This window comes from Perognathus longimembris, chromosome 7, assembly GCF_023159225.1.
Source record: "Perognathus longimembris pacificus isolate PPM17 chromosome 7, ASM2315922v1, whole genome shotgun sequence".
Classification (NCBI taxonomy): Eukaryota; Metazoa; Chordata; class Mammalia; order Rodentia; family Heteromyidae; genus Perognathus; species Perognathus longimembris.
The window spans coordinates 80899577-80971665 of record NC_063167.1 but is presented as its reverse complement, the minus strand read 5'-3'; the positions used below and the strand labels follow the sequence as shown (position 1 = coordinate 80971665).

At 37.6% G+C, this 72089-nt stretch overlaps 1 protein-coding gene across 1 annotated transcript; it reads right to left on the bottom strand.

The window, feature by feature from the left end:
• Positions 1–22999: 22999 nt before the first annotated feature.
• On the bottom strand, positions 23000–67897 carry Plppr4 (phospholipid phosphatase related 4). The gene is made up of 7 exons (XM_048352022.1): positions 67561–67897; positions 38743–38928; positions 31520–31649; positions 28884–29079; positions 26833–26890; positions 25947–26120; positions 23000–24446 (listed from the first exon to the last, which is right to left on the bottom strand). The coding sequence occupies exons 1-7, from the start codon at positions 67636–67638 to the stop codon at positions 23109–23111; spliced, it is 2160 nt and encodes a 719-aa protein (XP_048207979.1). The 5' UTR covers positions 67639–67897; the 3' UTR covers positions 23000–23108.
• Between the last annotated feature and the right edge of the window lie 4192 nt (positions 67898–72089).

The window sequence follows — 72089 nt, the reverse complement described above, 5'->3', positions numbered from 1 at the left end:
TGAGTCAATGCCATTCTTTCTGATAGAGGCATAGAATCCCATTGTGTATATGTACCACATTTTCCTGATCTACTCATCTACTGAGGGGCATCTAGGTTGGTTCCATATTTTAGCAATGTTAAGTTGTGCTGCGATGAACATTGTTGTGCTGGTGGCTTTAGTGTGGTCATGCTTATAATCTTTTGGGTAGATGCCCAAAAGTGGGGCTTCTGGGTCATAGGGGAGCTCTATGTTTAGCCTTCTGAGGAACCTCCATACCACTTTCCAGAGTGGTTAAACAAGTTTGCATTCCCATCAACAATGTAGTAGGGGTCCCTTTTGGCCACATCCACTCCAGCATTTGTTACTGTTAGTTTTTTGATAATGGAATTCTTACTGGGGTGAGGTGGAATCTCAGTGTTGCTTTGATTTGCATTTCTTTTATGGCCAGTGATGTAGAGCACTTTTTCATATGTCTCTTGGATGTTCTCCTTTCCTCTTCAGAAAGTCTCTTTTTAGGTCTTTACCCACTTGTTGAGAGGGCCCTTGGTTCTTTGAGGATTTGTTTTGGAGGAATTTAATTTTTTGAGTTCTGCATTGTATGGCCAGTAAAGATCTTCTCCCAATCTGTGGGTTTTCTGTTTATCTTGCAAGCTATGTCCTTTGGCGTGCAGAAGCTCTGCAGTTTGATGCAGTCCAATTTTCCCAACCTTTCTTTGACTTATTGCATTTCTGGGCCCTTATTAAGAAAGTTTTGTCCTGTGCCAAGGAGCCCAAGTGTTTCTCCTATTTCTTCTTGTAGTGTTTTCAGGGTACCTGATTTTAGTTTGAGGTCTTTGGTCCATTTGGAATTTATTTCGGTGTAAGGTGATACATAAGGATCTAGTTTTTCTTTTATTGTCAAAGTGATGAGGATCTAGTTTTAATTTGTTACAGGTGTTGAACCAGTTTTGCCAGCACCATTTGTTGAAGAGGTTGTCTTTCTTCCATCCTATTTTTTAGCTCCTTTATCAAAGATTAAGTAGCCACATTTCTGCCAGTTCATTTCTGGGTCTTCAGTTCTGTTCCATTGCTCCTCAGGCCTGTTCTTGTGCCAATACCAAGCTGTTTTTTTTTAATTATTATGACTATAGCTTCATAATACAGCCAAAAGTTTGGTATTCTAGTTCCTCCAGCCCTGTTCTTTCTTCTTAGGATTGTTTTTGCTATTTGGGGTCTTTTATTGTTCCATATGAATTTCTGGATTGCTTTCTCTATTTCATTAAGGAATGATGTTGGGATATTGATGGGTATTGCATTTAATTTGTAGATAGCCTTTGGCAATATTGTCATTTTGACAATGTTCATCCTCCCTATCTAGGAGCATGGCAGGTTTTTTCCATTTCCTTAGTTCTGCCTTAATTTCCTTTTTTAGGTTTTTAAAGTTCTCATCATAGAGGTCTTTCACTTCTTTGGTTAAGGTTATTCTGTAATATTTTTTAACTTTCACATTTCTTATCATTATAAAGAAATCTCACAAGGAATGATTAATATAATTGATTGCCTGGTCTGGAATTATGAGCCACAATTTCTGTCTATTCATGTGTTCACTCTGGTAAATACATATGGACTTATGTACTTTTATGTATATCTGTTTTTGTTTTTTTTTCCAGGGATTTGGGATATACTTAGATTATTTTCAACAATGTACCAAAGACTTGATGAACTATAATCAAAGGCTTATAAGATATATGGAGAACAAATGCAAAGCTCCAAGTAGCATGCCATTAATACAATATCTTTGGTGTCACACAGTGTAACAAAACAAAACATGCTGGCATGAATGGCAATAAATAATTAGAAACTACAACTGGAAAAATTTCTCAGATATCATAGCACAAATTTACACAATTTATCACTATTTTTCTGAGCCAGAAATAAAATATTACTGTTACTGTTGAATGTATAACTGAAATTTGGACATATAATGTGTCTCAAGGGAATACTAAAGGCCAATGGTGAGTTAAATAATATAGTATGTGATGACAGTAATAGGGGAGCTACAGAATTTCTAGCTAGTTATAATGCCTGTACAATAGAATAAGAAAGCAAATTCTAGCACATTTGAAATTTGCTACTAATCCCAGGTATTAGTGTGAGAATAGGAAAAATGCGTGAGTAGACTATAATATAAAACCTAAAAACAAATGCCCACACATTTAAGACTTAATACATAATAAATATGGCCCTTAAAATTAGTAAGGAAAAGAAGCAAGGGTAGTATCTGACACCCATAATTCTAGCTAATCCATAGGCTGAGATCTGGAGGGTTTCAACTTGAGGCCAGACCAGGTAAAAAGTTTTCAAGAACCCATTTCAACTAATTCTGGTCACAGTGGCATCATCTCAGCTGTGAGGGCACCTAAACAGGAGGAGGATCAGGGTGTGGGCTAGCCCCAGCATAAATTATAGACTCTACTGGAGAAATAGAAAAAGTAAAGAGTTGATGGTAGCTCAAGTGGTAAAGTGCCTGCTTAGCAGGTGCTGCCAGGCCCCCAGTTCAAACCTGGGGATTGGTGGATCACACCAGTAATCTCAGCTACTTGGGAAGCTGAGATAGGGAGAATCAGGGCTCCAGGTGAGCCCAGAAAACCAAGGGAGGGTTATGAGATCCCCTTCTCAACCAACTGCAGATTCAGTAGCATAAGACTGTTATCCTTGTCTTGTGGGAAGAGTAAACAGGTGAGTCATGGTCCAGGTACATGACTGGGAAGGAGGTAAGAGCTGTTAAGAAAAATAATTAGCACAAATAAGGGCTGGAGGTGTACCTCAGCAGTGGAGCACCCAGAAAAGCAAGCAAGGGTCCTTGAATTCAAGCCCCAGTACCAACACTGCCAATAGCAAAAAATATTAGTAGGGAAAGGATGAAGGATGATAATCCTATTGGCTATTTACAAAGAGTACTTACAAAACACAAAAGCAAATTTCAAATAAACTTAAAAGATAACATATCCTAAAGATGATTTAAGAATAAAAGGAGCCATACATGGTGTCATGTACCTATAATCAGAACATACATTGCTGAGACAAGGATATGGATCAATGCCAGCCCTGGCCCATATGATGAGTTTTTTTTTTTTAATTTTTTTTTGGCTAGTCCTGGGCCTTGGACTCAGGGCCTGCGCACTGTCCCTGGCTTCTTTTTGCTCAAGGCTAGCACTCTGCCACTTGAGCCAGAGTGCCACTTCTGGCTGTTTTCTGTGTATGTGGTGCTGGGGAATTGAACCCAGGGCCTCATGTATAGGAGGCAAGCACTCTTGCCACTAGGCCTTATCCCCAGCCCCGGCCCATATGATGAGTCACTGTCCCCAAACCAACCAACCAATCAACAAAATCATAAATATATAAGTGAATGAGTGGATGAATACATGAATGAATGAAACAAAGGAAGATGTTTAAAAAATTGTTTCATTTATTATCTTTGAGTAGTTGTATAAAGGAGTTGCCCTTTAACAAAAGCAGGTTATGAAGACAATATATCTTGATCCATGTCACCCCTTTCAACATTCTTATCTGCCCCTCCTCTACCCATTCCTTCCTTCTTAATTCTGTAGGTTATACATTAGATTCTTGTCCCATTTTCTCCCTCTTCTCCTCTTTGTTCATCTACCCCTTTTCTCTTGACCCCCACCCCACCTTTTGCTGAACTTTGATTTTTGTTTTAGGAGGAATTACATTATTTGACAGCTACTATATTTCAGCTAATACATATGTATACATATGTTCGGAAGCCCTATCTAGCTTCCACATATAAGGGAAAACATGGATCCTTTGTCTCTCTGTGCTTGACTTACTTCACCTAACATAATTTTTTTCACAAGTTTTTCCATTTCTTTATAATTCTAGTAAGAAAGGCTTCCAAAGTGAGACTGACTTAGAAGTAACTAAGGAAAGACTAACAAAGTTGACTCATCAATTAAAATATGCTTTTTGAATAGTGTCACTCACTGCCTGATATATGTAATTGTAACCCCTCTGTACATTATAACCTTTACAATGAAAAACCTATAAAATACTGCTTAGGTAAAGAAATCATAATGCAAAGAGTATGAAATGATCAGGGGCATATTGAAGCATGCTGTGAATCTTATATATCCATATATAACCCGTATATATATACACATATACATACATACATACATACACATGTATGTATAAACACACACGTTAAGGAGTGCTGTAAGAAGCTAATTAAAGAATGCAATAGGTAGTTTGTATGTATTCATAAGTGATACTTAGAAAGCTCTCATGGATTTTTCAATGGAAGCCATACTTGAATGTGCATCCTTACTATACATCTTGTATTTAAATGCTTTGCTATTTCTTTCTTTTTGCCATATGCCTGCAGCTCACACCTACCTGAATTTTCGATTTTACTCTTCTATTTTTACGTTCTGATAGGTATATAAAGGAATCTGCTTCCTTAAATCTTGATTCAGGTGTTATTTTTTCTATCAACTCTCCTTCTTGCAGTAAGGTACTTAAAAATTGAATTTTCATAAGCCTGTTATTATAATATATCTATTTATAGATAGGTAACTAGCAGTTACCATGGAAACTAAGATGGCAATCAATTCAGAAACCATGAACATATAAGTACAGATATATTATAAATAGAGTACAGTAGAACACAAAATCCCTCATAATTATAAAAAAATGTGCAAAGCAGAATTTTTGTAAGTGTATAAGTACAGAAAAATAGCTCATGATTGTGAATTATTTGGGAAACCCTAATGAAGTTAGGCATGTTTTCATTTTTCAGGTGCTGGCATGAAATCACATACACTAAAAAAACTGGGAGAGATGGAGGAGAATGATAGAAGGGGTGACATTGATCAAGACTCATTGAACTCACACACTGACCTGTTGAACTGCAACTTCTTTGTACTATTACTTAAAGACAATAAAATGTATATAAAAATTTAAAACTGGGTAAATATAAAATTCCAATGAACACTGAGAAGTCCATATGCTAACGCTAGGAACCATTTCTTTTGCTCTCTAAATTCTTAATCCTAGACATACTTTAAATGCAATGATTAAATCATTTTGATTTGCTATATATCTTAACCCAAATCTACCTCTTCTGCAAGCTCCACTGCATAAGCCTGATGGTGAATCCACTGAGGGAGGGATCATCAAAGTAATGTTAATTCCCCAGTGATTAATAAGATAGTTGTTTTTACCTGTCATGTTTTGCAGACTAATGCAGTCATTCCTGAACTCATGATTATAACTCACTCATGCATTACAGATACAAGAATTACAGATTCTTCTGATGGAAATCAAATTTAGTTTTTCCCTTTAAGAAATAAACTTTAATTTGTGGAAGGCAAACAATTTTCCTACTGATAGATGTGCAATAATGGGAACTGATGCTCTACGACTTGAGCTCAGCCCTTTCTTTTTTCTTTATCAAAATGTATTTTTTTAATTTATTGTCAAAGTGATGTGCAGAGGGATTACAGTTTCATATGTAAGACAGTGAGTCCATTTCTTGTCAAACTTGTTACCTCCTCCCTTATTGTTCTTCCACCTTCCCTCCTCCTCATAGTTTACAGGATACTGTCTTGTAAGTATTGCTATTGCATTTGTTCTCCTTTTACCGTTTGTCTCTCCATTTTGATGTTCCCCCTCCCTTCCCTAGTTCAGATGAACCTATATACAATACCCAGGGTACCAAAATCAAATACAATGACAACAGGGGTAAAACCATAAGGAAGGATGACAAAAGAAAAAGGTATAATTTCACATGGTCCACTGAAAATAAAAACAACAATGATAAGCCACTTATTTCCATATCTTGGAGTTCATTTTGCTTAGCACCATCTTATGTGATCATATGTACATAGCTATTGGGCTATCATGATCTTCTGCCAGGACTATCCTAGACATATACTAATTATTACAAATGAGGGAAACCATATAATCTATGTTTCTTTGGGTCTGGCTCACTTCACTTAGTATGATTTTTTTCCAAGTCTTTCCATTTGCTTATGAATGAGGTAATGTTATTCTTTCTGATAGAAGCATAGAATTCCATTGTGTATATGCACCACATTTTTTGGATCCATTTCTCTACTGAGGGGCATCTGGGTTGGTTCCATATTTTAGGGATGGTAAATTGTGCTGTGATGAATATGGTTGTGCTGGAAGCTTTAGTGTGGTCTTGCTTGTAATCCTTTGGGTAAATGCTCAAAAGCAGGGTTGCTGGGTCACAGGGGGATGAGCTTTTTGGATTATCGATTTCTGGATAGAGTCTTGAGTTTATGTCCTGCCAGCCTGGACTGTGATACTCTCAGTAATATTTTCTTCATTAGCACATATGGCAGATATGCACCACAATGCTCAGGTTTTATTGGTTGAGATGGAGTCTCACAATTTTTATTTTTGCCCAAGCTGGCCTTGAACTGTGACCTTCTTTATCTCTGCCTCCCTAGGATCTAGGATCACAGGCATGTGCCACTGTTCCCAATCTTCCTAAGTGGTTTTACAAGTAAACGTTTCTCATATGTGGGTATGCAGTAATATAAAGTAGAGTTATATGAAAAGAAGTTCAAATAGTCAAAATCCTTTAATTAATACATTATATTAGATGAAAGAAAATTATAATTTAAGCTTCCATAAATCAATATGAGAAAAGAGCAAGGAAGTTTTGAATTTACTGGGGGAGTACAAAATGATTCATGTGTTCATGATTATTCTCTTATTTAATTAAAAGCTCTTGAAAGGTTAACATGCAAAACTCAGCAGTTGCTTTCCTGTATGTCTACCAAAGGGACAGAAAAGCATAAGAGTGTGAGGAACATATTTTCAATTGGGCCGTTATCTCCAGTGGTCCAGAGGAGCAGGATTATAACTTTATGTGGACTAGCTGGGCTGGAGAAAGCAAAGCACCCCTGTTTCCAAAGGAAGTATCACAGGCAATGCTCAGCATCCTTGAGAAGCTGCACACTATGCCTTCTGATTGAATGAAGGCTGACCTTCCCGCAGGGCCATGATATGGCAGATGACTGACCAACACACCAGCCTTGAAAGGAAATACTGACCTTGTACTGGAACTAGAGAATGCCAGAATTCTCCCATTCTTTTGGACATCCTCCTGAACAGAACACAGTTAAGCATGAGAAAGGATAATGTGGTATTCATGATTTTAACTCACTATAGTGAATAGAACAGTGGTTGGCATGTCAGACACGAGGCATCTTAATGAGGAAAATTCTTTAATGAGGATTATCATGAGTAAAATTAGAAATAACATTTCTTTAAAAATTTTTTTTTTGCCAGTCCTGGGGCTTGGACTCAGGTCCTGAGCACTGTCCCTGGCTTCTTTTTGCTCAAGGCTAGCATTCTATCACTTAAGCCACAGTGCCACTTCTGGCTTTTTCTATATATGTGGTACTGAGGAATCAAATCCAGGGCTTCATGTATACGAGGAGAGCACTTTTACCACTAGGCCATATTCTCAGCCCCTCTTTAATTTTGTTTTTTCATTTGGAGTTTTGTTAAGAAACATAACAGGCAAATAAAATATGAAGAGATTCTATGTGGGAAGCCCAGCAAGTCTTTGCCATGTGACTCAATTTTTAAATAGCACAGGAGTCAAGGAGCCCAACATTATCAGTGACCCACAAGGTACTGTGGAGTCCCTGTCCTTCACTAACTCCTCCAAGGCCAAGCACACGCTCACTTCTCCTACCTTGGAATGAGTAGTGTGGGTGTTGGGCACATGCTGGCATTTGTATGAATGGAAACTTTCTATTCCTCAACTGTGGTTCCTTTTATTCATGATCTTTGTGATATCCTTTTGTGCGTTTGTAGTTCACTATATTTATTTGTAGTTTACTGTATTTACTATATAGTATATAATTGTGTGACTGTTAAGTTTTATTTATTCTGTTGTAGACATTTAGGTCCTTTTCATTTTGGCTCTGACACATAGCATTGTAAATATTTTAAGAGTGTGTGTGTGTGTGTGTGTACACACACACACACACACATGCATGCATGCCAGTACCGGGGCTTGAACTCAGAGCCTGGGAACTGTACTTGAGTTTTTGTGCTTCGAGGCTGGCACTCTAACACTTGAACCACCCCTCCACTACTGGCTTTTTGGTGACTAATTGGAAATATAAGAGCCTGAGGAACTTTCCTGCCCGGGCTGGCTTTGAGGCATGATTCACAGATCTCAGCTTCCTGTGTAGCTAGGATTACAAGCATGAGCCCTCAGCCTGGCATGATGAAGAGTTTTATGACAAATTGAACATGGAGTCAAAAAAGGGAGAAGAATTCAGACAATTCTGAGGTTTCCAGAATTTGTATTGTCACATTTTAGCACTGAAATTCCTGGTCAAAAGAGAAATGACTTTCTGAATTATCTAACAAGAATTCAGCTTATAAATTTACAAAAGTTTCAGGTTACTCATTACATTGTGATATCTTTTTAATCATCCAGGTTGTCTGTGAAGTAACCAGGCATGTTTTATAGTAAGGTAGACCACACAGTGAATAATTAAGAAAAACTAAATACTGTGTTGTACCAAGCCAATCAAAATTGTAATTAATTTTCTGATTTAAAATATTTTTTCAGAGGCCATTTTTGCCATACAATTGAAACATTATAAATATTACCTATGGAAAGCTATTGGAGAAGAGTTTTGAAATGCAATTGAATTAAGTCAATGTGTTTTTTTTTAAACACAGGTGCTGTTCGGTCAGCTCACCTAGGGTAGCCCACTATAGCCTCACAGGTTTTTCCATTGCTATGTTTGTTCCTATGGAAACTGGCCTCTTATCACCAGAGGAACTGGTTACAGAAGCAATGGCCAGGAAGAAACATGAAATATTTATATAGCCAATGCTTAGCAACCTCTATTAACACACAGACCCACATCTTCTCTTAAAGGTAGGCACACACATGCGTAAGCCCCCAGGTCATGTACGTACATAGTTCCCACAGCCTAAATGCATTCCCTCTGACTCAGACATGTGCAGCTCAGTGGTGATGCCCAGATCAGTCCAAGCATGCCCAAAGTGGATCAGTGAAGCCATAGCAGAACAGGGAGACAAAGGGGATAATTGATATCTCTGAAAGTCAGAATAAACATACATATGGTCCAATGTGCTACTGACGTCTCTTAAAAAAGTTAGAAATGAATTAAAAAATCACTTAGAGATAGCTGTTCTACAATAAGTGAATAGTTGTAGCTCCAGGGGGCGGGGGGGGGGGGAGGGCAGGAAAGCAAGAATTCCAGAGTGCAGAATAGAGTCTACCTCATGTTCATCCCTAAGTGTTGGTTTGCATTGTGATATGATTACCATAAATAAACCCAACTGCTTTAGAATGGTCTTGTATTTCTTAAAATCATGTCCCAAATGCTATTTTCTGTGTGTGTGTGTGTGTGTGTGCGCGCGCGTGTGTGTGTGTGTGTGTGTGTGCCATATGTGGGACTTGAATACAGAGCCCTGTACTCTCTATTGTTTCCCTCCACTAAAGGCTAACTTACTCTGCAGCTCCACTTCAGTCTTTGTGATGGTTAATTGGAGACAAGAGTCTCATAGCCTTCTCTAGGCTGGCTTTGAACCACCATCTGCACATTTCAGCCTCCTAAGTAGCTAGAGTTACAGGCATGAGCCACCAGTACCTGACTCTATATATTTTTTTGTTTATTTTTTATTTTAATTTTATTGTCAAATTTATGTACAGAGAGGTTACAGTTTCATACATTAGGCTTTGGGTACATTTCTTGTATTGTTTGTTACCTCCTCCCTCATTCCCCCCTCCCCCTCCCCCTTTCCCTCTCCTCCCATGAATTGTTCTGTCGGTTTACACCAAATGGTTTTGCAAGTATTACTTTTGGAATCATTTGTTGTTTTATACTTTGTCTCTCAATTTTGATATTCCCTTTCACTTCCCTACTTCTAATACCAGTATATACAGTATCCAGTGAACTCAGATGAGATACAGTGATAGCACGAGTACAACCACGGGGGGGATACAAAAGGATCATTAACAATAGAAGCTACGGTTTCACATGGCATGTTGAAAGTAATTACAACCGTGATATAACAGTCATTTCTATACCATGGAGTTCATTTCACTTAGCATCATCTTATGCGTTCATAGGGCCATAGCTATTAGGCTCTTTTGATCCTCTGCTATGACTAGCCTAAACCTGTGCTAATTATTCCCTATGAGGGAAACCATAGAGTCCATGTTTCTTTGGGTCTGGCTCACTTCACTTAGTATAATTTTTTCCAAGTCCTTCCATTTCCTTAAGAATGGGGCAATGTCATTCTTTCTGATAGAGGCATGAAATTCCATTCTGTATATGTACCACAGTTTCGTGATCCATTCGTTTACTGAGGGGTATCTGGGTTGGCTTCATATTTTAGTTATGACAAATTGTGCTGCAATGAACATTGTTGTGCTGGTGGCTTTAGTGTGTTCTTGTTTGTGGTCTTTTGGGTAGATGCCCAAAAGTGGGGCATCTGGGTCATAGAGGAGCTCTATGTTTAGCCTTCTGAGGAATCTCCATACAGCTTTCAAGAGTGGCTGAACCAGTTCCATTCCCACCAACAATGAATTAGGGTTCCCTTTTGGCCATATCCCCTCCAACATTTGTTATTGCTAGTTTACTTGATATAGGACATTCTTACTGGGCTGAAATGGAATCTCAATGTTGTTTTGATTTGCATTTCTTTTATGGCCAGTGATGTAGAGCACTTTTTCATATGTCTCTTGGCCATTCTTATTTCCTTATCAGAGAAGACCCTAAGTCTTTAACCCACTTGTTGAGGGGGCTGTTGGTTCTTTGCAGTTTTGTTTTGGAGGAAGGTAATTTTTTTAGTTCTGCATATATTTTAGATATGAGGTTTTTGCCTATTGTATGGCCATTAAAGATCTTTTCCCAATTGGTGGGCTTTCTGTTTATCTTGCAATTTATGTACTTTGCCCTGCAGAAGTTCTGCAGTTTGATGCAATCCCATTTGTCCAACCATTCTTTAATTTGTTGCAATTCTGGGCCTTTATTAAGGAAGTTTCGTCCTGTGCCAAGGAGCCCAAGTGTTTCTCCTACTACTTCTTGCAGTGTTCTCAGGGTATCTGTTTTTATTTCAAGGTCTTTGATCCATTTGGAATTGATTTTGGTGCAGGGTGATATATAAGGATCTAGTTTTAGTTTGTTGCAGGTGTTGAACCAGTTTTGTCAGCACCATTTGTTAAAGAGGCTATCTTTCTTCCATCCTATTTTTTTTTAGCTCCTTTATCAAAGATTAAGTGGGCATAGTTCTGTGGGTTCATTTCTGGGTCTTCAGTTCTGTTCCATTGGTCTTCAGGCCTATTGCTGTGCCAATACCAAACTGCTTTTTTTTATTACTATAGCTTTATAGTACAGCCCAAAGTTTGGTATTCTAATTCCTCCAGCACTGTGCTTTCTGCTTAGGATTATTTTTGCTATTCGGAGTCTTTTATTGTTCCATATGAATTTCTGGATTGCTTCCTCTATTTCATTAAAAAATGGTGTTGAGATATTAATGGGTATTGCATTGAATTTGTAGATAGCCTTTGGCAATATTACCATTTTGACTATATTAATCCTCCCAATCTAGGAGCATGGGAGGTTTTTCCATTTCCTTAGTTCTGCCTTAATTTCATTTTTAAAGGTTTTTAAAGTTTTCCTCATAGAGGTCTTTCACTTCTTTGGTTAAGGTTATTTGTAGATATTTTATGTTTTTTGAGGCTATTGCAAAAGGAGTTGCTTTTCTGGTTTCGGCTGTCTTCCTGGAGTTTATATTTTTTAGCTTATACAAATGTGTTCATTTGGTATTTGGGCAACAGATTTATTACTATTTTCATGACTATTAAGTTGCCTATGTTTTTAGTAGGAAATCTAACATTCTATTTATAGAACACAAATAGCAACATGGTGTCATATTCTGAGTCCAATTACTTGGGCATTTAACATATCCCAAGTATCTATGAGAGGTTTTGAATCATTCATAGAAACCATGTACTTGAATAGATCTTAGTTCATTGGATTTAGATTTCTAACTATGTATAATGATATAATTATAGGTTATTTTTTCAGCAAACTCAAAGTTTATTTATTCATCTATATGAGGGCTCCTCATCAATGGTTTACAATTTTCAAAGGAACTATACATACATCATTCACCTAACTCTCAAAACTTTTCTGAGCTAGATTTTTGTGTGACTGGTCTTATTTTTTATTTTACATAGGTAGTGCATTAGGTTCCTCTTACTGTGGCAAATCAAATGAAGGAAGGACAGTTTTATTCTGGGTTACTGTCACAGTTACATTCATGATCACTTGTCCCAGCTGGGGTGAGGGCTTTCTATCCATTAGGCTCTAAGGTTTCTCTCTCATTATTTCTGTTTTTTTTTTTTTTTGTTTTTTGCTAGTCCTGGGGCTTGAATTCAGGGCCTGAGCACTGTCCCTGGCTTCTTTTTGCTCAAGGTTAGCACTCTACCACTTGAACCACAGCGCCACTACTGGCCTTTTCTCATTATTTCTGGAAGTCACAAGATGGTCTGCTTATTGCTAGGTAGTCTTGTCACAAGGACTTGTTTCATGGATATTTAAAGAAAAATAAGTTTAAAAATTCCAACATAGGAGTTAAATTGAAGTGTTTTATTTATTTATTTATTTATTTTTTGGCCAGTCCTAGCACTTGAACTCAGGGCCTGAGCACTGCCCATGACTTCCTTTTTGCTCAAGGCTAGCACTCTCCCCCTTGATCCATAATGCCACTTCCAGCCTTTTCTATATATGTGGTGCTGAGGATTCAAACCCAGGGCTTCGTGTATACAAGGCAAGCACTCTTGTCACTAGGCCATATTCTCAGCCCACAGGAGTTAAATTGAATAATGGTAGATCCCCAAAGACTTCACAGGCTTATGTGCACTGTGTATCAGTTTGAAGAGCGAGCTTGCCTGGTATCTGCAATACTTTACCAGTTCAGTTTGCTCAGCAGGAAAGTAACCAGCAGAGCACTACATTTGCTCTTGGCAATGTTATTTAGTATTTTAGACTCAGTAAGTGGAGAAACTTGGTCAGTGTATTGGGCCTTCACAAGAAAAGTCCACTTCATGAACAATTAAACTGGAAGAGTAAGTATGGGTTCATATCTTCCTTTCCACTTAGTATTTGTAGTTAGAGATTCTTTATCCTTTAAAACAAAACAAACTTGAGATGATTGAGAGACTGATGCTCTCCACTTACTTTATGCCTCCAACCCAGCTCTTTGCTGGTTATTTTGAAGATGAAGTCTAGCAATCTTTTCTGCCTAAGCTGGCTTCAAATTGTGGCTACCCAATCCTCAGACTCTTTAGTAGCTATGATCATAGACACGAGACATGAGCACCAAGCACATCTTATACTTTAATTTTGAAAGTTGAGAGACTCAAACTTCAGAGTTGGAGTAAGAAAAAAGATGAACATCTCAACTAGATCAACTTTTAAAAGACATGGAAATATACTTTTACATGGGTTCTTCATATATACTTAATTATCATTGATACTTAAGCATCAGTTCCAATTTGCATCAGTAAAATCTCAACATTAGTGATACTGGGTCAAATATTGGCTAAAACTCCTTGAAATCAAAATCATTGTTTGCATTTGTCACCTCCAATTCCTTTCCTACCCTTTTTTTTTTTATAAACCCACTCCCATCAGGCTTTTGTTCCAACTGCTTCCCTAAGACTTGGTTCATCAAAGCCTTCAGTGGCCTTCTTGTTGCGTGAATGTAAGTTAGACCAGTGGGTTGGGGTTGATGCTCTTGATATTATTATATAAATATCATTCACATCAAGTAAAAAATGTATGTATCTGTGGTTTCATTGTCTGCAAGTTTTATTACTGATGCTTTTTATTCCTGGCTTAATTTTCTTTGAAGTTCCAACTCATAACTTTTTCCCACACCAAATGCTCTGGCATCTGTCAAATATCGAGCAATCGTTCTTCCAGATGCTCAGACATTTCAGATGCACTCCGCTTAATTCTGTTTTTAAGGGACATTTCCCCCTACTACACTCTTCAGCCTCCAGCTCCAATCTGGAGTAGTTGATATCTGGGCTTGGTTACAATTGGAAGGTAAGGTTGCAGAAGGCAAAACTCCAAATGCAGAAAAATTAGTAGTGTTGCTATACTTTCATAACAAACTACCCAATAAGAAGTCTCTCTCCTTTTTCATGCTGTCTTCACTCTGTATCAGTCTCTGTGTCCAAGTTTTCTCAGGTACGTTGAATTCTGGATTTATTTGAACTCACTGTGGCTTTATTATCTCTCTAAAGACTATATCTCTAAATATTATCATAGTCTAAAGAACAAAGAGTAAAGGCTTCAAGAATTCAGAATTGACTTGGAGCCCACAGAATTCAATCCAGAATAGGCATTCTTTTTTTTTTTTTTCTGCCAGTCCTGGGCTTTGGACTCAGGGCCTGAGCACTGTCTCTGGCTTCTTTTTGCTCAAGGCTAGCACTCTGCCACTTGAGCCACAGCATCACTTCTGGCCGTTTTCTATATATTTGGTGCTGGGGAATTGAACCCAGGGCTTCATGTATACGAGGCAAGCACTCTTTGCCACTGCCCCAGAATAGGCATTCTTGCAAGACTAAACATAGTCAGGCAGAGGGCAGAAAAGCAACGTACCCTCCATTGATGGGGGACTTGACATAGTTGCCAAGTTTCTACAATCTTCATTTAGCAATTCACAAACTCTTCCTCTCTTTAGGTTAAGGATACTTGCGATTTGCTGTGGTTGGCCGTTCCTCTGTGCATTACTAACTTTTGTTTCTTCTATTCACTCAGTTTAACAGCTTTGTAAATAGTCCCTTTATCAGAACTCTCTTCTAGTCATCCATGTCCTGCTGTTACGCCAACTGATACACAAACCTGTTTGGCACAGTACCCTTGACATTGATTCTTGATTTCAGTTTATATAGGAATTTAAGGGAAAATTAGGGAGGCGGTAACAAGTTGGACAAGAAATGTATGCACTGCCTTATGTATGAAACTGTAACCCCTTTGTACATCACTTTGACAAAAAATAAATTAATTAAAAATAAAGAGTATCCCTGAGACTGTTTACCTAGAGTTTACTTATTTAAAGCCTAGTGGATGTAGGAGTTCATCTTGGAAGATCAGTTGCTTGGAAAATCTAAGATTTGTTCTACTATTTTGGTTTCGTACTGTAACAATCTCTTTTTTTTAGAAATAGGATTAGATATAAATAATACTTGCTTTCATTCTGTGTCTGTCCATCTAGCAGCACAATAATTTGCCCCTCATTAGGTGGTGGCATACATTGAAATAAAGGTGTATTTTTCCAAGAGAAAATGCCCACCAACAGTTGTGGAGATAATCAATAACATTCATATATTTTAATGGCACTGCCTTGATTTTGTATTACTTAACAACAACAAAAAAGGTCTCATGTCAGACTCAAGTTCCTGTCTGGGATTTTTTTCATCGTTACCAATTGTATCTTGAATCTTATAACCCCAAATGTTTGTCCTTTCTCTTTCCTATCCATCTATGGATGGGTTCCTAAGACAGACATATCACATATTATTTATATTTTTGAATCTTTCAGGACAATACTTGATTTGCTAATCCAAGGAGGTAAAGAGAGAAGACCAGGAAAGGTGTCCCAGGAGTCGTGCCTCTACTGTGGCACGTAGGCTGCAGAAGCTACTGGATACACCCAGAAGAGCAGCAGAAGAGAGTGGAGTTGGGGTCTGGCGGGGCTGCCTTGGGGCTTCTGTGGAGCGAGCTGAGTAAAGAGGTTCTGCAGCAGCACAGCCTCACCTGGACTGGAATAGAAGATGATGCCAGCTCACCGAGGACGTGCAATTCCAGCAGATGTGTGTATGTGTTTGTGTGAATATACGGGGGTGGATTACATCCATGGAGGAAAATGACAGGTCTCAACACACCTCATCCTCTCCTGGCTTCTCCATGGAACAGTACATGCCAGCCCCACAGAGGACATTGCCCTGGTTGGGCATAAGGTTCAACCAGCCCTTACTGCTGTGTGGAAGCATAAGTGTTGCTGGGTTCCCAGAAGCCAGGAGGCATTATTGTGTTCTGCCATCTTGTGAATATTTCATAGAAAATTTTCTGTCTTCCAATGAAAGGAAGTGGGTACCTATATCTGACATTTTAATGCTTAAACAAAAAAAGAACCGGAAGTTCTCTAAGCCACATGAAGAACTTTAGGAGGGCATCTGATTTGATTTGTGCCTTTCAGAAGTTTACCTAGCTGCCATATGAAGACCATGGTGAGTAGAAATGGAAGCCCAGGCCTGGATAAGACTCAAGAGTTGACAATGTAATTAATAGCTTAGGGTAAACTCAGTGATGAGAGAGAAAGAGAGAGAGAGACAGGAGAGAAAGAGAATTTAAAAAAGGATCCTAGTTGGGCTATTCTAGAGGTTTAAGTGCTAGGGCTTTTGATTAGAAACAAATGGTGAGAGAAAGGAATGGATGAAGGATAATTTAGAAGTTTTCTTCAGCTGGTTGTGGCAGAAGGTATACTGTTTTTGTAAAGAGGCAAAAGCAAATTCTGGGATAGAAATCACGAAATATATATAAACATATATATAACATTAAATCTGAAATAATGATAGATTTTTAAGTGAAGCCATCAGTCAAAAAGCTAGTTCAGTGTTTGAGTCTGGAGTTCTAGGGAGAGGGAAAGGATTAGAGATTTCCAAATCATGTAAAGATAAGAATTAACATAGGATATACTTCACCTTAATTACCACACAGTACTTAATGTGTTTAATTGAATGTCTTCCCTATAGCTCTTGATTCAATTCTGAAAACTATCCTAAGTTATTATCTCTATCGTACAGACAAGTGATCCGGGTTAACTTGAAGACTGTTTCCTCATTCTAAAATAAATAAAGTCTATGACTTACCACCCTGAACGTGCCTGATCTCGTCTAAAATAAATAAATAGATATTGTGATATACAAGTAGCAGATTGGGTAGAAATAAGTGACCAATGTGTCCAACAAACTATAAAGAAGTCACTAGAAATTTTGAACTCATATCTGCCTCTGAGCTTGAAGAGTTATCTTGAGTGCTTGAGTATGAAGAGGGTTTTTGAGCTTTGTGATTTTCTTTTTGCAAACACTTTTGAGGAAGGTACTCTATGGGCACCTGCCTCAGCTCCAGAAATGACAGGGGAGGTAGGAAGATTGGAATAAATAACTGTTGCTAAGACATAACTATTGTTCGAAAACAGCTTGTTCCAGGAAATCTGGCTTGTTCTGTGTCAACACTTTTAAAACATGTTTTAAATAAGAAAAATAAAGAGCATCAATTTGGCTTCAGAGTCATGGAATGGATTTTTGAAAACTGGAACTTGAGGGCACAAATAAACAACTATTTCCCCTTCCTGCAAATGCTCTCATCTTTTCCTATATACACTGAATTCTGTGATTTATCTGTATTAAGATATTTTCTTTCAGTGTAGAGATGACATACTGTACTCATTTGATTACTTTTATATTTATTGAATATTTATTGTGGGAGGAACTGCTTACAATGAGCTTATTGTAATTTCGTGTGCAATAAATACTAAATGTCTCCTTAATTGAGTTGGTTAATTTGGTTAATAATACAAGTTGTGTAGTTAACTGACTACATTGATTATGTAAGACAAAGCTCTGTAAGTGTTTTGAAAAGGGAGAGTTTGGATTAGTCCTTTTGAAAAATAAGCTGACTTGAGTAAGAAGACTTAAACATTCATTCAGTGAGTAAATTCATCCATTGTTATTCAGGTTTGTTGGGTGCTGGACCTACAGGGTGGAGAGACAGGCTAATCATGAGAGTTAAGTGACCAGTAGGCTTATATTTTCTGCCACCAGTGAGCTCCTACTTGTACAGATACGTATCTCCTTTGGTGTTTTAGCTTTCTCATGGGTGAAACAGGTCATGGTTATACCTGAAATGAATAATGATTTCTGAATTCCTTTCAACTGTAAAACACAAGAAGATTGAGATTTAACTTGGAGGATAAAGGGAAAGTGAAAAGCCCAGGTACCTTTCTCATTTTCTTCCACTTGGTTAGAGAAGACACAATTTAGTTGGTTCTTGGACCCTGCAGTTAGAGGCTACATTTGATTTCCTTTCTCTCATCCCTGTTCTTTTTGTTGTTCCAGGCTGGTCCTGGGGCTTGAATTCAGGGCCTCAGTGTTGTCCCTGAGCGTTTGTGCCACTGTCTCTCAGCTTTGGTGCACACAGCTACTACAGATCTACTTCTTGCTCTTTTGGAGATACGAGTCTCAGACTTTTCTGCCCAGGTTGGCCTCAGATCTCAGCCTTTTGAATAGCTAGGATTCCAGATGTGAGCCACTGGCACCTGGCTGATCCCTATTCTTGCAACAAAGCTGTGACAGTTAAAGCAACCTTGGAAGTCACATGTTGAACACTGAAAAGTCTCTCCCACCTAATATGGGTTGATTATTTCTGAGCTATTTGTGTGCCAGGCAAGCACTATTGCCACTAGCCCATATTTCCAGCCCTGAGCTATGTGTATATAAGTATTTGGAATTGGCTTCTTTATTCAGCATAATGCTCTGGAGACTCCTCTAAGTTCTGTGTGTCAATAAGTTTCTTCTTCATCTTCTCTTCCTCCTCTCCCTCTTCAATTCTCGTGCACGTCCTTTCCCCCTCCTCTTCCTCCTTCTCTCCCCTCCTCTCATTTCTATATCAACTGGCTCATCTACTTGTGACTAGGTGGCATAGTCACTAAAAATTTCCTATAACCAGAGCTCATCTAGCAGTCCACCTTCTGTTACTGAACTCTGTGTTTGTTTCAAGCTGGAATATTTGCTTCTAGAGCACTTTTTTTTGAGGCTTTCTAGAACATACAGGCCTGAAATACCTTCAATAGTTAGAGGCAGGAAGTATCCAGCCATGATTGACTTCTAGATTAAACTTTCTCAATTCCTTTTACTTACTTGCAGTTATGTATTTTAATTAATTGTCTGAAGCAGGCACTCATTTTACATTTCTTGTGACCTAAACTGGGAAATGACCCATAGGTCTTAAAAAGTAACCTGTAACAGACAAAAGAGACATGTCCTCCAATGGTATCTTCTTATGTGTACAACCCAGAATCTTCTCACTTGATTGCTTAGTAGAATATTACTAGAATCAGAGGTGCATGTATGTTAGGGACCATTTTGATATCTTATGTGGTAAAATGGTTGATATAAGCAGTTAGCCATCTGGATCAGGTTGTTTCTCTTCTGGTCAAAGAAGACAATACTAGTCATGCAAGTTATTTTCTATTTTCTTCCCAATAGTTTTGTTTACTGGATAAACTATATACTGCTAATTCGCAGAAATTTGTAAGAGACTTTGGTTATCTTTAGAAAGGAGAATTTAGCTTACTATTGTATTTCAACCATTGTGATACATCATTTTTCATACATTAACTCTTCAAAACCAGGATATTTCTTACAGCTGCTGTTGGGTAGACAACAATCAGGATATAGTCTTTGCTATTCTTCAGTCTTAGTGCTTGTGGCCAGTTGTTCAATCTTGGAAAATTATAATGGCATGTTTCATCCAACATTCTACTTTAGGGTGATTTGATAAGAGAATAAATTCTGATTTACATTTGTCTAATTCACTTGTGTTTTTACCTTCAATGAGATGTACAAGCCATCAAATTTAGAACTCATACGATAGGTGATAATGGCATGGGAGAAAATCCTAGAGTAATAAAAACTATCTTTCTTTCTTTTCTTTCTTTCTTTTCTTTCTTTCTTTCTTTCTTTCTTTCTTTCTTTCTTTCTTTCTTTCTTTCTTTCTTTCTTTCTTTCTTTCCTTCCTCCCTCCCTCCTCCTCCCTCCCTCCTTTCCTCTCTCCCTCCCTAACCTCCTTTCCTCCCACCCTCCTTTCCCCCTCCCTCCCTGTCTCTCTCTGTCTCTGTCTCAAGTCTCTCACCTTTCTTTCTTTCTTCCTTCCTTCCTTTCTTTCTTTCTTTCTTTCTTTCTTTCTTTCTTTCTTTCTTTCTTTCTTTCTTTCTTTCTCAGAAAGATGCCATGGTCATTTTTAGTATGGCATGTAGGATGGCATGATTGGTGAAAATGGCTGGGGAAATATGTATTATTAACTATTTTTAGTCAAAATTGACTAAGAACATTTGACCCTGTATCCCACTTTCTTTTTTAATATGATAGAAAATGGATGAGGGAGAAAATGTTTCTAAATAAATGTTGAAAAATGAGAAATGCTAAGCAAGAAAATGTCAATTTGACAACATTTCTTTCTTACTGAAATACATTTTTTGGCTAATACAATTCTCAACAATTACTAATTTAATGAGATGTGAATTATACTTATTATTTCAGTTGTTTTCCTATAGCTGTTATTATTCATGTACACGTGTTCTAATGTAAAGGGCACAATATCCCACTTTTGATGAAGAAATCTAATCTTTATTTCTATGATGTTAGCACAATATGCTCACACAATAGTTTTGATCTTTACTTAAACAAAATACATTTATAGCACTTTACAAACTTTATAGGCTGGAAAAACATTGCATTACATTTTATTAAACACAATATTTTATATATTATATTCATAATTTTATTTACTTTAAAAAGATAATGAACTCTCTTTATCCAATACTTGGGTTTCTCAATAAAGCACAGCCTAACAAAAGAAGAAGTGCTCTCATTAGCAAAGAAGATAAATAGAACACTAATTAGGGTTACCACCTGTTAGTCTGACTTATTTTAAATTAAGGTACCAGTGGAATGTAAACAATTTTTTGTAATTTAATTTTTACAAAAAAGATGTGTTATCAAATACACATGCAGAGGTCTGAGTTCTAGTGTCTATGATTACATTACCCTAGCAATGTGGTACAATTTGTTAAGTCATTAAAAACAGTAGCCTTTGGCACTTTGAGTAGAAAAAAGAATCTCTCAATATTATGTAAAGAAAAAAAACACTTCACTGACTAGAGAAGTACTTTAAAATCTTCTGTTAAGAAATAGGAAAGTGTAGGAAATATCATACTGCACCTGAAATACTGAAGCTTAGTTTTTCTTCAGAGAACGAAAACCAGCCCACCTTTCCCTTAATTCACTGGCAAAAGCCAATAGGAGTATCATGGTGGTGGTGATGGTTAAGAAGTGGGGAAGGCAACATTTTTGTTTGTTTACTCCCATTGCCCTCTCCAAGAAGGAAATTGCCAGAAGGGATGGTGGTTGAGTCTGTATTTTATTGCCAGAGTTATCAGTTCTGCTGGTTTCAACAAGATTCCTAATGTCTCAGGAGATTTGCTTCTCAAGAAAGCTCTGCCCTTTCTGTATGGAAATAGATAATGATGTGTTATTATTTCTCTCTAAACAACTCTAGCTCTCTCTGGAAACTGAACTAAATCAACCAGCAGTTGTTTCTTTTTAGCCCCTTGTCAATCATCAATGTACATTAGGATTCTTAAGAAATGGTGTAGAAAAGATTTACTACTTAATTCCAAGAACCAAATATTTCCTCATCTTTTAAATATGTATCCTGGGAAGAACACATTCCCATATATTTTGTTTTATCTTTGATAATGTTTATTTCCTTTGTTTTAGGCTCAAAGCTTAATTTAAGATAGCAAAAAAAACATGGTTGCTTGCATTAAAGGTATGACTATTTAGATATTTTAATGAAGTACAGTCTTAATTTATACCAAGAGATACTTTTGCTTATTAATTTGGTTTTTTGAAAACAGTTTCTTTCTGTTGGTATGCAGTTAACAAGAATTCTTTTAGAGAAGAGGGTAAAAATCCAACTACTGTGTCTCTGGTTATTTAGGATATTGAAAAAAGTCAACAGTTCAGGGTAAAATACAAGTTTTGAGTTATCTATTAAGAAAGTTACCTAAGCCAGCTGGTTGGAGCTAAGGATAGACTTGACCAACATTTCTGGCCATATTACCCAGTGCGTCAACTTTTGGCTCAGATTTCTTGTCACAGCAGTATATTTTGCTCAAGGAATGCTATATATGCTGTTTTTTAAAAATAAATAGAACATATCAATAATGTAAAAAAATCAACAAGTGAAAAGCTATCAAAGGCAAAATATATCATCACAACAATACCAAAGATGCTCTAAAACAAGATATATAAATTATATAAATTAATTCCACTAAAACAAGATTTTTCACTAGCTGTACCTGTACTTAAATAAAGAGTTTGCAGCCAAAAGGAAAAAAAAAAGAAAAAGAAAAAGATGATGCAGCTAAACACTAAGTTATATTCCTTTTTCCATGGGAAATATCCCTACACAATTTTTGATTGATGTTGAAATGCAGGAAAACTAGTCATATTTTTCACTGAGAACCACTGCAGGAAGGCTGCAGGTGTCCTATTCAACTAACACAAAATAGCCAGCATCCTCCGGAATAAAGTAGCATTTCTTTGACAAGGAATTTGCACACCACTATTTAACAGCTAAGTAAGTTTTGAGAGTTTACATGGTATATGTACTATAATAATTAATCATCAGCACCACCATACTGAGTTTTAGGTGCAGATTCTGAAGAAGAAGAAGAACAACAACAACAAAAAAGAATATATAATACTGCATGGCCTTTGCTGCAGAAAACGCCTTGCGTTCTGGTTCCCACAGCTAATTGATTATAAAGGGGAAAAAAAAAAAAAAACACAAAAAAACCAGCCCCAGAGTTGGCACATTCAGGAAGTTAAATAGTACATATGGAAGGATACTTTTTTTTTTTTATTTTTTTATTAGTGTCCCCCTTCATGGAACCTTCTCAATCCCGTGATGAGTCTTCAGACACATCCCTGGACAGTCTCACACGGTTAGGTTCTTGCCTTGTGCTTTTCCCTTCTCTGGATGTAAAAAGAACTCTACAAGTTGTGTGCGTGTGTTAGTTCAAGAGTAACACGAGGCCTGGGCTGATGTTGGCAAGAAGGCTTCCACGAACCTCCGGCTCACAGAGGTGCATGTTAAGAATCTGCTCGTGGTCTTTATTTTGGAAAAGGAGGGGAGAGCTGTCCCAAACGATCCAAAGGCCACCACTCAGTCCTTGTAAGCCCGCGTGGGGGAGGTTCCTTTGTAGAAGATGTTTCTGGTGTTTTCTGGGCTGGTACTTCTTTCGGGGATCAGGATGATGTTGCCTTTCCTCCGCAGGGTGGAATCGCGGGATGAGGAGACGGACAGCGTCTCCGAGCCCATCTCGCTGCCTTCCACCGGAGTGACGCGGATGGTGGTGATGGCGTGGTGGTGGTGCTCGTTGTTGGCGTCGATGTTGCTTCTCTTGCGATCTCCGGAGCCGAAGCTGTCTTTCAGGGACTCGCAGCTCTCCGAGTCCCTGTTGAGGTCGTTGAGCTCGTAGGTTTGGCGCAGGCTGCCCTTCTCCGGAGCTTTCCACTTCCAGGAGCCGCTGCCCTCGCCCTCGGTGGTGGAGGGGATCTGAATGATGGGGCGGTTGTTCTCCGGGTGGGCCTCCACTCTCACGATGCCGCTGGGCTCGTGGTCGGTGAGGGTTTTGTAGCGGATGGAGCCGGTGCAGGAGACGGTGCTGCCCTCGGTGTTCTTGGGGCTGCTCTGGAGCACGCCCTGCTGCTTGGACATGGCAATCACTTGCATGATACGGGGCTGGCTGTTGCTGCGGTTGCAGGCCACCGTCTTCTCGGCCGCCTTCAGCCACTTGGCCCTGGCCGAGCTGCTTTTGGGGGACGTGTTGATGTTCTCTTGGGTCTCCTCTGGAATGTGCACCAGTTGGGAGGAGCCGGGCCGGGACTGGATGGACACGCGTGGGCCTCCTCCTGCCATGCTATTGTTACAGCCAGGGACAGAGCCTGGCTGGATCTTGAGGTACTGATTCTGGCCAGGACCGTGGTGGTCTCCGTTGACTCCCACCCTCGACGGCTCCGAGCTGGACCTCATCTCGATGGATCTGGGCGGGGACTGTCCGGGCTCGGAGTCCATCACTTGCAAGGACATTTTCCGGCTTTCGTTCTTGCTCTTCCACTGCGTGAGGAGCTGCTTGGAGCGGGCGGAGTCCATGGAGGCGTGGATGCTGGCGTTTCTCCTCACGGGGTCCTCCACCGAGGGGGTGTTGGCCCGGGGCAGGGTGTTACTGAACGTCACCATGTTCTCCTTGCCCATGGGGCTGCGCGGAGTGATGATCTGCACGTCGGCGTTCGCGCGCTTCAGGTTGCTCAGGGAGCTGGCGTCGCGGTGGTTGCGGCTGAGGATGCCTTCCGTGTGTGCAATGCCATCGCTGCTGCCTCCGGCTTTCCCTGGTAAAACCCTGCTCGAGTCTGGATTGATGTCGGTCAAAGATCGGAGGGCTTCTCGGTGCTGAAGCATGCTCTCTTCGCTAGGGAGAAAATTCCCCACCGCATACAAGCCCTGAGTGGAAGGGGAGCAAACAGTTGTCAGTCTCCAGCCCATCCCGGGAGGAAGTTTTCTTACAGTGAGACGCAAGCCAGCCCACCCGACACGCGCAAGTGACACAGCACATGGCAAGTACAACTCTGCTGAGAGACTTGGGAATGGTACCGTACATTTGTGGAGCTCATTGCCCAGACAAATCAAACTGCATTTCTTTCTCCACCCCAGAGGATGCTTTTACCACTACCTTATGTTTGTTTTGAGAAGGAAAGACAGAAGAATGAGAAAAACCAGGACATTTATTCATCCTGCTACCTCCCTCCCACCCCACCCCCTCGTGGCCTTTTGAAGCGTTAAACCACTTTACTGGGTTTAAGAACTTGTGGAGTGACATCTCAAGTAGCTTAATTGATTTATTTTATCTTCCATTTTCAATCATTCCTTATGGAAAGCAGAAGATATACAACAGTGGGTCATTCATAAAACATCACATCCGTGTGTGTGCACGCATGCACGCTTGTTGGTACTAGGATTTGAACTCAGTATATTGCACTCTTGCTAGTCTTTTTCACTCAAAATTTGCATTCTACCACTTAGGCTACACCTCTAGGGCTTTATGCTAGTTAGTTGGAGATTAGAGTCTCTCAAGTTTGTCAGGGCTGGCTTTGAATCTCAGTGTTCACATCTCCACCTCCTGAGCAGCTAAGATTACAGGCGTGAACCACTAGTGCCCAGCGATCATATCTAGACTTGAAATGAGATCAGAAATGAAAAATGTGGGCTTGAAAGTGAAGACAGGTGCCAGTCACCAGACAGAAGCACCACACTTTTTCCTGGTTTAAATTTGAACTTCAGCTGGAAAATTTGGATTCATTAGTGCTATGCCACTAAAGAAGAGCCAATTTTACTCCATTTTGGACTTTATGTGCCCATCTACCGGTTTTTGTTTGTTTTAGGCTTGGAAAGGGCTAAATTTCCAATTCAAAAAGATTCTCTTTTGATATGCAGAATTTCTAATGTGTATGGGGTTTTTAGCTTTTGGGACATGGGTTAGAGATCAGATCCAACAGGAGCAGCAATGTGTACACTATTTCAGCAGAAGGCAGCCACTGCCTGCTTTTCATGTTGAAGCTATGGAATAGCATGGATTTTTACATTTTTTTTTAGTGTTTAACTCTGAGCAGCACAGGTTTAGAAGCAATACATTTCCAATTTGAGAAAACAGGGCATAAATAAGAATGGAATGGTTGGCTACCTCTGTGGCTACCTTATTTATTTATTTTTTGAGAGAGTCTTTCTATGTAGCATAGGCTATTCTCAAACTTGGGATCTTCCTGTCTCAGCTTCCTGAGTGCTATGATTATAGGCATGTGCTACCATGCATAGCTCCAGCTATCTTCATTTCTGGTTACAATTTTCATGTAAAATATACTGCAAGTAAATTGCACCAAGTATCCCATATAGGCTTTTCCATTTCTTAAGCTGTAGTCCATCAGACAATAGTAACAAACCACTCACCAAATACAGGGCGATCCCACCTCCTATTAAAAAGCCACAGTAGACATCAACTGGATGGTTCTTATATTGAGTGATGCGTGTCAGCCCGCAGATGATGCCGCAGATGATGAACGTGAACACCAGGAGAGGTTTCAGAAGCTTCGATGAATCGGTCAATGTGGAATTGAAGTACATCTTTAAAAGGAAAGAAGTGGGTTAAGGATGCTTAGAAATCCACTTTCTTAGAAAAGTCTAATCAAATGAAAATGTAAACTCAAGTCTCTCTGACACTGTTGACCTCAGCTTTACCATTCTCATCTCCTGCTCTGGCTCTGCTGTCTGCCTTACAGGTAACATGGAGATGTATGTCACCCTTCATCAAATGAATAGTGTTCTTATTGTAGTGCATGGAAATTTGAGAGGGACTGAATCAGAAGATTCAGCCAGATAATTTTATTCTTCATATTGTTGTGACAAAATTTAAAACTATTTTGCTCACAAAATATTCCAGGGACTATTATAACCATCAGACACAATGACTTTGTATGGTACAATATTTACCAAATCTATACTGACCTAGAATTTACCAGTGTTAAATAAATACGGTCTTCATATACTTACTCCAATTCTCTCAAATATTAAAATTAGTTGTAACATTTCTGTATCTGATAGTATCCTTCCACAAAGTATAATATTTCAAGGAAAGGACACAAGGTTAAGTGAATATTGATTATACAGAAAAATTGCTTCACTTTCCATTTTTTTATAGTAGCATCTGACTTTTGCTTTCAATGTCCCACTTAAAAGACTGCCACATTAAAGTTTGTAATCTAATTAGTCACCTGGCAGGATGCTCATTTCTTCGATTTTCTTGAGGAAATTTAATATCAAAGAAACAGTTACTTACTGAAACGTACACAGCAGCAAAGGCAGCAAGGGTTGCATGTTGAGAAGGGAACGACTTTCTGTCAAAGGAGGGGAGTCAGATTATGTCTTTGAACTCTGATACACTACTAGCCATCATTTTCAAAATAACTGAGTGCTTAAAAATTGGTACTCAACTCAAAGCCACAAGGCAAGAAACAGTAATTTCAGCGTTATTTAATTTTTTTGCTGATAAAATGAAATAAATATTAACAAAACAAAACAAGGTGCTGGTAACTTACAACTCTATTCCTAGCTACTCAGGATGAAATCCAAAAGGTCTGGTTCAAAGCCTGCCTAGGCAGAAATGTCTGTGAATCTCCATATGCAAAATAATCATGGTTCAAATGATAGATCAAACCAAGTAAGCAAGGCCCTGACTTCAAACACTGATACCATCTTGAGTAATAGAGCAGTTTACTCAGAGAGAAATGTTGGTTGGAACACAGGATAACAAGAGACAGACAAAAAAGAAAGAAGGAGAAGGAGGAGGAAGAGGAGGAGGAAGAGGAGGAGGAGATGGAGGAGGAGGAGGAGGAGGAGGAGGAGGAGGAGGAGGAGGAGGAGGAGGAGGAGGAGGAGGAGGAAAGGTGAAAGAAGGAGAAGAAAAAGAAAACAAAAAAGAAGAGAGATTTTTTTGCAACAAATTTAAAAAGCTAGAAAAAATCTCCTAATCATTTAAAAAAATCTCTCCTAATTATTTATTTATTATTCAACACAGTGTAACAGGGCTGAGGATACAGATATGTATTTAGATGCAAAAGTACTGAATGATATGTGTGTATGTGTGTGTATAAAATCACATAATTTCAGATCTGATTTGCAACTATACTTATCAATATATTTTCACTCCAGTAGATCTTTGAGAACTCATTGAATGTTATTCAATTCTTAAACAATCATTTAATGGCCCAGATACCTTGATAATTTATATCTTGAGTTCTTCCTCTACATTCTCTTGGCACGCAAACTTATTTTTACTTTGTCTCTGTGTGCCTTTGTGTGTGTGCCCCTGTCATGGGGCTTGAACTCAGAGCCTAGGTGCTTGTGCTCTACTACTTGAGCCACAGTGCCACTTCCAGCCTTTTCTGAGTAGTTTATTGGAGATGAGAGTCTCATGGACTTTCCTGCTCAGGCTGGCTTTGAACTGCAATCATCAGATCTCAGCCTCCTGAGTAGCTAGGTTACAGGTTTGAGCCACCAGCACCTGACTTTGTTTTTACTTTGCTCTTTGAAAAAATTCAGTGTATTAGTAGGTTCCTTAGTTTTTCTGTTCCTTATTGCCCAGAAGATGTTTTAGCTCTTCTGTGTTCACTCAAAGAAAACAGGTTATTACTCTTTTTTAATCTACATTAAAGGAAAACTTCAGATGATTCTTTTGATAAAAGATGGCTGGGCACCAGGAGCTCATATCTGTAATCCTAGCTACCCAAGAGGCTAAGATTTGAGGATCATGTTTCAAACCCAGCCTGGAGAGATACATCCTTGAGACTCTTATCTCTAATTAATTAGCAAAAAGCAGAAACTGGATGCATGCCTCAAGTAGTAGAGCACTAGTCTTGAGTGAAAAAGCCCATGGAGACCTGAGTTCTAGGCCCAATATTGGTGAAAGAGAGGGGGGAAGAAAGAGAGAGAGAGAGAGAGAGAGAGAGAGAGAGAGAGAGAGAGAGAGAGAATGTTGAAGTAATTACCTTAATGTTTAGTGTTCCACAGACATATTTTGACAGTAAGCCTCTAAACATATCCTAAAATAAACCAACTGTGGAAAGTTAAAATGATAAAGTAGATAACAAGTCATGAGTGGGATTCAATAATAAGCAGATTAGTAACAAGACAATGAAACTAAAATTCAGAGACCAAGAGAAGGACTTGGATTAAGTCAGCAGTATAGTCACTGAAAAGACTGTGGAACTGAAAAAAAACAACCCCAAAGCATTATTATGCCTGAAAAGGGTATGGTGAATATGATTCCCCAAGCAATTTTTGAGTATTAAAAACATCAATATGTGGTGCTTTTCTAACTCCGCTTCTCACCTGCCACTGTTGATTACTGTGAGGTCAGAACCTGAGCATATGTCTTCCACAATGTAGGAATTTTCTTTGCAAGACACATTCAGAGATGTATAGTTTGGCTTGCACACAGTCAGAAAGTAGGGAGCCTGATATCCTGTGGACAATTGTATGATGTCTGTAATGAGAGCTGTGGAGCATAGGCCAAAGACATGAACACCTATAAACAAAATGAAAAACATCATTTTACCAAATTGTCTCAGCATCTGTCATGTTCATGACACACTAATATGATAACCTAAAAACATCTCTTGTCATAATTTTCTTCATGTCAATTTTGAGAAAACAGCATAGAACATTCCTAAACAGATAATGTAAAAAACAAAGTTAGGGCAATGAGTAATTTGGGGACAGTTTTGTTCAATAAGGTAAATTCTTAACTATATTTTTTTGTCTTTTCTTTTTTGGTACTGGGGATTGAACCCAGGACATTGCAATTGCTAGGCAAGTGCTTTGCCACTGAGCTACATCCAAGCCCAAGGTCAGTTCTTAACATGATTCACCACAGGTCACTTGTCAGACACTTGAAGCTTGGTAAGTCAACTCCCTGTGGAATTTATGGGGTACTGAATGGCCAGGTGTTTGTGGCTGAGATATGAGGATCAAGGCTCAAAGCCAGCCTGGGAAGAAAAGTCCATGAGACTCTTATCTCCAATTGACCAGCAAAAAGCTGGAAGTAGTTCAAGTGTAGTTCAAGTGCCAGCCTTGAGCAAAAAAGCCAAGTGAGAGTGTGAGGCCCTGAGTTCAAGCCCCAGTACTGACTCATAATACCAAGAGGAATACTACTAATAATTTGAAACTGCTGAGTACTTTGGAGTAGCCAAAGCTCATTCCTGATCCTGGTCTTTAACTCCAGCCACAGTCAATAAACCCTATGGAATCCATTCTTATTCTCTACAAGAAGCCACAGTCATGCCACAAATGCTAATAAACAGAGAAGGCAGGCTGGCTTTGTCATAATAATAACAATAATAAGAACAGCTGGGTTCTAGGAGCCTGTTTCAAGTTCAGAATTTGGGGATGATATTCTAATATCTTCTGTCAGAATTCCAACCTTTGGAGACCCTTTGTGGATCAGTCAACAAAAATCTCAGCTACTCAACTTTTAGGCCTGACTCACTTTGCTTGCTTGGGTTCCCTCCTTCAAATGTCTTGCTCTCTGCTCAGATTTGCATGATCTGGAACTTACCCACTCCTTTTTAATTGTGTTGATGCCCTTGGCTCGATTCTAACTTGAACCTCTGGATTCTTACTTATGAACTATTCAAGTGGGCTTCAGACCCATAGCACTGGCTTGTACTACTGTATTTTGCAGTTTTCTTCTCTGGTTTTTTATTATCTAATCACCAGGGATCCAATTCCTCCTTCACACACATATTCACAATTTATGACTCAGAAACATTATTTCTACATTCTAATTCCTAGAAGCATATAACATCATAGTGAAGCAAATAAGGATCTGCAGATCAAAAGGATGCAGACAGCATTTCAGATAGTGTATAAGAAAATGTTTTAAAAATGGGGCTTAAGGAATGATTTAGAGCAGATATTTCATCTCATGCAAGAGAAGGTTGTATTCAACTATACCCAGTCACTGGGAATGAATAGAAAACATTCCAGTTGTGATATACTGTGGGTGACCACCAAAGTTAGCTTGAAAAAAATCTGTGTTATTTTCTTTTTGCCTTGTTTCTTCATTTTGATAATAATATCATTTGATAATGGTCTTTGGTAGGGTAAGCGGTGGGGGAGGAATCAAAAATCGAGGGACAAAGGAAGAACAAATGCAGCAATGTTACTCTGGATATCGCGTTGAAAATGAACTACATAATTTGTGGGTGAGGATAGGAGGGAAAAACTGCAAGAGAGCAAGAAAAGGAGGGACATTGTCCAAAAAGAAATGTACTCTTTAACTCTCTGTACATTACCTTGACAATAAAAATAAAATTAAATTACAAAAGAAATGTACTCTTTAGCTGATTTATGTAACTGTAACTGCTCTGTATATCACCTTTATAATTGCAATAAAAGTTTTTTTTTATTCTGTGAATTCAACTACATGAATATGATCTCATCTAATTAGAAAAGATGAAGATTTAGAAACGTATTTGATTCAGATACTTCTTATCTAGGCCCATAGGCTTCCTATAGACTTATAAACAATAGGAGGCAAAGCTAGAGACTGCAATGAAGGGACAATAGCCACAATGCAGAACTCTAGGGTGACATTCCCATATGTGTTCTATTCATGCTGGCCTGCTTACATTTATTCTTTATTTAAAAAATTAGAGCGCATGTGGTGAAGACATTTAAGTGCAAATTCATGTTTCTACCAGAGTTACAATAAAAATGCACTGAGATGGAGGAGGGTGGAGGGGGGGGTCGTTAATTCTCAAAACAAGAACCATACCGCTAAACAACACATTTACAATATGAAGTCTCAATTTTGGAGTGTTACCAGTTTCTTATATGTCATAAATTTCACTGTCTTCCCCAAATCATACACCTAAATGATGACTTTAGAGATTTAATATCTGTGATTAAATTTAGCATTTCTGTTTGGAAAATAATTTTTTTACATTGTGGTTTCCCACACCCACCAACAAATCTGACAGCTCTTCTAAGAAAAGAGTTGAAGTTACAGCCGCCGGCATTAATATTGGGCTCCAGTCCAACTCCATTTCTTCTTTTGGACAGGCAACAGTAGAGAATTCCTTCCCCTACCATGATCTGCAAAGACAAAAGGGGGTTTAGGCAAGAGTCTTGCAATACTTGTCACAGTAGCAATATAAAATGTATCTTCAGCATCTCTTAACACCATCAATTCAACACAGCAGTGTTGTATTTTTCTTAAAAGCATATTGAAGTATATGCATTTTCCTCTGAGTGTTTGGGCAAGCACTGAGAAATAAGCAACTGGGGTACTGCAAAGGGATTTGACCGAGTTCTCTGCACTGGGAAGATTGTGAGATCATCCAGGTACTTCAGCCTAGCTGTAGCAATCAAGCTTTGGACCTTAGCTCAACAATTATTCTCCATCATCAGGCACATGATGATTCACCTTGGCATCTTTTCATCCTTAAATTCATGAAAACAAGATGCTTGGGGAAATGAAAGGATACCATCATTTGGAGCAGTAACATTGTGTGTGTGTGTGTGTGTGTGTGTGTGTGTGTGTGTGTGTGTGTGAGCAGATTAGAACAATAAGCCAAGTTTGAATTCAGCAGAAGATTTAACTCATGGAGAGCAAGTGTGTGTCAAAAGGTACCATGGAATGCCTGGCTGTCCCCTACACCTTTCTTCTATGCTTTGTATCATCTGCTAGAGTAGACAGGATCCACATATGGTTGCTGAGCACTTGCAATGTAGCTACTATAAATGGGCTGAATATGTCATTCTATTCAATTGTGTTCCATGATTTTTTAATTAAATAAACTTGAAGATGAATATTTATTTCACAGCTTCACTGTAAAGATTATAACTATATGTAGTGTTGAAACCACGTAGAGAAGCCTCTCAGTGGTCATTATTAGCTTAGCATTTTTTTTAAGTACTTAAAATTCTAGGGTTTATAGTGCCTTAAAAACTAATGACATGGGCTGGGAATATGGCCTAGTGGAAAGAGTGCTTGCCTCCTACACATGAGGCTCTGGGTTCGATTCTCCAGCACCACATATATGGAAAATGGCCAGAAGGGGCGCTGTGGCTCAGGTGGCAGAGTGCTAGCCTTGAGCGGGAAGAAGCCAGGGATGGTGCTCAGCCAGGGATGGTGCTCAGGCCCTGAGTCCAACGCCCAGGACTGGACAAAAAAAAACAACACAAAAAACTAATGACAGTAAGCCTATGGCATTCAGCTTTAAGAGTTAATATTATTATATTTAATTCTACATGGAGGTAATCTAGTGTATGCTCTATTAAAAAGAACGTTAATAAGCATCAAGATTCAGCCAGGCACCAGTGGCTCACACTCATAATCCTAGCTATTCAGGAGGTTGAGATCTGAGGATCACAGTTTGAACCTAGCCAAGGCAGAAAACTCCCTGTAAGACTCTTATCTCCAATTAACCACTCAAAACCCAGAAGTGGTGCCATAGTTCAAAGTGGTAGAGCCCTAGCCTTGAGCAGAAGATCTCAGGGACAGTGCCTGAGTTCAAGCCTCACAACCACCACCACCAAGAAAAAGAGTCAAGATTCTTATGTATAAGATATTCATCTATATTATATAGATGATTTATTATACATGTTTCATAATACATTTTATATTTATTATTTTTGTTGAGATTCTTGTATATGATATATATATTTGTATATAGTATAAAATATAAGACTCTTGTATATGATTTAAAAAGCACTCATTATTGAAAGGCATTGGAGCAAAGTTAAGAGAGTAACTCTTCATTTCTTTAATAACAATTCTTTGAATGAATTTGTTTTGTTTTTCTCTTTCCAAATACATGTGTAATGATTCAAACCTTGTCCATGAATGCTAAATTATGTAGGAATTTATTAGTACAATGCTATTAGGGAAACGTTTTTTTTATGATACAACACAGTGGCCACTAATTAAAATGACCTTGAGACTACAGAAGTATTATTTTAAATGTTTCAGTATGCTAAAACTTCTATGTCAAGAGGGTGTATCAGCAATATTGGCTTTAATTATGAAGGATGAATAGAGGTTTCTTGTTAGTATATTGACAAGGCCCAATTGCTCTCATTAAAGGGCAAATAAATTTTATCTTTGTTATTCTATATGTATTTGCATGAGCTTTCAAAATAACTTGATTTGGTTTCAAGAGAATTTTCAGAGTAAGGCTTCATACTTCCTAATGTAAATCCAAATTATTTCTGGTTGTTTCTATTTCTGAATAGCATGTTGGTCTGTTGCAAGACATTGGAGGATTTAGACTTGACAATAAAACTATTTGTTGCTGTTGTCATAGTTTATGATGTTGTTGTTGTTATTATTATTATTATTACTGCCAGTCCTGGGCCTTGTACTCAGGGCCTGAGAATTGTCCCTGGCTTCTTTTAGCTCAAGGCTTCCCCTCTACCTCTTGAGCCATAGTGACACTTCTGGCTTTTTCTGTTTACGTGGTGCTGAGGAATCGAACCCAGAGCTTCACACATGCAAGGCAACCACTCTACCACTAAGCCATATTCCAAACCCATGATGTGTATTTCTTTTAGCAATATTTTGTTTTATGCTGTACCTAGCCTTTAAAGAAGCAATGCAAGTGTGTGTGTGTGTGTGTGTGTGTGTGTGTGTGTGTGTGTGTATGTAGTGTAGTGTATGTAATATTATGGATGGGTTTTAGGAAGAGATAAGTTTTCTAACAACTGTTCTATGAGTGATATTGAAAGGAAATATTCTGTCCTTGAAATAGGACAAGCATATAATCTAAAATGTATTTCTTCTACAATAAAACAAGCCAATAAAAATATTGCCATATTTATTAAAGTGTCTTCAATGTTTAAATTTCCAACGAATGACTTTTTAGAAGCTGTGTTATATTTAATAATGTTCTACAAGCAGGCTATATACTCTCCTAATGTCAAGGTTAGTGGCTGAGAACAGTAATCAAATTCTGGTAGAAAATGAAATTACATGTTTTTATCCTTAACCAATTAATAATAAAGTTTTATTCCTAGGAAGAGATGGTATATATATTTTTAATCTATTCATTGAACTTCATGAAGATTTATCATAAACCCAGAAATTCTGGGCTGTTTTCTCTGAAAAATAATTTTCACAGAACCTAAAGGAAATGCTTGTTTTATTATCACTCTACAGTAAATTAGAATTGAATGTTGAAGAATGAAAATTTAGAACTGAAGGGTGATTTTGGAAGAAAGAAATAACAATCTATATTTCTCAGAATTGAAAAGCATTTTTACAGTTTCATGTCTAACATAAGGACAATGTCTCAAAGAATAAAAAGAAATCTGGCAAGCAAATAAATGATTCATATTTAAATGCATCCATAAAATCATTTATCTTTCTTCTGTCGTATAAAGTCCCTCTTAAAGACTCAATCTTGCTTCTGTGGTGTCTTTCTCCCTGTGAATGGGTAAAAATAGGAATTCTCTCTCTGTCTCTGTCTGTCTCTTTGTCTCTGGCTCTGTCTGTCTCTGTCTTTCTGTCTCTCTCTTTCTGTGTGGTGTGTCTCTCTCTGACCCATTTCCAATGATGGGTCCCTCTGCCTGTCTGCTTTCCTCCTGACTCTATTTTGGCTACCGGTTTGTGTCACCATAAAGATGAAATAAAATGATGTCATTGAAAGTCAAAGGTTAGAATATTTCTGTTATTGTCACTTACAAGAAGGGTAGTAGTAGCAAGGGAAGTAACCGTGTAGTAAGATTACAGATAGAATAAGGGTCCTAGAGCAAGATTACTATGTAATACTATGTAATAATGAAAAAAATGTAGGTTTGGGGAGAAGTCCTTCAAAACAGAGGGAAAATAAAGTGATGTCCAAATGTAAAAGATGTATAACACAGATTTGGAGAGAAAGATGTGAAAAAGAAATAGTATTTGATTTGAGCACGCACAAAATCTGACTCATTGTGGAGCTGGTTTACTCAAAATGTATGAAAGCAAGCCAGGCACCAGTAGCTCACATTTGTAATCTGAGCTACTCAGATATTTGAGAGTTGAAGTTTATAGTTTGAAGTCAGCCTGGGCAGGAAAGTACATGAGTAACCACCAAAAAGCTGAAAGTAGAGGTATGGTTCAGGAGGTAGAGCACTGGCCTTTAACAGAAATGCCAAGTAATGACAACAGGCCTGGATTCAAGCCCTTCTGTCAAAACACACACACACACACACACACACACACACACACACACACACACACACACACACACACACACACACCCCCAGCATGGAAGAAAAAAAAACATACTGACATCTGGAGTGCACAGAAGTTTTCATATGGTATTAAGAGCCCTAGGGTCCAAATTCCCCCCTAGCTTGCTTCCCCTTTCATTAAGATGCACACTACTGCCTTGAAGGACCATGGAGACTCTCTTGAGCTGACTTCCAGTCAGGGGAAGGTAGCCATGGTGACCTTCCTCTTTCCTTTCTCTGGCCTCAAAAAGAAAGCCTCAAACTCAAATGACCCAGAGAACATCCTTGAACTTTATATTGAAGATGTGTGATGAGAAAAATGAGGGAATCAATAGAAGCAGGTACATGGTGGTGAGTTCAAGGCCACAGAACTTGCAATGGTATCAGGAAAAGAAGCACTGTGATAAAATGGTCCTGGCAGGGAGCAAGCATCATGATGAGACTTGTTTTCCACATGACTTGGTAAGTAACCCTGGGGAGGAAAGATTTCTAGCTATACATTGTATAAATGATAGCAGTCATAATCCTTTGTGGGGTATTTGACGTATTTTACATCAAGCACATCAATTATAATAAATCTGGGTACTGTAGCTCAATTGAAAGAAATAGTTTCTGGTGTGCTAGGTAGAAAGCACATGTTCTTCCTACTCTAAGTGACAAGCATTTTTATTAAGTTGTTTCAAAAAATGACAGGAAGATATTTTTTGCAATAGCAGCCTTTAAAAATGTTTCTCTTGGAGACACAACTATTTCCAAGTATATGGTTTTAATAGTTCTCATCACTGTGGAGTTTCTGTAATTTAAGTGACAGTGATTTTGTTTATTTGTTTTATTTTTGTTGCCAGTCCTGGGGCATGGACTCAGGGCCTGAGCACTGTCCCTGGCTTCTTTCTGCTCAAGGCTAGCACTCTACCTCTTGAGCCACAGTGCCACTTCCAGTTTTTTTCTGTATATGTGGTGCCGAGGAATCGAACCCAGGGCTTCATGTATATGAAGAGAGTACTTTACCACTAGGCCATATTCCCAGTCCTGTGACTGTGATTTTGAAGCATAGGAGTATTAAGGTTTTACAGAAAAGTCAACTTCCAATTTTATCTTCTGAGAATGCATAATTTACATACATAATTTATCTATAGTGTAAACATCATGATATTTATTAGTTAATATAGAAGTTCTTTTATAGAAGTTTTTAAAAATCAGAGCTACAAAGTTTAATAGAGATCTATGAAGTCTTTTCTAAAAGTGCTGCTATATCAATAGACCAAATCATTCCAGTATTGCATAAAACCTCCACTTAAATGCAGCTTTTAATGATTTAATAGCCACTTGCTCTGACATCCTGGAGCATGATCAAAGGAAAGCAAGAATTCCCACAAGGAGAATGGATATTATCACCCTAGAAACATGTTCTCTGATGATCAGGTAGTGTCTGGGGTAGAAGAGATGGTGGAGAAGCATGCGTATTAGTTGATAAATGAATTTATCTAAATATGTATTATTTATGTATGAAAGATATATTTACATATAAAATCACTAAAGCTATGCTTCAATCCAGTTCCAGAAGATTATAGCATTTCTTTATGTACATATGTTAAAATGTAAATATATTGTTTGTGTGTGTGCATGTAGCTAATTATCTTATCATGAGTGTGTTTGTGTGTGTATGGGTATGAGGTAAATTTTGATTTAATAGGTTTTTCTTTGTATTTTCTTATTTAAAAATGTGTATTGCTGCATATTAATAGTACAAACATCTTTTATCATAATAGGTTTTGCTTTCTATTTTCTTATTTAAAATTTGTATTGATGTATATTAATAGTACAAAAATCTTTGATCATAATTCCATAGATGTACACAGTATACAGTGTATATTAAACAGGTTTACCCTTTCTATTATATCTCTTAAGTTTTCTTCTTCCTTCTTTTTTTTCTTTTTTGCCAGTTCTGGGCCTGGGCACTGTCTCTGAGAGCTTTTGTGCTCAAGGCTCGTGCTCTACCAGTTGAACCACAGCTTCATTTCCAAGTTTTTGGTGCTTAATTAGAGATCAGAATCTCACACTTTCCTTCTAAGGCTGGTTTTGAACCATGATCTTCAGATTTCAGCCTCCTGAGTAGCTAGGATTATAGGCATGAGCCACCAGTGCCTGGCAGCCTTCCTTGTTTTAACCAGTATATTGTGGTTTGGTTATGTATAGATCTATACATATCTATGGATCTATATCTATCAATATTAGAACTATATAGATCTATATCATAAATCATATACAGATCAATCTAGTTATATAATATGTATATCCATATACCTATATATACCATTTATATAGCTATATATCTATCTATAGATATCATGACTTATATCTGTATATATCTATCTATAGATATCTGCATATATATTTATCTGTGTATTTATCTGTATATCTATAGATACTTGTATATGTAGGTCTATGTATATATGTATATGTCTATATGGATAAAGATATGCACCATGCTTCTATTCACTTCATCCCCTCAGAATTCTCTCCTTTCCCCAGATCAATATTCAAAATAAAAATAAGCTGTAATCAATATTTAAAAACATTTAAGCAGAAATCTTTGACCATATTTTATTATATTTTCTGTTCTTTAGACTTTAGATGGCAAACACATAAAATGAAAATTAATCAGTAGATGTGAAAATATCTTATTGCTCATTCAAAAAGTATAGATTTACAAAAGCTTTTCCAGAATGGCTTATAAAAGTGTATATATCGGTCAATAATTTTTGACGTCACATAATCTTTCTTAACTTTCAATGCCAATAATTTTAAAGTAACAATTAAATAATGATGTTGAAGTATCCCCAAACTCTTCCACGTTCAAAATTAGTAATTTGCCTTTTCCTTGTTATAACATGTTACATGAATGGGTTTTTAGTTTTCTAGGGCTGACAAATGAATGCAGTTGTGTATGTTGTAGAAGCAGGTTAATTCTTACCGTGATTGCAGGTCCTGCAAAAGCCAAGCTAAGCAACATGAGGAAGGGAATGGCCTCCTGGGTTGGTTCGATGTACGGCATGCTGAGGCTCCGGTCATAGCAGCTGAACCCGGAGTGGACGGGTTTGAAGACATCGGTGAGTTCAAGGAAGTAGAGGCTAACCACGGAGGACGCCAATATCGGCAGCTGAGGAGGAAGGACACAGATTCACTTACTCTATAGACAGTGCATGCATGCGACCAGTCTGCTGTAAGGGAGAGACAGGTGGATGTCTCTGCCTCTCACACAACTTCTTTCTGGTCCAGAGTTAAAACCATAATGGCAGGCTAAGTTTCTGCTTTCACAGTTCATACACCGTTGCCACCAGCCCCCCTGGGAGCCCATGTACTTCATCATCTTCTAACCAGATTTCCACTTGCATTCTTCACCTCCCAATCTGTCCATCTGTTCTTTATACAGTATCCTAGTGGGTCTTTGAGAAAGATTTGCATCCATGTCACTCTAACTCAACTACTCTGTCTGTTCCTTTTCTACCCAGATGCAATCCTCTCTCTCTCTTCTTTCCTTCCTCTCTCCTTCCCTCTCTCTCTCCTTCCCTCCCTCCCTTCCTCTCTTCCTCTTTATCTCTCTCTCACTTAGTGATTTCACCATTCTGCAATACCCCCTTCCCATGACAATCAACTTAAATTTTCACACTTGTCTTATGACAACCCAATTCATTTCTGCCAAGGTTTCCTTGCGCTCACTAGCAGGCCCTTCTTCCTTTCGTGTAATTCCATGGCCCTTTTGTTGACAGGCTTGTGATCATCCTTTATGGTGTCTCTACACTAGATAGGGTGGTGAGCTTTTGATGCATTACCCTGATCATTAGGTTGGGTTTCCTTCATGGCACTTATCAGGTAAAATTATCTTGCCAGTTTAGAATTTCACTTATTTACTTTTCATCATCCATACTCTCTCCCTGAAATAAATGCTCCATGAGGAAAGAATACAACAACATTATTTTTTGCTGAGTTTCCAGTGTACATGGTTGCTCCTGAAACATGGTACTCATGCAATACATTATTTAACAACTTAACAAAGCAATAAATACCCACTGATAAATGACTAATGGGATAATTGTGTAAACTAATTAATTACAATAACTAGGTTAGATTTACTGCAGCCAATAAAAATACAAGTGAACAAAGAATTTCAGAGAGCGACAAATAATTTGTCCTGTAAATTGTTCCCATATAATACTTAGGAGATAATGTACCCACTAAAATAATTCATTTTATTATCTGAAATTCTAATTGTAGTGCACCTTTGGTTGTCTGGTCAGCTAAACGAGGCACAATGTATTTTCCAGATTTTTAAAATAGAATATGTGAACTCAATTCATTCAGCCTACAGTGTGGCAGATACAATGTGGGTGCTAGCTATAATGCAGTGAATAAAACATAGAATTGCCCAACCAGTACCATAGGCTTTGTGGGAGACATGATCACAGCTAAAGACAGAATATGGAATGGTTTGCCTAATGTCCAATGTTTCAGAACCTGAAACTGCAGACTTACACAACACTGGAAGAATTGCTGAAGGCCTTATTATATAGGGAAGACATATTTACCTAACCAAACAGTGTATTTTTGAAAATAATGCTATTGGCCACTAATTATTTCTAGTTCTTTGTCTTTTTAAAATGTAATTATACAAAGCAGTAATCTGTTTTCTATTCCCAGGCGGTACTTTTGTAGTAAGATGAACATTTACACTTATTGCCAAAATATCTTTTAAGGCAGAGACTAATCTTATTTTTAAATGGCCACTAATGATTACTGATACCATAGTGAGTTCATGTATGTATATTATATATGTATATATATAATTTATCCATGGCATACACACATATATGTATATATGCATGTATGGTACATACACATATTAGTATTTTTACATATTACCCATTTCAAAGTTGCCAATTTCTTAGTTATATATTTTTCTATCTGTGTTAATATATATAATATCCTCTATCTCTCTGTCCTTCTAGGTGTATTGGTACAACACTAAAAAACCAGAGTCAAGTAGGTCATGAGTTTGAGGCCTAGGATAAATAGATAGGCTCTATTTTGTTGTATGAGCAATGTCATAAGTCAAGGAATATAATTGTATAAGTTGCCCAAAAGAATATTACTATATTACAAAAGAATATCTTAAATGGTATCTTAATAGTAATAAAAATAACATTTTAATACTATTTCCATATTGGAGATATTAAATGAGAGTGGGTTAGAGCCAGTCAATACACATCTCCAAATACATAAAATGTGAAATTTAACACATCAATATATATTTCACTCTCCTTGTTAGCCTAACTCTCTCTTTGTCTTTACATAATTTTTATTTGCATATTATTTGAAAACATATAAATTCATATACTATGCCCGAAAACTGTATTTCACTGCATTTATCCAAGTATTAAAAGTAACTTTTCATCGGAAATATTTAACAACAAAAGTCTCTTTTGACTATAAAAACTTAGCAGAGAGATGGTGAATACAGTCATAATAGGCAATGTATATATTTGAAAATGGAGCTAGGTAACTTAAGGGGATGGGTGGGGTTGGGAGAGATGGGGAGAATGATGGAAGGACATTGTTCAAGATGCACTGTATTCATAAATTGTCATGTTGAACTAAAACCACTTTCTACCATTACTTAAAGATAATAAAAATAAATATATAAGCTCTAGTCCCTCCCCCATCCTGAAACTTAATATTACCTCTTTTGCTTACCCATAATGGTTCATGAGTCCTCTTACTTCAGAATTAACATTTTACAAATATTAAAAAAGGAAATCTAGCAGACATTATTGGCTAAAAATAAGAAAAACTATATAAATTTATTTTGATGACATTTAAATGAGATATCAAAGATGAAATTAATATTACTTTAACAGGATATATCCAAACTTAACCAACAAGATTTAAACCAACTAAACAGAACTGTATCAAGTAATGAAATAAAAACAAAAATAAGAGATCTCCCATCCAAGAAAAGCCCATGTCTAAATGAATTCACAGTGGAATTCTATAAGGCCTTCAAAGCAGAATTCACACCAATACTCCTCAAACTCTTCAATGAAATTGAAAGTGAAAGTCTACTACCAAACACATTCTATGGAGCCAGCATAACTCTCATCCCAAAACCAGACAGAGACTCATCAAAAACAAGAGAACTATAGTCCTTCCATTTCCTTATGAATGTGAGCCAGACCCAAAGAAACATGGACTCTAAGGTCTCTCTCATAGGGAATAAGTAGCACAGGTTTAGGCTAGTCACTGCAGAGGATCACAAGAGCCCAATAGCTATGCCCCTATGAATGCATAAGATTATGTTAAGTGAAATGAACTCCATTTTATGGGAATGAGTGTTATATTACTGTTGTAATTACTTTCAACATGCCATGTGAAACCATAGCTTCTATTGTTGATGATCCTCTTGTATCCCCTTCCTGTGGTTGTACCTGCACTATCACTGTATCTTATCTGAGTACATTGGAAACTGTATATACTGGTATTAGAACTAGGAAAGTGAAAGGGAACACCAAAATTGAGAGACATAGGATAAAAAGACAAACAACTACAAAAGAAATATTTGCAAAACTGTTTGGTGTAAACCAACTGAACAACTCATGGGGGGAGATGGAAATGGGGAGGGGGGAGGGAGGAATGAGGGAGGAGGTAATAAACAGTACAAGAAATGTATCCAATGCCTAAAGTATGAAACTGTAACCACTCTGTACATCACTTTGACAATAAATAAGAAAATAAATAAATAAAATAAAATAAAAAAGAAAAGAGAACTATAGACCCATTTCTTTGATGAACATCAATGCAAAACTTCTCAACAAAATTCTGTCTAATTGACTTCAATATGACATCAAAAATTACACTATGATCAAACCAGATTCATTCCAGGGATGGAAAGCCGGTTTAATATACACATCAATTAATGTAATCCACCAAATAAATAGAAGCAATGAGAAGAATCACATGATAATTTCTTTAAATGCAGAGAAAGCATTTGACAAAATCCAGAACCCATTTAAGATGAACTCTTTGGAGAAACAAGGATTCCAGAAAACTTTCCTGAATATAATACAGGCTGTATATGACAAAGCTACAGTGAACATTATACTTAATGGTGAAAAGTTAAAGCCATTTCCTTTAAAATCAGGAGAAAGGCAAGGATGTCCACTATCTCCACTCCTCTTCAACATAATAGTAGAATTTCCAGCCAGAGCAATAAGGCAAGAGGCAAATATAAACAGGATCGAAAAAGAGAAAGATGAAATAAAACTCTCTCTTTACAGATGACATGACCCTGTATTTAAAGAACCCCATAGATTCTACTCCAAAGTTACTTAAGCTGATCCAAATCTTTGGCAAAGTAGCAGGATATAAAATAAATCTTCAATTTCAACATACTATGTGAAACTGCACCTTTTGTTCTCTCGTATTCCCCTCCTATGGTTTTACTCCTGCTCTTACTGTAACTGATCTTAGTACCTCGGATAATGTATAGACATGTATTGGAACTAGAGAAGGGAAAGGGAATACCAAAAACAAGAGACAAAGGATAAAAAGACAAAAAGCAATACTTACAAAAACAATTGGTGTAAACCAACTGTACAACTCAGGAGGGGGTAGGGAGCTGGGGAGGGGGGAGAAGGAGGAAAAATGAGGGAGGAGGTAACAAGTTGGATAAGTAATGTACTTGCCTTACATATAAAACTGTAACCCCTCTGTACTTCACTTTGATAATAAAGAAATAAAAACATCAATGGCTTTTCTGTATGTCAACAATGCGAAGAGCAAGGCTGAAATCAGGAAAGCAACTCCTTTTGCAAAAGCTCAAAAAAACATAAAATACTTAGGAATAACCTTAACCAAAGAAATGAAAGCCCTCTATGATGAAAATGTTAAAAACCTTAGGAAATTAAAGCAAAACTTAGGAAATGGAAAAACCTTCCATGCTCCTGGATTGGGAAGATTAACATCATGAAAATGGTAATACTGCCAAAGGCTATCTACAAATTCAATGCAATACCCCTCAATATCCCTACACCAGTCTTTAATGAAATAGAGGAAGCAATCCAAAAATTCATATGGAACAATAGACCCTGAATAGCAAAAACAATCCTAAGCAGAAGAATAGTGCTGGAGAAATATCAATACCAAACTTCAATCTCTATTACACAGCTACAGTAATAAAAACAGCTTGACAAAATAGGCCTGAGGACCAGCGGAATAGAACTGAAGACCCAGAAATGAAGGAAATGGAAGGACTTGGAAAAATCTTACTAAGTGAAGTGGGCCAGACCCAAAGAAACATGGACTCTATGGTTTCCCTCATTGAGAATAATTAGTACACATCTAGGATAGTCATAGCAGAAGATCACAATAACTCAATAGCTATGTCCATATGAACACATAGATGATCCTAAGCAAAATGAACTCCAAGTTATAGAAATAAGTGGTTTATCATTGTTGTTGTTATTTTCAATGTACCATGTAAAATTACACCTTTTTCTGTTGTCTTTCTTTCCCATGAGGTCACTGTAACTGATTTTGGTACTCTGGGTATTGTATATATGTTTATCAGAACTAGGGAAGGGAAGGGGACATCAAAATGGAGAGACAAAGGTTAAAAGGTAAACCAGTGCAATAGCAATACTTAGAAGACAATATGTTGTAAACCAAATACACAATTGGGGGAGAGTGAGGGAATTGGGGAGGGGGGAAGGTGGGAGAAAAATGAGGGAGGAAGTAGCAAATTTGATAAGCACTCACTGCCTTACGTATGAAACTGTAACCCCTGTGTATGTCACTTTGACAATAGATAAATTAATAAATTAATTAAAATTTTAAAAGTAGGTAGACACAATGCAAAATATTATTTTGACAGATCTATATAGATGGGCATTACAAATTACATTTTTACTTTTAGGTATCTAACAAGAAGAGTGAATGAAAGAGTGAACCAAACTACAATTAAACAATAATATAGAAGACAGAAATTATTTGAAGATTAGAAAAGATGTTTTCCCAAAGGAAATACTAATTTTAATTATTGGTATCTGCTATACAACTTGTGAGTGAAAAAAATAAAACCATTTTGTTAATATTATAGTATTTCCAAGAGAGGACAAACAAAAGAAATATGTTTCAAAAGATCACATTTCTCTGTAATATTGATCTTTCTGAAGCCAAGTTTAACAACACAAATTTGTAGTATGTATCAGTTTTAATGACATTTTTATAGGCTTTATCATGACATTTTATCTCGACCAGGCACCTTATTTGCTTAGCTTGCTGGTAATAAGGACAAGTTTTATTTCCGATTTGGGAACATTCATTTGGGTGCCCAACCTGGAAGAACATATATTAGTTCAATACTTGGCCTTTCTCATGGCCATAGTGAATTCAACGTCCTATAGGACCCTCTTGAACTAACAAGGCCCTAGTCACCAAGAACTAGTTAACTAACATATATGGTATGGAGAGCTCACCTAGTTATCTTTTTTTCTTTCAACAAATATCTATTGAAAGCTGCTAGTCCTAGACCTTGTTTTAGATCCTGGGAATAAGGATGTAATCAAACAAAGTCTTTTTCTCATGAATGTTCACTGTTGTTGAGAAAAAAGTAGATAAAAATGAAAAGGTCATGGTACTTGAGTGCCTGGATTCTTAATTTAGATCATGGAAGTCCTAACTTCTCAGCTATTTCAGTAGACTCTTTAAGGAGGAAGAGAGAATGAATCACACAAAACTCAAGTAGAAAGCATAATGGAATAGAGGAAGTTACCCTAGAGGAAGTCCAAGAAACAAATGTAGGGCCAGATTTTGCAGATAATTGAAGTTGGTGGTAGAAGTTAGGACTGATTAAAAATATAAAATTGGAAACATTTTAGAGGATTGAATTGGACTTGAAGGTTTAATAAGCTTCAAAATACCTTTAACAAAGACTATTCTGGCTCTCGGGTTGAGAATAGATTGCAATGTGTTTAAAGTAGAGGAGGGTCAAAATTTAGAAAGCTCTCCAAAACTTAGTAATTATTTTGAGATGCTAGGCACAGGCTCTAAGTACAAGGACTATGGAATAAACCAAGCATAAAATGCCTTACACTTATCTGGTTCATGTTCTAGTAGATAAATAGCAGACTCAGAAATTTAAGCAAGAGATGAGATAGGGAAGTGGAGCTATAGAGAAATCCTGATTCTGATTATAGTGTGGGAGACAGAAGTACCAAGCCTTCAGTGGATGATCATTGGAAAGCAAAACTACAAAGACTGATTTCAGATCTGAGCAATTGAGCAAGAAATGTCATTTCTTTTCTGACATAGAGAAGGCCAGAAGGTGGAATCTGAGATTCTATTTCAGAAATGTTGAAAATGAGAGACCTCTTATTTAAGACTAGAAGACACTAGCATGCCATTCTGGAGTTAGAGTGAAAGGCAGATGTGAAGCTAAAATCATCATTATAGGACAATTTGAAAAGCAGTAGAATGATTTGATCCTGACTTTTGAAAACACATAAGCAAGAAATTTCAAGGTGAAATTGGCTTTATTGTTATATGAGCAATGTCACAAGTCAAAGAATATAATTGTATAGGTTGTCCAAAAGAATATTATAAAAGAATATTTTGAATAATATTTTAATAGTATTTTGATAATAATTAAATAACATTTTAATATTATTTCTATATTATAGCTATAAAATGGGAAGAGGTTAGAGCCAGTCAAATATCACCAAATATATAAAATGTGAAATTTAACACAGAGTATATCTATAAAATAAGATTCATACTTAAAAAATATTAGCAGGGCTGGGAATATGGCCTAGTGGCAAGAGCGCTTGCCTCCTACACATGAAGCTCTGGGTTCGATTCCCCAGCACCACATATATGGAAAACGGCCAGAAGGGGGGCTGTGGCTCAGGTGGCAGAGTGCTAGCCTTGAGCGGGAAGAAGCCAGGACTGGCCAAAAAAAAAAAAAAATATATATATATATATATATATATATATATATATATATATATATATATATCTGGGGATATGGCCTAGTGGCAAGAGAGCTTGCCTCGTATACATGAGGCCCTGGGTTCAATTCCTCAGCACCACATATACAGAAAACTGCCCGAAGTGGCGCTGTGGCTCAAGTGGCAGAGTGCTAGCCTTGAGCAAAAGTAAGCCAGGGACAGTGCTCAGGCCCTGAGTCCAAGGCCTAGGACTGGCCAAAAAAAAAAAAAAGAAGTTTGTCAAAGATCAACACATTTTGATAAGGAAATTATCTACTTATTACAGCATAAGTGTCTGTCTCTGTATTTCTGTCTCTTTCTTATCTCTTTCTCTCTATATAATATCTGTTATGTAATTATTATGTATTATATATTTACTATCTTATTAATTATGTATAATATGTAACATCTATAATATATACACTATATATATATATATATATATTATTTTTTTTTTTTTGGTGCTTGTCCTGGAACGTCAACTCAGGGCCTTGTGCACTCATTTGCTTTTTTGCTCAAAGCTGGTGCTCTACCACTTGAGTCACACCTCCATTTCCCTAGAGTATAATGCTTCAATTATTTTCTGAAGGTTTTATTTACTTATTTTTGCCTTGTAGCCAGTACAAAGTTTCCTTCCAATAGTGACAATGATAATCACAGCTGTAAAAATACAGTGTAAACTTTTATGGTTTATACAGTTATCTTCATCTTTATCATAATATATTCAGATTAGCTACAAAGAGCTCCAGAAGCACAGCAGATAAACATACTGACACCTTTGATGTTATTAAAGGAACAGGTCAGAGTGCACATGTTACATTTATTCCAGGTCTAGAAATGTGAGCTGGTTTAGCTCAGAAAATGCCAAGTATAGATAAAATTAAAGCAGGACAGAATGAGTGAGCAAAATTGAAACTAGACAGGGAAATCAGTCGTCTCCTTGATTTATTCCACCCGCTTCTAGACTTTAACCCTTCCAGGCCTCCTTTATTATCAGTGAAATGAGGGGCTCTTACCCTGCCCTCTGATTGCAGAAAGCTCTAGGGAATGACATGATTTAAGAAAGATTCTTCTCCTTTTTTTTTGTACTGACATGGCCCTAAACAAAGGCAGCAGGGTTCCTATCTCATGTTTTTTGCCATTTAATTCATCCTCCAACAAGAGTGCCAGACTAATTCTCCTACAATTGACATCTGACAAGACATTTAATAATGTCCTTCCAATAATGAAATCACAAAAGACCTAGAATGACAGCATGACCTTTTCTAGTATAAGTTTAATTGATTATCCCTCCTTTCTTGTTCAATTTCTCTTTGTGCATAAACTCCACTGTCCTCGTCCCAAACAGACATGCTCCTGTTACACTTATGTTTCAAAGAGATGATTCGGTCTTATCTCTGTTATACTTTCTCATTTTTTTTCTCATCAAAGTCCTTATTCTTTGCAATTATTTTTCCTTCCTGGATCCATTCAGTTAAGGACTCTACCTCCCATTCTACACGTCTGCTTTATGGAAGGGAGTAGCAGACTTCCTTTGCTTGCAGTTATTTGTGTATGACTAGCTTTTGTTCTGTAACCAAACATTTGAAATAAAATCTTTGTAATTCACACAATGCTTTGACTGCTTCATGCCTCCATTAAATATTTGCTTAATTTCATTAGAATTCAGGAAAATTACTAAGGAACTGAAAACATAGACAACATTTTAGCTATTGGTAGCATGTGAAAGGGACTCCTGTTGCCAAATTTGGTACTGTTTAATAAATTGCTACATTTAAATTTTTACCTTATAAAGTCTAGCATCTCCAACTTACAGATGAGAAAACTGAGGCACAACTATAAGTGAGAACACCAAATTTCTGCCCCAGTGTCTAAGTCCAGGAAATGTCCTCTACCCTTATGTGTCTCAACATTCTTCCCACCTCCATGGTGATGGTAGCCCAGTTCCCAGTTGGGAAGAAGGTCTTGCAGGGGATTGGAAAAGGTTACTCTGTTGTATAATTCTCATATACTACTCTGTGTGTGTGTGTGTGTGTGTGTGTGTGTGTGCGCACACGCTTGCGCGCACGCGCGTGCGCTGCTACTAGGATTTGAACTCAGGGCCTAGGCCCTATATCTTAGCTTTTTCACTCAAGGCTGGGGCTTTGCCATTGAGCCAACTACTCTTGCAGCTTTTTGATGGCTAATTAAAGAGAAGTGTCTCACAGACTTTCCTACCCAAGCTGGCTCTAAATCATGATCTTCAAGATCTAAGTTTCCTGCATTGAATCACTGTCTGCTGAGTTCCTGGAAGCATGTGCTGGTTCTGTCCTGCTGCGGCTTCTTGCATTTCACCATCTGGCACAAGTGTAGTGCTTTTCAGGAAAGGGCAGCCCCAGGGGAAGGCCAGCTTAGAGGACAGATGAGGAGAGATGCCCTTGTGTGCAAGGGTGTAAGTGGCCCTGAGAGGCAAGGGTGGCAGACACTTCCAAACCACACTCTTGCTAATGTGGTTTTCTCAGCTGAGGAAGGTTCTTTCTCATGAAGGTTCTCAGCAGTATTATTCTTTTGTGTGATGATTTTCCATAGGATCTTAAGAGTCTTTAGTTGGGTTGTAGATGTAATCTGCTTTTATCTTCAGTTCTTTCTGCCAGAGTCAAATATTTCTAATAATCAATAGCAGAAATGGGCCTACCTAAGGCAGTGAAGGCTTCTCTGGCTTCAGTTATTCCTCTCTGAATTCTCTGAAGCAGTGTAATCTGTGAGTGCCTTGCTCATTATGCAATCATCAAGAGAGATGGACAGATGGCACTTCATTTCCTGTTCTCCCTGACTTCTTTCTCCCCTACACAACACAGTCTTGTGTGTTTGTTTGTGAAAGTACTGGAGCTTGAACTCAGGGTCTTACTCTAAAACATGGTTTTTTTCTGCTCAAGACTGATGCTCTTCCACTTAAACCACCTTCCATTTCTAGCTTTTTTGGTGTTTAATTTTCTGATAAACTTGTCTGTCCAGACTAGCTTTGAACCATGATCCTTAGATCTTAGCCTCTAGAGTAAGTTGGTATTAATAGGCATGAGCCACCTGCACCTGGCTCAATTCACTTCATTATTCCTGATGTCCCATGTGTCCTCTATGTGGAATCTGTTAATACTTAGGTACAGGAACAAAATCCTGAATGCTTAGAAAGTTTTGATAGTCTAGCTAAGAAAAAATGTCCCCCACTTTTCAAAGGATAGCCTTTTAATATAATAAAGAGAATACATCCAGTTAAAAGATCATTGCTTATTTCTACCATAAAGAACTAATTGAATTCCTAGAGTTCTTACCATTGTATAAGCATTGAGGAAGACAAGAAATTTAAATTGGGTCTTTCAAATACCAATGATAACTAATACAAAGCCACTAAGAGACCTAAAAATATATGTTAGGTCTTATGGGAAAAAATTGTTCTTCTATGCCTTTATACTTGAATATGAACTACGTCTCTATGGCTCTAAAAAGACTAATTATAATCACTCCATGATTTAACAATAAAGTCTAAACTTATGGTAAGTGGCTGTTCTATTACCTGAATATTGATCTAGCAGTAGGCTTGGAGTTATATGTTTTTTAACCATCAGCCTTAACCCCAGGTGCTGAGCATTTGTTCTTCTTATATAATTAGACACTGAAGTATGTGCATTGCCTGGGAAAGCATTTTGTTCTTTCAAACAAATTAGAGACAAAGTCTTGAGACTGGGGACCGGTATTTCAAGTGGTCAAAGTAATTGCTTTTGAATCCTTTGTTCCAGGTGTAATTTCTCTTCCCCCATAACATATAGCTAACTTAAAAAATATACAGCACTAATAGTAATTGAATTCTGCTAATATTTTCCAGGTATTATTTAAGGGAATTTACATGTCTGAATTTCTGTGGTATTCACACCTCTCTGATAACGACACTATTATTTTTGCTCTTCTACAGATGAAAGAACACACCACACAGAATTTTCATGCTTTCTTTCTTTTTTTTTTTGGTAAGGTTATATAGCTTGGTAGCTGGATTACAAATTCAAGAAATCTGATTGGAGTTCATGCTTGTAATCACTGTATATAATGCCTCTTCCTAGAAACTTCCACCATTAACCTACCCTTTCCCAATGGCACTGAGAAACAAAAAATCAACATGGAGGTCCTTTTTTTCTTTATATATTGTAAATTCATCCCAGTATTTCTAGTGATGGGTATTATGCAATTTTTTATATCTTCTAAAGAAAAGTAAGATCTTTATATACTCAGTTTGAGTAGGACCTTCACTATTAATGGTATATTTTTTTTTATTTATCTAGAGAAAGCATTCTGGCATAAGCATGCTGGTAGTTATCTGGATAACTACACAAAGGAAATATATGCCTTTGTGGTTAAACATATTTTTAAATATCAAATAATACAGGTATTATGGGAAAACTATCATTACAACAAAGATTATAATGAGATATAACTAAAATTCTGTATTTGCGATGTGACACAACAATTTTTTAAATGTTAGCAATCTAAGGTGACATATTTTAACATAATTAAAGAATATTTTTATTTTTTATAATTTTAATTACTTTTTAATATTATTTACCAAAATCAGGTATTTAAACTAATCATTAAACTAGTTTTTTATACACTATTAAATTTCTTATTTCTATTATAAAAATTAGCCAGTTTGTTTAACAATGTACCTGACAGATGTTTGTAAGATACTTGGAGAAGTACTTTCTAATATAATTTAGAGGATGAGAAACTGAGAGTATCATGGGCTTCTCTCTCTCTCTCTCTCTCTGAGTTTTTCTGTCACATACTGAGACCTACATTTATAAACTCCCTTTTAAAATTTAAAATAGAGTTCTAATGCTACCTAAGGTCTGGTCTTACTTCCTAGGTTGTTAGCTTTGAAAGAGAATAGTGGTCATAAAAATCATAATGAATGTGCACTATTAATGTAGAACATTTTATTTTCTAGCACTCCCCAGATGTGCTTAAATTAAGTGGAATTAGATTATGTGTCTCACTGTGAAAATTGTAAAAAAAATAAGGTGCACCATGTATACAAACCCAACGTAATATATTTCAGACAAAGAAATGTATTTTCTTACTAAAAACTTAACTGAATAAACTGTTTCTGGATTGCTTGAGCAATGCAATCACTTGGGAATGTTTCATAACAGAAATAAGAACTTCCATAGTGTGAAAGAAAAGCTTAATACCTGATTTGGGTAACTAATATTAAAAATAATTAAAATGATAAAAAAACAATAATAGTCTAGGGGTCAATTAATAATCTTTGAACTAAGAGTCAATCAAGATACACACATGCACACACACACACACGTGCATACACACAATCACAGTCACCTTTAGCTGTATCATGAGGATTTTTGTACTGAATGGGAAACTCTGTAATCTGAAGGACATACAAACTGTGTTGTGGTTGATGAATTTTTCTAATCAAGCTCTCCACTAATTTCAAGGGTTACCTATCCACTAGAGGTTTAATTTGCCCTTACTCTTTAGGCCAAGCTTTGATAGCTCTATCATCTGGTTTGTGGACCTAAATGGTCCAGTACTGCTTTTTGATAAAGGAAAGCTCCTGCCCCACTGCCAAACAGCCTTGGCATCTATACCTTGTTAAACAGTTTCTACCTAGATTGTAAATTGCTTTCCTAACTGTGATTCTTAAACATGGCCTAAAAAAGAAAAGAAAAGAAAAGAAAGAAAACAAACTAACAGATGCTGGTGGGGATGCAGTCAAAAGGGAACTATAATACACTGTTGGTGGTAATGTAATTTTGCTCAACCACTCTGGGAAGCAGTTTTGAGATTCCTCAAAAAACTAAACATAGACCTGTTCTGTGACCCAGCAATTCCACTCCTGGAGTTTATGCAAAAGGTTACAAACCAGAATAGAGTAAAGCCACCAGCACAACCATGTTCATTGCAGCACTGTTCACCATAGCCAAGGTATGGAATCAGCCCAGATGCCTGTCAATGGATGAATGGATCAAGAAAATGGGGTTAGGGGCTGGGGATATGGCCTAGTGGCAAGAGTGCTTGCCTCGTATACATGAGGCCCTGGGTTCAATTCCCCAGCACCACATATATAGAAAACGGCCAGAAGTGGCGCTGTGGCTCAAGTGGCAGAGTGCTAGCCTTGAGCAAAAAGAAGCCAGGGACAGTGCTCAGGCCCTGAGTCCAAGGCCCAGGACTGACCAAAAAAAAAGAAGAAAAAAAAAAAGAAAATGGGGTTATATAAACACAATTGAAGTATACTCTTCCATTAGAAAAAATATACCTCTGTGGAGAATTGGAAAGACCTGGAAAATATTATGTTAAGTGAAGTAAGTCAGGCCCAGACAGATAAAAGATGCATGTTTTCCCTGCTATGTGAGAGCTCAATTTAATTATAAATTTACAAGTAAATACATTGGGTAGTATGCAAGTGCATACAAATATATTAACTGAAATATGGTAGATTCCAGGAATATCTCAAATTATGTAATCCCTTAGAAAGCCAAAGTAAAATTTCATCAAAAATAAAGAATCAGGGGCTGGGGATATAGCCTAGTGGCAAGAGTGCCTGCCTCGGATACACGAGGCCCTAGGTTCGATTCCCCAGCACCACATATACAGAAAATGGCCAGAAGCGGCGCTGTGGCTCAAGTGGCAGAGTGCTAGCCTTGAGCGGGAAGAAGCCAGGGACAGTGCTCAGGCCCTGAGTCCAAGGCCCAGGACTGGCCAAAAAAAAAAATAAAAAAAAAATAAAGAATCAATAAGTAGGTACTCAAAAAGAGTGGGGTGGGATCAAAGAGAAAAGAGTAGATGGGTGAAGAGAAGAAGACGGAGAAAATGCAGATCCAATGTTTATGATACAAATTAAGAAGAGGAAGAGAGGAGTGGGTATGGGAAGGATGGGTAAAAATGTTGCAAGAGGTGACATTGATCAAGATATATTGTCTTCCTAAACTGCCTTGTTAAATGAAGTATTTAAAGATAATTTTTTAAGAAAGAAAGAAAAAAGAAGCAATGTGTGGAACTGGTCTCCCCAAGGCTTTTCTACTTTGTGGGGGGTCTTCTGTGTAATGCTTACTTTCCTGATATTAGTGATCCACCATAGGAAGGATAGAGGAGGGGGAAGGAATTGAGCCTCGTCAGTGAGCCTGGGAGCATTATCATGGGTAACTTGTACAGTTTTTACAGCCCTGGAATAGATGTCTTTTAGGAGGCATTTACACTCAGCCTATCCTAGTCATATTGGAGTGTACTGAAGTCCTGGCTATTTCATCCCCTTTTTCTAAATAGAATAAAAAGACTACTGTCCTTTGGTTCTGTGAAAAAAGACAGAGACCTGGACGGAAGCTGAAGTCCAGTGTAGCCTCTATCTCTATCACCCCAATTCTATTAATTAAGCTGCCAGATTTCTTGACTAACACATTAGTTATAGCCTCCCAAAGTTATTGAGAAACTACTATCTGTATCTCCCTAGAGGATGGAGTTTAAAAAATGAATAATATGAATAACTTTGCCTTATTTATTTCCTGGTCCATTGGGGGGAATATTATGATGAAATAACTTCATAATCTGAGACTTAAATCTTAGGTAATCAACTCCAATATTAGATAATTAATTAATAATTAGATAATATTTCTTTAAACATGTAAACTTCAGCTGAAAGCTAGAACCCAAATATGGTCTTTGAGTGGATAATGTTTCAGAACTGTATCTCTCTACAGTATATGCAAATGAATACCCATCTTTTAAATAAAAATTTCCTAGGAAGAATACTTATGCCCAAAGTTTCACCTCAAATATTCTTACTCGTTGGCTCAGTCAGTTCTCAATTGTTTTGTATTTCCACATCATCACCCAAAGGGTAAAGAAACTACGAATCCTTGAGGGGTGTCAAACTGCTTTGAAGAAAAGCTTTTAATGAATATCAAGCTAGTAGCCTAAATGAGGTCATGTCTTTACAAAGAGTGGGTTGTCCTTTGGTTCATTTATCATTTTTGTGGAAAGCATAACATTTTCACAGATGACTAAGTCAAGATTTGGGGAGACCATGCTGTGTGCAAGTTGATTACAGTTGCAGAGCTCTGGCAATATGTGAATGATATGGCCCCACAGAACCTGGGCAGCCAGTGTCCTTGGAGCAAGGACCTAGATTAGAACTTTATACTGGTATATAAAAGGTGAGCATTCAATATGAATGCTCTTCTACCTGCTAGGGCAAATTATGGCTCTTAAGGCAAATGAGGTCCATTTTGTGAGCATGTATGTGCTTCTATCAATAAAACATGACAAGCATTCCAATTAGGTGTTAATGTTAATGCAATTGTACATTATAAAAAATCTCTGTATGTATAAAATCTACCTAAATGTGCAATATCAAAGAAGGTGAGAAGAATAAGGATGCTGAAGTTTCTTTGAAGGGAGTCTAGAAATATCTGAAGCCACCAAAAGAGAATACTCCAGACAAAAAGAAGAATGTTGTCAGTAAACTGCAAAGAGAATGGTCTTTTACAAGGCACTGACTTTACATTAGGAATCATTATCCACATTAAATAACTTGTATATAATTAATGTGTTATAAAACCGTAACCAGACCACAATAGTCCACATGAGACATATGCTTATCTGTATTTATGCACATAAATTTTATGTATTTATGTTTATAGGCATATACACATGTATTTGCATAAATGAATATAATATATATTATGTAGACAGAATATAATATATATTATGTAGACAGATTATATTTATGTACATAAATATAGATAACTTACATTCAAATCTAAGTCTACATTTAAATATAAATATATAAACATATAAAATATACATAACTTTATATTATTATGTTACTATATATCATATGTATAATACATTATGATATAACATATATCACATAGCATATATAATATAATGTAATATCATATAACATATATAAGATATAATAAATAATATATTATGTTATATTACTATATATTATATTTTTAAACAATATATTATATTTTATGTAATATTTATTTATAGTTATAACATTTAGGTAAATGTATTTAAATATTTACATTTAAATTTATACACATAAATACTGACAATATTTTTCTCAAATTAAAAAATACATATCTGATTGTTCTGTCACAGACAAAAAAATGTGTCTGCTGGCATGTGCCTATATGTAACTAAAGTCGTTTAACATCTGACACCTCAAATTTATTGCTTCTGTAATGCCATTTTGGATATTTCAAATATCAAAAAAAAATCCATTGGTGTGATTTGAATGATGAAAGGAGCATGATTGTAATTTTGAAATGAGGACTCATATAGATCATGACATGGATTTGATGTTGAGTTATTCCATAATCCACAAGGCAGAGCAATAGTCAATTACTTTACAAATCAAAATGTCTGCACAATCTGAGAAAATATTATTTTTTGCCAGTCCTGGGCTTGAACTGAGGGGCCTGAGCACTGTCCCTGGCTTCTTTTTGCTCAAGGCTAGCACTCTGCCACTTGAGCCACAGCGCCACTTCTGGCCATTTTCTATATATGTGGTGCTGGGTAATCAAACCCAGGGCTTCATGTATAGAAGGCAAGCACTCTTGCCACTAGGCCATATTCCAAGGTCAAGATTTTTAAAGAAAAAATATTACAGATGGGCTGGCTATCTTACTCAGTGATAAACTACTTGTCTAGATGAATGAGGTCCTAGGTTCAATCCCAGCACTTAAAAAAAAAAACAGTTAAAGAAACAATTATTCTCAGATAATGAGTCCTATTTTACGGTATGCTCTCAGGAAAATTTTATTTTCAAGTTCTTTTATAGACTAGGAAGTATGCCAGTAATGGCTTCATGTTGTTGGCATGAATATAGTTCAAAGGCACAGAATAAACAATCAATAAATATTTTCTTGATGAACAAATTGTTATGAAATTACCAAACAACTTATTTTCAGGAATTCCAAATTAGCATCCCTCATGGGAAACCTTTGGTCTTTATTTTATGCATGACGAGCAGTTTTTGAAGCATGGCTATGGCTTCATAAGACGGAGGTTGGCGTCTAAGCTATATCATACAACAGACTTTCAGCAAATGCATTATTAAATTGTAGAAAATCTATTCACGCATATTTCCACTGCTCCCATTCCCACAATATTGCTTTGTTAAATATACTGATTTTGGGGGGTGGGGATATGGCTCAAGTCATAGAGTGCTTGCACAGAAAGCCTTAGGTTCAAATCCCAGCACTTCCAAAAGAACTATTGATTCTTTTGTCTCCCCCCCGACAAATTACATTGACTTTAATTACCTACATTGCCCTTTCTCTTCTACTTATGCCTAAGAAGTGTCGAATTTTAGAAGGAGCTATCTTGTTACAGAAACCAGGATCTTGCTCTGTTTGAGCTTGCATTGTTTTATAACTTTAAAAACCAAACAATAATGTTTTGATGTAACAATTGATAGAGTGTAATTACCAACAGGAAAACCACCTTAATATTAATTACACGAATATATTCACGAATATATTACAGTATATGGCATATGAATTATATAGTATATTAATTATATCAGAAGTAGCCTTTCCATCCCTGGTGTTCAAGCTTCTTGACCATGAGGAAATTACTCCATCCTATAGTCATTGAGAAGTGAAGAAATTAGCCAACTTGTTCTAGAAGAAACCATAGAAAGCTGATGTGATTATGATGCTGCCATTGAGGCATTTTACAGTTTAAATCACACAGGGAGACTAGCGCTAGCCGGGTTAAAAAAACAATTTCTTTTTTTTATTTTTTAAATTTTATTTTATTTTCAAAGTAATGTACAGAAGGGTTACAGTTACATATGTACAGTTACATATACAATTCCACATGTGCATACAACACATTTCTTGTCTAACATTGTTACCTCCTCCCCTATTTTTCTTCCACTTTCCCTCCCTCCCAATCCCCCGCCACAGACCAGTTGTAAAGTTCATTTCCAATATATTGTGAAATATCACTGTTGCTAAAAAACAATTTCTTGAACTTCTCTGTGTGAGTTCCAAATTACTAGAGCAAAGATAATAACTACCCTTTGCTTGTGTTTGGAGGATTAAATGAGGTAATATGTGTGAAAAAATTGTATTGAATTATAATGGAAAATGCAATTTTGAAACTATTATGCAAATTATATTCTAGCTTTCCTTTATCTACTACTCTCCATGAGAGACTTCATGTGGAATAAAGTAATTGAAAACATATACTTTAAAAATATTCTTATCTTTAGGTATAACCACAGTTTTCAAAGAAGCTAAAATCTGGAAAAATAAGACGCATTCTTAATTTCTTTATCATGTTGTTTAATGTAGTGTTGTTTCATGAAATACACTGAAGTATACAAAAAAGACTGTCACAATTCCTTCTAGTGACCTGCATTCTAAATGTTATAACCCAGAGGGAAACTTTTTAATATAATAATTTCTACAAATAGTAGTAATTAGGGACGATTACTCAAACAGGAGTCAGGAGACCTCAGTACTATTCTTGTTCTGATATTAACCAGAGTATATTTTTAGGTCATTGGAACTTTTCGAACTATAATTATTTTATATGTGGTAAAAGAAAGACTCAGGTCAGATTGTATTGGATTACATAATTATATTAAACTTAATTCTATCAGGAGAATGTTTAATTCTGTAATAGCATAGTTTTCAATTTTGAAAAAAAGAGAGGTTGCTTGAAGAAAGAGCCTTGTGGTATATACACATGCTGAGAATCAAAGCTTGCTGTATTTACATGTATTTCTGGCATGAACAAAATGGTTGTACCTCAAATGATTTTGACCCATGATCCTCAGAGCTCAGCCTTCTTAGTCACTAGGATTGCAGATGTAAGCCACCAATGCCCAGCTAATCAATATTTGGCCTTTATTCTTATTGGTTGAGATTTATTTATTTATTTTTGTGGCGGTACTGGGGCTTGAATTCAGGCCCTAGATGTTATCACTGAGCTTTTTTCTCTCAAGGCTAGCACTTTACCATTTGAATCACAGCTCCACATCAAATGATTGTTATTTGCCCAGCTATCTTGGACAACTTGAATGTATACAGGTGTCACCATGGCTCACTCAGAATGGATCCAATTAATTCACCTGCACTTGATTTCTACCTTCCCTTTCATCCTAACCCTGTGTGACCCAGCCTCCCTCTGTTTCTATGATCTCATTGAGATAATATGTACTTCTTTTATGCTCCATCATTCTCATAAACCTATAGATTCTGCTTCCTTAAAACTTCATTTGTGAGGCAATTGTGCCCTTTTATTTCTCTTATTAGTCCCCAGAGGGATCTTGTAGTTGCCATTTGCAAAACTCAAAAGGAAGCTTCTTTGTAAGTGGCCAGTCATCCAGCCCTCAAAACATCCACACGGGACAAGCTCAGAGACACAAACAGTGTGTGTTTTCTCTCATGTGCTGAAGCTATATCTAAAGTACACTGGCACATGATAAAGTATACATTTATTAGGCATTCACACACAGTGAGACCAAAGGAGGATACTCTTAGGAGAGGAACACAAAGGCACAATGCCTATGTACTACTGATCATACAAAATAGTATTTATCAAAATAAACTTCAGAAAATGGAAGCAAGAGGTTTATTTTCTTTGTTAGTGTTTTTGTTCTCATTTCTTTTTGTCTCGTTTGTTTGTTTATCTGTCTTTGGAAGTATAGGAAAGGGGGCTCATAAATGGAGGGATGGAGGGTGGATGAATGTAGCAGTGGTACTCGCTGGACACTATGTTGAAAATGAAGTCTACAACTTGTAGGGAGGGCAAAACTGGGAGGCAGCGAGGGAAAGGACAACAGTGTTCAAAAGAAATGTACTGATTACCTTACTTATATAGCTGTAGCCCCTCTATACATCACCTTTATAATGATAATACTTTTTAAATTCTGGCAGTAAATCAGCTTCCATCAATTCAAAAATATTAGTAACAAAGTCCATATTAATTCAATATGTAGAGAAAAACTCCATTCCAGCTCTGTCAGGGGACATTCCAGCTCTGTCAGGGGACCAGCCAGGCTTCTTCTAAGCCCATGACTTTCCATATTGTGAAGCCAGACAAGCCAAAAAAACAGGGGCCTCCATCACTAAATGCAGCAGCAGCTCTGGAGGCAGGCATCATGCAGCAGGGCCAAATCATAATTTAAGTGGGAGATGGACAAATATTCATACTGCAAGAGGCAGATGGGCAAGTTCTCAAATCGCAGTTCTCTCTGAAATGGCCATATGTCCCTTGTGGAGAGATCTTTCTCTCTCTGAGAAGTCATGTTCCGATTTTAAAAACACAAACACCAGGTGCCATGGCTTATGTCTGTAAGCCCAGCTATGTGACAGGCATAAAGAAGAAGACTGTGTTCTGGGTCAACAAGGCAACACCTGTGAAGCCCTGTCTGAAAATTAAGCACAGCAAAAATGAATGAGGGGGTTAGTGGTGTTGGGGTTCAAGTGGTAGAGGGCCTGCTTGGCAAACACGGGCCCTGAGCACAAAGTACCCTCAAAATAATTAAATAAATAAGGCAGTAAATAAATAAAGAAATGTGACAGTACCTCTTGGATGCTTCATATACTAGGACATTGAGAAGGAAGATAAGTGGGAAGATGCCATGGTTGAGGCTAGCCTGGTTTAGTGAGATCCTCTCCCTTCAAAAGTGAGAAAATAGAAAAGAAAACAAAACCACAAAATACCTGGTACCCCACAGGACTTTTTGTCCCCCATATATATATATATATATATATATATATATATATATGTGTGTATATGATATATATCACACACATATATGTATGTATGTATATATTTAGATATAGATAGATAGATAGATAGATAGATTAATGCCAGTCCTGAGGCTTGAACTCAGGGTCTGGGTGCTATCCCTGTGCTTCATTTTTGCTCACAGTTAGAACTCTACTGCTTGATGTTGGTTTCAAATCACAATCCTCAGATCTCCCTCTTTTGTGGCTGGGATTATAAACTGAGCCAACAGAACCCAACTTCTTTTTTAAAATCATTATTACTATGATTTTTATCATGATAAAGATGTTTTTGAAGTTGGCAGAAGCTAACTGTATTTGTTCTTTATTAGAAAAATGTAGGACAAAAATATTTTGAGTGACTTGGTCAAAAATAAATTTGTTATTGTGTGTAGGAAGCCAATTCCCTAATCGTTGGTTCCATGTTTGATACTTGGTATTTCCAAAAATGTCCTCATTACCAAAACTCAGGAATCCATTATCTTCTCTTTTTTCTTTTTCTTTTGCATCAGACTTCGAGCATTATGACTCCAAAAGAGGAGGAAAGATTTGCCAGCTCATCTTACTTGGCAGAGCTTGGGGTATTTTTTGAACAGAGAATTCTTTACAATCTAGAAAAACGAGAACCAATACCTAGAGCTACTATTATGGTACACGCATTACAGAAATATGATGTATTTCTTCCTGATGTTAACATTTATGTAAAAAAAGAAATTAATTCCCAGTAAGATCAAGGGAATTGTATAGTTTTCCCATAGAAAATGAGATAGAACAGAAATCTTGTGAATCAACATTACTACAATTAAGAAATACATTCTCAAGGTGTGGTGGAACACACCTGTAATCTCAGAATTTGGGAGGTGAAGGCTGGAGGATCCAAAGTTGGAGGCCCATGTGGGCTACATGACAAGATTCTATCTAAAAACAGAAAAGGAAGAGAGTTGGAGAAGGAAGAAAAGAAGGAAAATGAATTCTTAAAAATATCCCTCAAAATAATTTCAATTCTTTTAATATTAACCCATTTTAGACATGTAACATTTCAGAAACTATTGCTTTATGGTAAGTAGAGAAGTGATTTTGTCACTTCTGAGTTTATATGTGGCTGGCATGCTGTGCTGTGTGTGTGTGTATGTGTGTGTGCATGAAAGCGAGACATAACAAAGTTGTATCTAGATCTATATTTCTGTTAAAACATCTGCATATAGGTCAAACAAAACTTCTAGCTCCATAAAGTAAACATCAGAAAAAATCTTGTAAAAGAATCTTGTATTAAGAACTTACATATTGAAAGCCTCATGTTTCCATTTCTTGGGGTTCATTTTGATATGCATTATTTTATATTAGATGATGATATGTGGCTCTTTTTTCCTGTTTTCCCCTTTTGTCTCTGTTTTTTATTTCTGTACCCTTTATCCTCTATGTAATTTTATCTGATTTGGTGAGGAAAAGGGGAAAGCATAGAAATGGTGAGACAAAGGCTGAACCAAGTCAGGAGTGATATTCACTAGATATTCTTTTGGAAATGAACTGTACAACTTGGAGGGAGGGTTTGAGAGGGAAAAAGCTGGGAGAAAATGAGGGAGGAGTGACACTGTTCATAAAGAAACATATTCAATATATGACTTATATAACTGTAACTCCTCTGTATATCACCTTTACAATACATTTTTTTCAAAAAAGAACTTACATCTTTTTAGCTTAAAATGCAATTTATCGGGCTGGGGATATGGCCTAGTGGCAAGAGTGCTTGCCTCCTATACATGAGGCCCTGGTTTCAATTCCCCAGCACCACATATACAGAAAATGGCCAGAAGTGGTGCTGTGGCTCAAGTGGCAGAGTGCTAGCCTTGAGCAAAAAGAAGCCAGGGACAGTGTTCAGGCCCTGAGTCCAAGCCCCAGGACTGGCCAAAAAAAAAAAAAGAAAAATAAAAATAAAAAGAAAATGCAATTTATCATGGATTTATATTACATAGTGAATCAGTTTTTGGAAAGGAGAACAAGTAAGAACGAATTGTGAGTCATCAGAAGGCTTTGAATAAAGGAAATTCATTAATATCTAGTCACTAACCTTGCCACATATAATACTGGGCTATTAAGCCTGAAAGACCTTTGACTACTTCTAGGTAAATTGCTGGCTACAGTAAGTACTTGTAAATGACAAGGCTCTAACCTGGAGAGTGCTTTCGGATTTTCAAGGCAGGCGAAATCCCACACTCTTTCTTTTTTCCCCAGAGTCAGGTTCTACTCTGCTTACTTTTCAGTCTAATGAGGGCTTAGTTAACTGATGTGAGAGTTCCTTTCACAATTTGCTTTTCTTTCCTAGGTTAACCCCCCCCCCCCGAAATTATCACCAGGCGCCCATGCTACGCCAGTAATCCTAGCTACTCAGGAGGCTGAAAACTGAGGATCTCAGTTTGAACCCAGTACAAGTAGGAAAGTCCGTGAGACTCTTATCTCCAGTTAGCCATCAAAAAGCAGGATTGGAGCTATGACTCCAGTGTAAAGCACTAGCCTTGGGCAAAAATGCCACACAAGAGCACCTCCAGCCATGAGTTCAAGCCTCAGAATGAGCACAAAATCAAACTTATGAAGCAACAACAACAACAAACCTGAATTATCTAACTTATTCCTAACTTGAGATGTTGTTGTACTGAAACTCTTTGGGGATGTTTTCAGACTTCCATCTTATATTACTCTCAATCACGAGCCCCATTTATCTCCAAAAAGCAGCTAAACCAAAACTATAAGACAGTACCATTCTGCCTATTAACTGAGTACTTTGCTCCTGGTCTTTACATGGTGAACTGGGGTGGGATTGCCTGTTTTCAGTGGCTGCATCCTGGGTAAGAAGGATTGGCTGCCCACAAGGATGTAATTAGAGATGCTCTGATACTCTTCAAATGTGCTACCTGCATTTCTGCTCCTCCTCTAGATTGGGTCACTTGTTTTGAGGGGGTACTAGCTGCTATAGAGTCAATGTGGGGGTTCATATTGTCTACCACCTCTTAAGTCTTAGAGTCTCTCCCTGGAGGACAAACTGGACAGAGAAAGCCAGTTGTCCCCCCCCCCCACCCCCGAGAAAACTTCATCTCCTGCCTTTGCTTATGTGCTATGTCCCCTTGCTGCTTTCTTTCCAGGTTATTGTTATTCATTAGCTGGTTGGTTTTATCTTTGAGAAAGAGTCTCACTTTATTGCCCAGGCTGGTCTGTAACTCCTGGTTGCCAGTTATTCTCTTGCCTCAATCTCCCAGAAGACCATCTTTCTGAGCTTATTGGTGATTTTGTCTGTATGGAAATACTTTGAGCAAGCCAAGAGTGATGTGAGGCCAGGGGCTCTGAGCAAGCATCGGGCTTGGCCTGTAAGCTTGGATATACACTGTCTTCTATGATTTCTCCTTCTTCTTCAAAACTGTAATCATGCTCTCTTTCTTAATGAGAATCTCCAAAGATTAAGTGGGAAGGTTTCCCTGTAAAGTACTAGCTTTACCCGAAGTGATTCATAAATGGCTCTGTTGTTCTGCACTCTTCTGTCTCCATCCATGCCCAAAATACATGTCTGCCAATATAGATATATGTATAAATATATACAGACAAATGTATATATACAGATAAATTTATACAGATACATTTCAGGAAACTTAAGGAACCCAAATCACTTGTGGAAATTGTAGAGGAGGTAACTTCTACTGAGCAATGAGAGCACTCAGGCTTGACCTAATCAGGGACTTGTCTCTTAGGTCTAGCCTAGGAGTAAAACAATCTGTTTCAAGTCCAGGGCCATTAGAAGAGAGAAAAGCTATCAAAACATTGTGGGCCTACCTCACTACAGACACAATGATTTTAACCTCATACTGTGTTCTATTTTCTCAGACATGGCATATTAGTTTATATTATGTGTGAATATGTGGAGTTTTGTTTAGGTTAAATAATTTCTATTCTATGTAAGGAATATGAGGATGAGAGAAGTATCATGGTCAGACTTGTGTAAGCGGTATGTAATATAGGTGGTATTTGAGTAGGGTTGAGAGGTCGGTAAGGGTAGGTCATTCTCATTTTCTTGATGTAATTCTAACTTGATTTCATCCTTCTTTGGTCCAGTTGAAAATTTCCCAATCCAGGTTCATACCTATGAGGCATAGCAATTTAACACTGACTGAATAACTTGAAGAACAGCTGAAGTTTGCCACAACCTCCCAAGTCCTAGATATCTTGCTTTTTCCTGTAGATCTGGCCATTTCAGCCCCTTTTTTGTTACTTCAGTTATGGTCTAAAGTAACAGAATGAGCTTGAATAAATATACTTTGGGCCAATAAATGATGGAAACAGATTTTCTCATGTTACACTTTTCTATCTTAGGCACTAAGGTCTTGGGAAATTATGCTGCAAAAGTGAAGTGTCCTTGCTCTAGAGTTTTTAATTGATGTGATAATTCAAGGTATGTTGATTCTTCCTCTACAGGAGATGAAAAGTTCAATCTCATCAGCTTCAAAATGAATCATTTCAAAGGAGCATGGGAGTATGTTATGCTAAATCTTAAGTAACATATCTCAAAGCCTTCTCTCATTTTCTGGAGGCTTTTTAGTGGCTCATTATGCATTTAAATTCTGGAGTTATAATTTGTCATCCATTTTTGTAGATTTTTCTTAGGAGACTCTTAAACCATCCAACTCCCTAATAATTTTGGTAGAAATAGTCAAACTCTATGAATTGTCTCCAAGTAATTTAATTTCACTATTTCCAGCCATGAAAACAATTCAACATTTGTAAGATGTTTGTAAGTTAAGATGTGTTCTTACTTTTAAAATCCTAGGCCTAAAGGACAGGGACTCCTCTGAAAAGTCCTTCAAAATTATACACTTAGATTTTCTTTTTCAGGTACTGAGCTTATTTTTGTGGCTTGCATCTGCAGGACAGAGGTGTTTTTTTTTTTTCCTAGAAGATATACTTTTCTAATTCATATGTAGTTAGCTTCTAGCTGATGTTCTTGGCTGGACCTTCCTAAAACATGGAACCCAAGAACTGATTGGTTTCTCTTCAACAAATAAAATAAATCCAGATAAGAATGCAAGTGCTTCAATGAAAAACCATTTTGGATCAGGCACATGACTAGCAGTCTCTCCATTGAACTTGAAGCCAGGCATGTCATCTTTCTAGGCCTTTTATCATGCAATCTGTTGCTGCTCATATTTTTCTGGACAAAGTTCTTTATTTTTCAACAACAACAACAATAACAACAACAACAAAATGACCTAAATCATTGCCTCAAAATCCTTTGTGAGGAAAAAAAAAAAGTAGAACAATGCATGAATTAACTATTTTAAATAAACAAGATAATGTTTTCTCTCTGTTTTAGTCTTTGTGTTGGTATTGGGTCTTGAACCCAAGGGCCTAGGCACTGTCTCCTTGCTATTCTTTGCTTAATGCTGGTACTCTACTACTTGAGCCACACTTTCACTTCTGGCTTTTTAGTGGTTGATTAAAGATAAGAAGAGTCTCATAAAATTTTCCTGCCCCTCTCTCCCTCCACCCCCAGGCTGGCTTCAAACCATGATCCTTAGATCTCAGCTTCCTAGGTAGCTAAATTTTAGGCATGAGCACCCACCCATGTCTTCTTTTCTATAGGTCATGAGAAAGGGGTCACCAACCATTTGAGAGGTATGCAGGTGGTCACATACACCTTTCTCACAACTGAAAATCACTCAACAAATGAATGACACATGAAAGAAATTTACAAATATTCGGTTCTAGATGAGCAGAGTCTTGCTGCATCCCTTCCCCCATTCTTCAGGGCAGTGATTTTTCTTCAACCCAGATAAGCCTCACAGGCATCACACACAGAATCCGCTCTCTGTACTTGAAAGTACAAACCTTCATAGTTTGCTGTGGAGCTAGCCAGGAAAGGATATTTATAAAATCCAGTGACAGTCTTAATTCTCTTTGCAACCAGGCTTATAATTACATAGAGCAAAGCTGTGTGCTTAACCCCCCTCTAGTTCCCTAAACCTGTAGAATACATGCTTCCTCTCCCTGCCTCTATTTTCAGAAGCTCTTTGCTTAAAAAAAATGTCTTCCTCATGCAATGGATCACGGTACATGGAGTCCAGTACCTGTCAATCTTCAGAGTCCTCCCATAAAATGTTCCTCCCTCAAATACTGCATTAGGTAAGTTAGAGGTTCACTAGGAATACATCTGTATGTTGATTGCTTATCTGTAATACTGCTCAGCCAAGAATAAATGCCCAGATACAAAGCATGTACAATTAGATGATGTTGTGTATTTTTAAATATATGTATAATAGATAAATATAATACATACATCTATGTCTATAAATACTGTTACATACAATACACACATTTTCTCTTTACCATGCAATAAAGGCTGGTAGTTTGGTGGTGTTGCTTAGAAATGTAGCCCCAATTTTAGAAGCAGAAGAGAGCACCATAGTAACTACAGGGGAAGGCTTTGGGGTGGGGGTGTGTGGGGAGGTAATAACAGCAGTGGGCGATGGCAGGGGTGTGCAAACATCTCCTTTTCTCATAGTCTGGGGCATAGCCGTGTGCACTGAATTCTCACCTTAAGGCTCACAGACATCTATATTTCAGTCAGCATAGTAAAGATAATAAATTCGGAAACAGGCGTTATGGCCCCCGTGGGCATTGGTAGCTATGGTGCACACGGCACCACGAAACTAGAAACACACTCACACAGGTATGCCTTCCCAGGAGGCCGCGTTTAGCTCGAGCCACCTTGAGCTGGCAGGTTTCCCTGGGCATGCCCAGGAGTGCTCCCCAGAAACCCTGGAGGAGAGGGGGTGTGGGGAGAAAGGGAGAGGGTCAAGCATTTGGGAGCAGTGGCGCGCGCCCTGGCATCATCTCCCTGCCTCCAATATACCATCCAGGACCCGAATTCGCTCCGGCGGATCTGCATTATGTCTAAGCTCCGGGCTAACTCACCTCCACGAAATAAAAGCAGGGCAGGAGGGTGACGCTGTCCTTGATCACTTTGCCCTTTGGCCTCTCCTTCGCCGACATCCCGGCTGCCTTAGCCGGATCTGCGTCCTCCTCCCCGGGCGCTGCGCGAGGTGTGCACCGCGCAGCCCGACCCGCAAGCTCACGAGCCGCCTCCTCCAGCCGCCGGCGCCCCCAGTGCGCGCTGATGTCACATTCTCCGCTGGGGGCACCGTGCAGCCCCCGCCTTCCCCTTCTCCTGGCACCCTTTCTCTCTTAGCAGTAGCTCAGGGGGTCCCCGAGCCCCTCAGGTCCTCTTCCTCCTCTGCTGTAGCTCTCGATCTTGTTTTCCTGGCGAGAGCTCTGCAGCTCCCTCCTGCAAGCTGTTGCTGGAATGGCTTCTCCTGGCCGCCACCCTCCGGCGGGCTCCTCCGCGGTCAAAGCTTGACGTCAAGAACCGGGAAAGGGGAGGCCCGCCTGGTTTCTGCAGCAGCCAGGCTGAGGAGCAGAGGCTTCTGGTTCCCGTTGGGGGACCTTTGGGGATGGCCGACTTCAGGATTCCCGGGGAGCTTAAGAATGGGGACCAGCAGCACCCTCCCGAGTCAGGAGACCACCTCCACCTGTGAGAAACGGAAACTTGGATCGCACCAAGAAGGAGGTGGTGCTAGGAACTCACTCAGAGCTGGCAGCTGCCCAGGAATGTCATCTCCTGAGGGTCCAGAGATCTAGGCCACCCCTAGTTTCCACTGTGGTCAGCCGTGGAACATGGTGAGGGGTTGGTTTCCTGCCCTGCAAGAGGCAGGTGCAATGACATTCTTTTTGCATACTTCACCACTGTGTCCCTCAGGAGAATGTAAAAAATTCTCTCTTTAAAAAAGCGATTATGAAACTATTAGGCTGTGTGTGTGTGTGTGTGTGTGTGTGTGTGTGTGAGAGAGAGAGAGAGAGAGAGAGAGAGAGAGAGAGACTAGAAATGAGCCAATATTGCCACTTAAAATCAAATCTCCTCATTCTCCAATAGTTATTTCAACCCATTTCATCCAGAACATGCAAGTTATAGAAACTATATCATCTTCCAAAACTGACTACCAACTCTACCCCAATATCCATCACTGTCTCTTACTTGGCTTTGGAAGATTAATTACCCCTGAACTTTTCTACCACCTTCGGCCCTTGCCATGTGCACACCTATAATCTATTTCCTATACCATAATCAGAAGGATGTTCTGAAAAGTAAATCAAATTCTGTCATTTTCCTGACTAGGAACTCTACCTGGTGTTGATTAGAAAAATTCAGATTCTCCATCTTGTTCTTGAAGCCTGCCTGATAGTGGCGGTTGGTTCTCTGATCTCATTTCCATCACTCAGTACCCCAGTGGTAGAGCAACCCAGTCAAGCTTCTTACTTTCTCAGGACTTTTGATCTTAGGCTTTCTCTGCTCATGAACTCTACAATACCTATACTTCATGGACAACTCTTCATTTAATTCAATCCAATTGTAGCTTCTCTAAGTTTAGCTTCTAATTTTAGCAACTTCAGTGAAGTTGTCTTTGACAGAATGTCTAAATGGCATTTGTAACCTCAGGCCTCCATGATTCTTTATTCTTTAATATTATTTTATTTCATACTAACTTACCATGGTTTAATAATTTTTCAGACATTTCTTTATTATTTTTTATTGTTGTATTATTCTGTCTAGAAATTCAAGTGGTAGGTTGAATGGGAGTGGAGAAAGTAGACACCTTATTTAGAGGAAATAATTTCAGTTATTCCCTACTTAGTATGATGTTGGTTATTAGTTTATTATATATAGTCTTTATTATGGTGATGCATGTGCCTTTTATTCTGCATTTCTTCAGAGCTCATACCACAAAAGAAAGCTGAACAAGCCTAGAACACAGAAAACAAAGGGGCATGATCTCTTTGATATATGACTGTTAAGATGGGGGAGGGGGGAGGAGACAGTAGAGACCAGGTCTGTGAAACCAAAAACTTCTTGTCAAATGGTATTTCCCACAGGTTTGGGTCAGCGACCCTATACTATGTAACTAAAACCAAACAACTACTCAACACATAAAGGTCAAAAAAAAAGAGAGAGAGAGAGAAAGCTGAATTTTGTCACAGTCTTCTATCTCTATTGAAATGACCTGTGGTTTTTGTCATTTATTATGTGCTATATTACATTGATTGATTTGCATATGTTGAACTACACTTGCATTCCTGGATAAACCAACTAGATAACTACATATTAATATGTTGTAATATTTAGTTTATAATTGCTTAATTAAGAATTTTTTCATCCGTGTTCATCAAGCAGATTGGTTAATAGCTTTGTTCTTTTGCTATTATTACTATTTTTTGTGCCAGTACTGTGGCTTGTATTCAGAGCCTGGACATTATATCTTAGCCTTTTTGCTTAAGGACAACACTGTACCTCTTAATTGGAGATAAGACTCTCATGGAGTTTTCAGCCTAGATTGTCTTTGAGCAGTGTTTCCTCAGAGTTCAGCCTCCTTAGTAGCTAGGTTACAAGTATAAACCATCAGCACCTGGTTTGTTGTGTTCTTAAGGGTTTGGGTACTAAGTTAATAGGATGATTTTGGTAGTATTGTGGTCTGTAAACATTTATGAAGAAATGATCAGTTATGCTAAATGATGTAGATTGAGGACTTGGGATACAGGCATGCAATCCCAGTAGTTAGGAGGCAAAAGCAGGATGACTGGAATTCAAGAGTAACCTGAGCTATAGTGAGTTCAAGGTCAGTCTAAGCTACACAGTAAAACTTTGTTCTGAAATATTAAAAAATTAATAAATAGGCTAATAAAATCATGCAGCATGTGTCTTCCATATATTATATATTCAAATATTTTGCTTGATTCTGTTAATCACCAACTGCATCTCATATCTAATGAAGTTACTTTGTGGGTTGGGGTTTTACTTCTATTTTTCAACTTTCTTGGTACCTCAATAAAATTTGTAATATTTGGTATTATTAGAAAGCAAATTAGAAAAATTCTGAGTCAAGCTACAGTTTATCACTATTGAAACACCATGTTTTTGCAAGGAAATTGAAACAAAAAGTCAAGATTATATCATTCAAGTTTTATTATCAACTTCATGTTATAACATATAAGATAAGAGATACACATTGGTCACAGGCTGACAATTCAAGAGATTGTTGCAATCTCAGAAAAGACCTTGCACTTTTTCCTTAACTGCTCTGCCTAGCTTGATCTACCTGCATTGTTAGGGATCAGGAATTCAAATCCTTTCCTATCTCAAATACATCAACTCTCCCCAGCCCATAGTTTCCTTCTTCTCTCTCTCGCCTTTAAATTTTAATTTTTTAATAGTTGCATCAAGCTGGGTTCTGGTAGCTCACGCGCCTATAATCTTAGCTACTCAGGAGGCTGAGTTGTGAGGATCACGATTCAAAGTCAGCAGGGGCTGGCCATGGGACTCCTGTCTCCAATTAGACACCTAAAAAACCCAAACAAACTGGAAGTAGAGCTGTGGTTCAAAGTGGTAGAATGCTGGTCTTGAGCAGAAAAGCTCAAGGACAGCTCTCACACCCTGAGTTTAAGCCCTACAACAACCACTACCAATAAAGTTGCATCATCTCACACAACAATCAAACTTTGTTACAGATTCCTTCATATACTAAACACAATAATAATAACTTACATTGATGTAACATTTTGATATATATTACCTACTTCAACTTTCATGCCCCAAATAATGCAGTAATGTGAATAGAACAACAATTTCTTTCTTTCCTTCTTCCTTTTCTTTTTTCCTTCTTTTCTTCCCTCATTCTTTCTTTCCTTCCTTCCTTCCTTCCTTCCTTCCTTCCTTCCTTCCTTCCTTCCTTCCTTCCTTCTCTCTCTCTCTCTCTCTGTGCTGATCTTGAGACTTGAACTCAGGACCTAGATGCTATCCCTGAGCTTTTTTTTGCTCAAGGCTAGTGCTCTACCCCTTGAACTACAACTCTACTTCTAGCCTTTTTGGTAGTTAAAAACCTCATAGGTTTTTCTTCCAAGACTGATTTTGAACTGTGATCTTCAGAGCTCAGTCTACTGAGTAGCTATGATTATACCCATGAGTCTCCAACACATAGCTTCAATTGTTCATCTATACAATCTCTTGTAGTCAGAACTCAGAGATGGAAAAGTAAGTAGGAGTTTGGACTACAAAAGAATGAATGATAGTTGGGGTCAGAAGACCTGAAGGTAAATAATAATTTCCCTCTGCTTTTTAACAAATTTAACATCTGTGAGTTCTAACTTCCTTATATTTATAATGTGGGGAATATTAGTGTTATCTGGCATGATGCTCTGTGACTCACTTATGACAATGGATGCAAACATACTTGAAAAACAGATCTATCCATTCTTCCTAAAATAATTTATTCCTTACAATGCTAGAGTCATGTTTCTGCTTTGATACTGACTACAAGGAAGAATAGACATAATTCTCACTATCACAGAATTTACAGGCTTTCATGTGAATTCACAGGTTTCTAACACTCATGAGT

Excerpts from the sequence above, each read along its gene's own strand:
- Plppr4 (XM_048352022.1), bottom strand. The coding sequence starts at position 67,638 with ATGTCGGCGAAGGAGAGGCCAAAGGGCAAAGTGATCAAGGACAGCGTC. Across the intron at positions 38,929-67,560 it reads CCTGCTTTTATTTCGTGGAG|CTGCCGATATTGGCGTCCTC; the intron begins GTGAGTTAGCCC and ends CTTCCTCCTCAG. Across the intron at positions 26,121-26,832 it reads TTGCTGCTGTGTACGTTTCA|ATGTACTTCAATTCCACATT; the intron begins GTAAGTAACTGT and ends TTCCTTTTAAAG.